Source organism: Ziziphus jujuba, chromosome 5, assembly GCF_031755915.1.
Source record: "Ziziphus jujuba cultivar Dongzao chromosome 5, ASM3175591v1".
Classification (NCBI taxonomy): Eukaryota; Viridiplantae; Streptophyta; class Magnoliopsida; order Rosales; family Rhamnaceae; genus Ziziphus; species Ziziphus jujuba.
The window spans coordinates 27,155,001-27,216,227 of NC_083383.1; the positions used below are offsets into that span (position 1 = coordinate 27,155,001).

At 31.5% G+C, this 61,227-nt stretch overlaps 3 protein-coding genes across 8 annotated transcripts in view; 1 reads left to right on the plus strand and 2 right to left on the minus strand.

Moving 5' to 3' along the window:
- LOC107404905 (probable disease resistance protein At1g12290) overlaps nucleotides 1-2,882 on the plus strand; it is a 19,165-nt gene extending 16,283 nt beyond the window's left edge. Inside the window, exons 4-8 of one of the 6 annotated variants that reach the window (XM_048476464.2) lie at nucleotides 1-33; nucleotides 128-1,041; nucleotides 1,996-2,098; nucleotides 2,244-2,342; nucleotides 2,502-2,882. The exon at nucleotides 1-33 is cut by the window's left edge and continues 449 nt beyond it. The gene's annotated coding sequence lies outside the window, so the exon portion shown is untranslated. Of the gene's footprint in view, nucleotides 34-127; nucleotides 1,042-1,995; nucleotides 2,364-2,501 lie in introns of those variants that run through there. The other 5 variants (XM_048476462.2, XM_048476463.2, XM_048476465.2 and 2 more) reach the window with 5 other exon arrangements.
- A 9,166-nt stretch (nucleotides 2,883-12,048) lies between these two features.
- LOC125420073 (uncharacterized) lies at nucleotides 12,049-15,065 on the minus strand. The gene is made up of 7 exons (XM_060817316.1): nucleotides 15,014-15,065; nucleotides 14,849-14,901; nucleotides 14,588-14,696; nucleotides 14,368-14,483; nucleotides 14,190-14,231; nucleotides 13,832-14,044; nucleotides 12,049-12,345 (listed from the first exon to the last, which is right to left on the minus strand). Exons 1-7 carry the CDS (start codon nucleotides 15,063-15,065, stop codon nucleotides 12,277-12,279), a joined length of 654 nt encoding a protein of 217 aa, XP_060673299.1. The 3' UTR covers nucleotides 12,049-12,276.
- A 10,858-nt stretch (nucleotides 15,066-25,923) lies between these two features.
- LOC125422894 (uncharacterized) lies at nucleotides 25,924-35,905 on the minus strand. Its single transcript, XM_048475351.2, has 4 exons — nucleotides 35,590-35,905; nucleotides 34,357-34,501; nucleotides 26,371-26,498; nucleotides 25,924-26,146 (listed from the first exon to the last, which is right to left on the minus strand). The coding sequence occupies exons 1-4, from the start codon at nucleotides 35,704-35,706 to the stop codon at nucleotides 26,045-26,047; spliced, it is 492 nt and encodes a 163-aa protein (XP_048331308.2). The 5' UTR covers nucleotides 35,707-35,905; the 3' UTR covers nucleotides 25,924-26,044.
- Between the last annotated feature and the right edge of the window lie 25,322 nt (nucleotides 35,906-61,227).

The following is a 61,227-nucleotide window of genomic DNA, read 5'->3' on the forward strand; positions in this document are numbered from 1 at the left end:
GTCAATAAGCAACCTCTCTTCATCAAAGATAAGGTAGTTTACTCTCTTTCTTTCTTTTTTTTTTTTTTTTTTTTTTGGAATATTTTTATTTGCTTATTTATTTACTATTAAATATCTTAATAATCAGGTTAAATTCCCAAACTTAGAAGTACTGAAGATTCACAAGATTGAAGTCATTAGTGAGATCTGGGATGGTAATCAGTATTCAACGTTGCCTTTTCCGAAGCTGAAGAGTATAGAGTTGGATTCCATATTCTCTGAATCATATAAATTTTCATTCAAATTCGTTCAAAGACTTGAACATCTTCAGCATGTTTGTATTCGCGGTCCATTCATGGAATCACTAATTAGTTCCGATGAAGCACATCACATACTCATGCCTTCAAGAAAATTGGATTTGGATGCACTTCCAAAGTTGATGCATCTGTGTGACGAAGGTGTCCAAACATGCAAAACATTTCGGGTTGTGGAAGTTCTGAATGTATCGAGGTGTGAGAGATTAAAGAGCCTAATGACTTCTTCAATGTGTTTCCAAAATCTGACAACTTTGAGTGTATCAGAGTGCGATGCATTAGAAAATTTAATGGCTTCGGCAGCAGCGGCTAAATGTCTGCAACAACTTACAGAATTGACAGTACGCAATTGCAAAAGAATGACACAAATAATTGGGAATAATCATGAAGCAGAATGTGATGTTGAAACAGACCAAAACGAGATTGGGTTTAGCAACCTGAAGATTTTACATCTTCATGACTTGTGCAGCCTCGAAAAGTTCTACTCTGGAAATAACATAATAAGACTTCCCAATTTGGAAAAATTAATTGTGAATAAATGCACTGAGATGAGGACTTTTTCTCATGGGACTGTATACACCCCAAGGCTATATAGAATAACGATTAAACAAAGAAGTGCTTTGTTTATTAATGATGACTGGGAATACCAGGAGCTTTTGGAGGGTGATGTTAATACAACTCTACAAAAGCTTTGGGAGGACCATCAAGCTGCTGCTACCTCATCACAACACAACATTACATGGTATTGGTATGTATTATCTCTTTTGATAATGATTTATTTATTAATTTCTTGAAGAAGACAAATTTAATATTTGTGGTAATGGAGATATATCAACGAGGCATGCATTTGATAAGAGGGATTAGGTCAGAGAGAAAATATAATCTTATAAAGTCAGTTCATCACCATTAATATTCTTTCAAAATAATACAATTTTCAACATTAATTAATCAGATATGACTATATGAGCATGGAGCTTGTTTTTCCTTTAGTATTCCTTTCTCTATTATCTGAGAAATTATAATATTTATAACTGCTGGATATATATATATATATATGTATATATATATGGACACACACGAACACACATACACACCATGAACCAACTCAATTAAATTACAAGAAACACATAAAGAAAGGTGAAGGTGTTTGGACCAAAATTCTCTATCCCTGAATGAATAAGCTGAGACAGTCGAAGGCCAGTTCATGTATTTGTAGGCTATCGAGAATACGATAGATTTCCACTTGTTCACTTATGTCAACCTGCCAATTTGTTGATTACTATTATTATCATTTTATAACTGCATTTTTAGCGCCTCTAGTTTGGGAGTAGTTGGACTTCAAACCTTCATTTTTCAAAAAATTATCTCCATATTGTTAGGCAATTCGAATTATTTGGATTGGACCTATACATAACAAATTGTAAATAGAAGATCTCAATTTTATTGCAACATTTTAAAAATAGAGGCTTAAAGTGCAAATACCCCAAGCTACAGAGTAGACATATTTAAATTTTATGCAGTGATTACTCTTGTACAAAAAACAAGTTGTGTTAGAAATAAACAAACTTAAGAATGTAAAAGATTTTAACTAGCTAGCTCTTACGTGATGCATCAGGTTCATGGAACTCTTAACATATTATGAAGTTTTGTATAAGTTTCTCAGGTTTATGGAACTTTTAACATATTACAAAGTTTTGTACAGATATATTCAGAATTATCAGAATCAGAAACATCCGACAAGGAAGCTTTCATGCACTCAAACATCTCCTTGTAGTGGTAATGCCCTTTGGCTGAAGATTATCGAAGTGAGTACAGTAACACTTCAAAGGTTTGAATACTACATTAATTTACTACTTGTGACTTTTATACTTAGGAGATTCTGTAAACCTATCTAATGAGTACAGTATCATAGCTAAGGGAGCTCTTGCTGTCCATTTTGTTTTATATTAGGCTACAAGATTGGCTGTCACAGAGAGGTTGGTAGCTTATGGTTGTAATTAAATGGGAAGACCCAGATCTCAATTTGAGTTTTTATTAGATTTGAATCCGGTAATAAAGCTGATTAATCTATATGAAGTAATTTGCTAATTTTTGTCATATTGTATCAGTTAATTTTAACCGTTAAACATCTAAATTATATATTTTTATATAGTTATAAAATACAGATTTTTAACTTCATTTTAATCTTTAATTGTTAAAATTTGTTAGAATATGCGATAATGTTAGCCACATCGCGACCAAATCTAAGGCATATGAAACAAGCTTGGAGATGTGTCAATACTTGGACGAGCTTGGAGATGTGTCAAGCTTGGATTTGGCCTCTCTCTCACCCTATGAAACAAGCTCGATGTGTCAAGACCTCATGGGACTACTTCAACTTGAGGGAAGCTATATGGAAGCAGCAATGGTCAAACAACCACTGGACCAAAAGATGTAATATTACATTCACACTAATGGTTGCTTTGGTTTGAAGCACTTAGGTTTCACTGGCTATTTTGGACGACAAACTCATTGAATTCCCACTTGCTTTTGTATGTATCACACATCAAATGAATCAAACTAAATTTTTTTGGCACAATTTTGTTATTGCAAACAAAGAAAACTTTCTTGCACAATCAGGTTGAATAAAAAGCTCAATATATATAGCTTATCCAAAACTTGCAGTACCGTGAACCAAAGCTTCATCAAAACTATAACCTTAAGCTTTATAACTTCAAGTCCTTTTTAAAACTAATCCTATCTTATTTCAAAATTAAATAGTAAAAAGTGACAAAAAATTGATAAATGAGCTTGTTTTGATATATATATATATATAGAAAATTAAAGGAAGATTAATAATAATTTTTCAAAATTGTGAGATCGAAGTAAAACAATTACAAAATTGAAAGGGTATAAATGAAATTTATTCAAAAGATAAAACTTAAAAGATGTCTTTTCCGTAAAAACCTTATATAAAATGCAAAGAATCATTTATAATTTAATATTGATATATATATATATATATATATAATTGAACACTCAATGATTACACTGTAAGTCTCACAAATTTTACATGTTTTACTATGACGATTGCACGAAGTTATGGGGTTTTCAATTTAAGTTGCACATGATAAATCAAAATTACATGGATAACATGGTCTAACCTTTACGTGCAACTTTTTATCCATCTTAAAATATATATATATAGCACTTAGGATTTTTTTTATTTCTTTTTTGTCACTTACAATTTTAATAAGGTTGTTAACTACATTGTAAGCAATATCTAACAGTAGACAACTTTCTCCGTGTTGCTGTTTGCATTTGTTTTTGTTTTTTTGTTGGTTTGAATAAGCTTCTCGACCAGGATGTATCAATTTCTGCTCCTTAAATAAATTACAATATTTTCATCCAAGAAAAACACACAAAAAAAAGAAAAAAAGAAAAGAAAAAAGAAAAGAAGATATGGGAATTTATTCATTTCGTATTAGTATTTAATGTTGCGCCTAGGGTCACGAAAGTTTGCCTTTGTTCTGCAAAAGTTTGTTTTCTTTTTAATTTTTTATTGGCTGGGGAATTTCAAATTCAAGATCATTTATCTTTAGAGTGATTCTTTTTATAATTTTAAAATGATTTTTTACAGTTCCATTCTTTATATACTACTACATAAATATATAAAAAAATATAAAATTACTTAATACAATATTATTTATTCATGAAATATCCTTAATTCACACCATCTCAAAATTACATATCGCTTATAAATAATTTTTTTTTTTACAATTCTAAAATAACTATATACAATCTATCACTAAAATACTCGTCTTTTCTTCTTTCTCATTATGGATTTGGGTTGATTTTTTTTTCCTCACATTTTTAATGACATAAAAGGTTATTTATTTGAAAAAAGAAAACCAACGACCAATGGAGGGTAATGGTGATTGGGTGCTTGGTAGTATATTTTTGAACAACTTTGAAAATGCTTAGTCGTATACTATTGAACGTTTTAAAGTCGTTCAGTTCTGTACTATTTTCTAAACTTTTTTTTTTTTTTACAATATTTGGTCGTAAATTTTTAAACGTCTTTAAGATTCTTAATTTTGTACTTTTGAACTTCTTTAAAATTGTTGAGTTATATTTCTGGATATCTTGAAAGTTGTAATTTATTATTTTGGAATGTTCGATCCTAAATTTCTATACATGTTCAAGATGTTTTGATTATGAACTTTTGAACATATTTGGAATATTTGAATTTGTTCAACTTAGCAATTTTGTAATTTTTTTATAAAGTATATTTTTAGATGAGTCAATTATAAACTTTTGTTAAACTTTGATGTTGTTCAATTGTAAGCTTTTCAAGTTGTTCGATTGTAAACTTTTGTACAACCGAAAATGTTCAATTGTATGCTTCTTAATATATTAAATATCTATATATAATATATATACATACAATGTTTGACAGATAAAAGCTAAATAACTTAATAATGTTCGGATGGATGCTTTTAAACAATCAAAAAATGTTCAGTTTTAAACTTCCAAATAAAAGATGAATTTTAATATACCAGATCAAATACAAAAGTGTTATTCCGACCTGGTCATTGGTAAGCGATAGAAAAAATATCTAAACTAAATACATCTTACTGTTTCATATTTTTGAGCTTCCATTACTTGTAACCCTAATTTTTAATGAAGTATAAGTTAGATGGATATATGTAACGTATTATTTAAGAAGAAGAATGAAACTATATAAAAAAATTATTTAAATAGGTCTAGTTAATAAATGTCCTTAGTTGTAATTTTAAATGGGAATAAAAATATAAATTAATAATGAAACTGTATAGAGTGCAAATGGTAATGCAACTAGAAATTCCCTTATCTTTATGGGATATGTATCATCAAAAAGTTGACTCATTTTGATAGTTTGACATTAGAAAAATGAAACCCTTCTAGGAGGAGAATATTAAAAGCTAGCAAAACAAAAGAACAGAATTATTTGTACAAATTAGACCAAAGAAGAAAGTAGCAATTAGCCATAAGTAGGTATTCATCCAGAGAGAGAGAGAGAGAGAGAGAAGAGTCATAAGTAGGTAAATTTAGTTGTTTAAAAAATTACTATTTTTATATTGGTACCATCAATTCCATCTATTGTGTTTGCCAATTTTTCCAAATTCTAAAAGTGAGGTGTGCTTGGGTTGGCATGCATGATACATACAAAGCTATCAATTTTGGCATCTGAGTTGGGAAATGGATATAGAAAAACCATTCATCAATGATCAAACTCTTTCATTTCCCATATGATGAATATGATAATTATTAAACTAGTATAACTTTTGGCAAAAACAAATATATATATATATATATATGTAATAAATAAACACCATAGACAGCAAAAGCTCGGTGTGCATTTAGGTTGACCACATTTAGAATGATTGTATAACTAGAGCAAAAGACAAGCAAAAGGCATGCTTCGCAGGGCCATCTCAACAATTTTTGTTGAGGCCCTAGGCTGAAAACGATTTTTGGGGTCTTATTTAATTATTATTTTTTATAAAACAGATTTTTTGATATAAAATCTATATCTTTTTTTTTTTTGAATTTTTTAGATGCAAAATTACTGATTAAATTTTTATATTCAAGACTTGATAATAATATTTCTCAATTGATAAAATTACTAATTGGTTAATTTTCTTGAGATATTGATAGGACCCGTCTCGTGAATCCTCCCAGGATTTCTTCGGTGGTCCCGTCTAGTGAAGTCTCATTGGACAATTCTTAGAGGATATCCAATGGAACTTCACTTTAAAATGTGGACAATGAATACATGCATTATTAATAATACCTTAATATATAAATATAAATAAATCCATAATAGCACAAAGTCACAACCGGCCTATTGTACCACGGGCCATAAGTATACACATAAGTAATATAGTTTCTACTGAGTCCAATATTTAGATTAGAGAATTCTAAGAGTGTTAAAAAAGTTTAGAATACAATAGGTAACAAATGAGCCCATAAAGATAAGGATAAAATAAAGAAATGATAAATATTGCTGCTGTCATAGAAGGAACGAAGTAACGAGTTGTGCGCGAGGTAGACTGCTACTAACTACCTTGACCTAGGGGAATGAATTTAAAATAAACAAAACGTGAGATAAAGAAATCTCAGTGAATGACATAGTATAATAGAAAAATAATAATTTATTTCCGTAAAACTTTTTCTCAAGACCTCTCGTTCTACTCGTTTGAAAAGTTTTCCGTTTTAAAATCATTTCATAAAACCCGAACTTGAACCCCAATTCAATCTTATAAAAATTAATGCTTAAAGGTATAAAATGAATGCTAAAATATAATATTACAAAATATCTTAATCAAGGTATAAATATTGAGCATAAAATCTTATAAACACAGTTTCATGAAAGAAATATGAAAGTATAGTAATAACCACAATATTTGAAAACCAATAATATACTCAAACGTATACAATGTACCATATGATATACCAATCTGTAAATCGTGTGATATATCCACCTCATGACCCTTAATATACGAAACGTATCATAGAAATAATAAATCGTCGGGACATACCCAACCTCACGGCCCATAGCAATAATAAACCGTTTGGTGAAACCAACCTCATGGCACCATGGCAATAATAAATCGTCGGATAAACTTGATCCCACAGTCTGTGATAATAATAAACTGTCAGAATGAACCCAACCTTACGGCCTATGGCAATAATAAACCGTTGGATGAAATCAACCTCACGGCACCATGGCAATAATAAACAGTCGGATAAACCCAACCTCACGGTCCATGACAATAATAAACCGTCGGGATGAACCCAATGTCACGGTACCATGGCAAACTGCGTGCTCTATAATATAATATTGATTCGAGTCACTGGCACTATATGGTACATCAATTAAAAATAACCAATACAATATCCTCTAAACAATCTTGTAAGATCATATATACCTTTCCAAACAATACTGTATTATAAAGTATAATTTAATATTTAAATTCAAGCACTTATTTAAATATTTCAAAAATTTCAAAACATCATTTCATGCTAAAACTAAAAATACCACAGTGAAATATATTTACCATAAACCAATTTTAAGCATATAAAATTATAAAATATTTGAACATGCTTAAAATCATATGATTTTCAATCTGCTTTCTCAAACCAAATAATTTTCAAAATGATTTAAAATCTCAATTCAATTACCAAGATATTTAAATGCCACAAGTCCATTTATGAACTCATTAAAATTGAAAATCACTTAAAATATTGTCAAAAGTCACATAAAATGATAACACATATGTGAAAGCAGACATTTATATATGCGTAAAACAAGAATTTCAATCAAATGGTTTATACGTAAAATCTTCAAACCACATATATATTATACTATATACCAAAAATATTTTAAAATTATAACCACTCACAGTACTGCAGATGCTCACTCCTATTCCCCCGCAGAACCATCTCCAGACTCAATATGAGTGTCTGTAATATAATAAAATATTTCTCAAGCTCCAATAACTAAACTAAAGACACTTGTATGAATCAAAAGTCTTAAAATAATTTATACCACTCTAAAATTACATAAATTGGACACTGAACTGTCTAATTACACTGTGTACCCTTAGGATCTGGTACCCAAAATTGAGGCTTCTCACCCAAATACTAATCTTTCAAAATTGAACCATTTAATGGGTTCTAATAATATATAATTTTACTAATCCAACATCAATTTTGTCCAAAGACAGTCCGAATTTATCCGGTATTTAACTAATTGACCTAAAAATGGAAAAATTATCAAACGAGCTCCAAAATTTACAAAATTTATATCAATGGAAAGCCCAAGAGATAAGGAATTCAATGGAATACTCACTTCAGTCCAAAAGTGTCATTGATAGTTGGAAAACTTGTCGTAATACTAGGCCAAAGTCCACGTTGATTTATCTTTCAAACAGTGAGGAATCTTGGAAAATGGACAACAGAAATGAGTTTAGAGGGTAAAAAATTGGTAGGATAGGTGTATGGGTTAGCCTAGAATGGCCGAAAAACATAAAAATCTGATGATCCACCTTGCCGGCTGGCGCGAGCCTTGTCGGCCAGATCTGGGCGCGTCCAGCCACTGTTCGCCATGAAATTTCACGGTAAGCCCGTTGCCGTATGGGCTTCCTCCTAGGCTGGTGCGTGTCGATGGTAGTTGGCCGAAATGGTCCAAAAATGGGGGTGACACAGTTCTACGGTAAACGGGTTCAAAACGACCCGGTTTAGACCCACAGGTTTGAAGAGAAATTTTTCGGGGTTGGAGGACAAAACGGGTATTTTGGAATTTGTCTCCTGTTTGACACGCTTACTGACGCTTATATAGAGCCTTGAGTCACTAACAGATAAAAACTTGGGATTGGTTGGACACTGATATAAAACTGATACTTAAAAATTCTCAGAATCATAACCTTTTATCTGTAACTCAAAATTTGGTGTGCCGCTAGTTTATGAACTCATATCAATGAGATCTACACAATGGTACCTCAATCAAACCAAAAATATTGAGCATTGAAAAAGTCAACTTAGGACTTACATACTGTTCACTTGGTCAAACTTGATCAAACTTTAAAACATATGTATTTTGGTACAGATTGTTACATATATAGTTGAACAAAAATATTTTTTTAAAGAAAGTATTAAAATTAATATATATTATCAATATATCAATTAGTTTAGTTAAATTTCTGGTAAATAATGATACGATATTTGGAAAAAAATTTATTACTTATTAAAATTAATAATATTGCAATATTTTAAGAAAATATTGTTTTCAATATATAGTAAAAACATATTATTTTCATTTATTTAAATATGTTAATTTTCATTTTTTTGAAGAAAATATTATTTTTGAAAGAAAATAATTTTTATTTTTCTAGCAAAATTTTTTTTGTAAAATTTTTGTGAACAAACTATATTTTGAAGAAATTTTTTTAGATAAAATAATGTTTTTGACAATTTTTAATAAATTATATATTTCTATATTTTTTAAGGATGTATTATTTCTAATATATATTATTAATAATGAGTTTTAAATTATGTCAATGTTACAAATTAATTTTCAAACTATGTCTAGTGTTACAAATTGGTCTGATGGGAATATGTGAAACAATAAAATTTTCCTTTCATTTAAAGCTCACATGTATATCACATATATTTATTGGTAGATTTTGGATGGAATAATGTCAAAGGATTAATAGTGTAACATTTTGACGAATTCAAGTACTAAAATGCCAAAAAAAAAAAAAATTTAGGAATTGATTTATAAATGACGATATAATTTAGGGATTAATTATATAATTTATTCAAAAAAAATATAGTTGTCTTTTTTTTTTTAGTAATGTCACTCGTTTTTTAATATATATATATATATATATACATATATATCTATATCTATATATATTTATTTATTTTAATTTTAGTAGTCTAAAATATTGGAAGGAACAAGCTTTTCTTCCGTTGATTTATTAGACGTTTCAATATTTTGAAAAGGAATATGAAACAAATAAAATAATAAAATTTTAAAATCCAAATGATTCATGCATACAATATATGTAACATATAGGTCCCAATGTTAACTCAAAAAAAAAGAAAAAAAAAATCTAAGAGAGTTCGGTTTGGTGTTGATTTGAAATAAATTAATTAAAACTTAAAAGTAGCTTAATTGTGATAATGCTTAAGTAATGAATGACATAAGTCACATACGCACATAAAACATAATTCCTTTGTAGATCCTTCAAGTGTTATTATTTTATAAAAAAATAATAATAGTAACAGAAAAATAAAATAAAAAAGACCTTCATTTTAAAAAATCATCGTTTACCATTATTTTGTTTTTGCCAATATTTTTCTTATAAAAAAATCATTATTTATCTTTTTTTATTTTTTTAAAATTATCAAAAAATACTAATCTGTCAATTTTTGTTATTTTAAACCAATTAATTTGTAACCGTTAAAGGTAAAAATTATATTTTTACAATGTTATTCAATTATAAAATATAGATTTTAAACTTTCTTTTGGCTTTTAGCTATTAAAATTAATTAGTAAAAACTTACAAAAATTGATAAAATGAGCTAGTTTTGATATATATAGAAAAATAAAAATAAGTTAATCACAATTTTTCAAAATGGTATTTAAATAAAATAAAGGAAAAATTAAAAGGATGAAAAAAAGAAAAAAAAACCATAAAAGTGCCCTTTTCCCTAAAAAAGACTCATATAAAATGTAAAGAATCATTTATAGTTGAATATCCTTGATAATATACATATATATCTATATATATATATATATATATAAAATTGAATACTCAACAGTTACATTGTAAGGCACAAGCCCTGCAAAATTTACATATTATGCTATGACAATTGCACAAAATTATGGGATTTTCAAATCAACTTGCACATGATAAATAAAAATTACACCAATAACATGTTCTAACTGTTTTATACAATTTTTTATCCATCTTAAAAGATATATTGTACTCACGATTTTTTTTTTCTTTTTTGTTACTTACAATTTTAATAAGGTTGGTAACTAGATTGCTAAGCAATATCTAATTGTAGACAACTTACTCCATGTTGGGGTTTGTTTTTGTTTTTGGTTTTTCCTTTTTTTTTTTTTTTGTTTTGTTTTGTTTTGTTTTTTACTAAGCTTCTCGACTGGGACGTATTAATTTCTTCTCCTTAATGAAATTACAAGATTTTCATCCAAAAAAATTGCAAAAAAAGAAACAAAAGAAGATGGGAATCGATTAATTTGGTGTTATCATTTAATGTCATGCCTAGGGCTTAAATAAAATTAAGGATGATTTATAACACAATATTTAGGATGATAAAGAGCTTAATTGGTTTTCCCTTGTAGATGTATTCTCTCTTGATTCTTCTATCTTCTTAATTTTCTTTTTTCTTTTTTAAAAAAAAAGCAAACATCTTCTATCTTCATGGTCGATGCTCACTTTTTCACTAATGAATTTTAGGACAAATTTCACTTATATCCTTCAGTCTTAACATTATATCACTTAGATCCCATACATTTTAAAAATTAATATTAACTTCCTTTTAGTTTTCTATATATTTATAATATGCAAATAAACCATTTTTATCAAATTTTACCACATTTTACTTATTAATTTTAACAGTTAAAAGTTGAAAAGAAGTTAAAAATTTATATTTTGTGATTAAATAATATTGTAAAAATATAATTTTAACCTTTAATTGTTAAAATTAACTGTTAAAACTGGCAAAATAATCTCTTTTGATAATTTTAAATAATAAAAGGATATAAATTATGATTTTTCAAAAATATGAGGTTTAAGTAAAATAATTATGAAATTGAAAGGATGTAAATGAAATTTTCCTTAATTTTAAAATTTATAACTTTAATTTTTTGTTCTAATTTTACCCATTTTGCCTTCTTATTTTTTATTTTAATTTTCTATAATATAGATTAAAAAACAAAAAACTTATGCTTCTTAAGTGCAAAGACACAACTGAGAAAAGAAGGGAAGGAGGATTAATTAAGAAGTAAGATACATTGTCCAAGAGCAAAGATGGGAGATATGGAAATCCAAAACTTTTTTTCTTCATGATGAACGAATGTAAGTGAATTCTCAATGTTTCACTTTAAACATCTATATCCAAAAATACTTATCAAGCAAAATAAGAATAATAATAAAAATTAAAAAAGGATCTACAACTTCAACTCTAGAGTCCACTTTGGTCATACTCGCATATATGTTTATATAACACCCAAACTTTATTATTATTTAATAATCTGAAATGTTTAAAAGGATATTAGTTCTCACCACATAGAAGACATTTCGAGTACATGTCATCGTCGCCTTGGTTGGCCTCTCTTTTGTGCTATAAAAAGCAATCTTATTACATAATAATAATAATAATAATAATAATAATAAGATAATACATTATAGCATTAGCATTTGCATCAATTTACGAACTCAATCCCTGTCAGAGTAGTTCCTTCATGCAGTTGAATAGCAACATCACCAACTACCTAGATATATTCAATAGCTCAGAATCATAAACATTATCCCAAAAAAATATATAACACGTTACACATATGGTCAATTTATTTTATGAGTTTCTAGATGCACAATCAAATGAATTCCATATAGTACTGTTATAAATCTATATTTTAATCTTATTTAAAATTACTAGCAATGGCATTTAATAATTGAATCTTTTTAAATAATTTCTTTATACTCTTTCATTTTTCTTCTCAAAATCTCTTTAGTTAACTCATACCCTACAACAAACTACCACAAATTAGGGTTGCATACAAAATGATTATATAAATATGGAATGATTATATAAATATGGAAGTTCAAAAACGTGAAATAATAAAATATATCTTTTTATTTATTTATTTATTTTGCAATGATTCGTTTTGTTTTTATTATTATTGTTATTATTATTATTATTATTATTGTTTTCGTTATTTACTAACAATGTGAGATTAGAGCAACACTCATCTACTAAATTCATAATTTATTTCCTAGTTCAGAATTGAACACTTTGGAACTATTTAGACTTCATAAGTAAACAACAAAAAATTTTCAACATTATCTAAAAATTTACGATCAAGTTGACTAAAAATATATTTTTCAAAAAATATTTGAAAGTACCTGACTTAAAATTTTGAATATGTTAAGAAGTGTACAACCGAACAATTTAAAAATGTTCAAAATTTCATAACCATTGTGTAACTATCATCCAAAAGCATTTTGATACCAAAGAAAATTTTGTGAAGTTTTCGCCTAAAACCCTTTTGATTCATTAACCAAAAGCGCTTATCAGTTTTCCACAAAGTAGTGTTTGAGTTGTGAAGAATTTGTCCGAAAAACGATATTGTATAAAGTACTTTTACATTTTCTATTTATTTAAATTGTGGTGTGCAAAAAATGGAAGTGTATAAAGTTCTTTTGGAATTATGAAAATAACTTCTTATTTTTTATAGTTCAATATGATAATTTTGAACTAAAGATCCTATCATGTTAGTCACTTTAAATTTATTGTCAAATTAAAAAAAAAAAATCATTTTAGCTTTTAAGATATAGATCCAAACTAATTAAAAATTTCAAAAAAATCTAAGAAAACTGTAACAGTGCTCATTTATGTTTTTAGTTTTTGATTTTCTATATTTTTTCAAGGTTTTATTTTAATTGTATATAATTTGTTTGTGCTTCAAATGATAGTTTGATTCTTCAACTAAATAAAAATTAAAGAAACTGCCTACAGAAGTTTAAATAAAGAAAAAAAAGAAAAAGAAATACCAAATGGAAACCATTTAAAATTGTTTGTAGAATAAGATTAATTTTCATTAACGTTTTTCTTTTTATCACTATAAATGATTATCATGATAATCATTTATTATTCTTGTTGTTTGACTTCTCAAGAAAAAAAGAAAAAAGAAAAAAGAAAAAACAGAAAATCAAAAACTTAAACATTACCAAACAAGGGGTGGTATAGATACTGCATACCTTAGACATGGATCTAACAGAAAATTCAGTAACTCCAGCCACATGAGGGGTGATTATAACATTTTTGAAGCTTAAAATTGGATCATCGGGATCAAATGGCTCTCTCCAAGCAACATCTATGCCTAACCCTCCCAAGTGTCCACATTTCAGGTATTCAAAAACAGATTCATACTCCAATACACCCCCTCTGGCTATATTTACTAATAGCCCATCCTGCAATTACTAAAACCATTAATTTTATAATATCCAAAAATAAATAAAAACTATTATGTTTTATTATTTTAATTGTTTACCATATGTAGTAAATGTAATCCAAACCTTCCCACAGAAAAGAAAAAAACAAAAACGCAATCCAAACCTCTTTCATTGAGGAAATAAATGACCTGTTGACAATGCCGACCTGAAAAGTCATAATTTTTTCAGCACAAATCATATACTCATAATATTATATATTCCTCTAATTAATAATGAGAATTTCATATATATTTTTTGCGATAGTAAATTGAAATACAGTTAACTGAGAGAAGAAATCTTACAGTTTCATTGTTTAAGGATAAACAACAAACAACAATGTCTGCCTTGCTTGCAAATTTGTGATTATCTTCCGGACCTCCTTTCTCATCAACCAAATCTTCATTAACACCATTTTGACCTGGAAATCAGTTACAAAGAAATACACTATAAGTACTTGGCAATGATTAATACCTTATTAATAGGCATATTTACTAATTTTACCATATGATTCACAAATACTACCATTCATATGGGAAGTCCAGCTCCTTTTTGTACCAATAATTTTTACACCAAAAACTCTCAAGCGCTTTGCCAACTCTATTCCAATATTTCCAAATCCCAAAATGAAAACCTGTATGAGTCAAAACCCGTATGAGTCAAAAGCAGATTTTGATAGAATATTGTGACAATAATGTATATAGTACTTGTATTTATCTTTATCTCATATGTTTTTGTATCTGTATTATTATTATTGTATATAGCAGGTATTAATTAAGTTAGCACACTTATCTGAGTCATCTCTTCTAACAGCAACTTATATTCTTTGAATTTATTCCCTGATTTTTCTCATCAATAATAGTTGAGTTTTTCCAAAAACTTTCATCCCTTTATGGCATCAGAGCATCTATTTCTTAAACGAGTTTCTTCTCAAAATTTTTCTCTTCTCACCTGCTCCTTCTTCATCTATCACCACTCGTTTATCTGTCAGCAATGAACCCATTTTTGCTAATTGCACTATAGTGGTCATTAATATGGCAACATAACCTCCACTTAAATTGACTGAACCAACTTACTTTCCACGGAAAAAGCAGTTCAATACGTTACTTATTACTTACTGGATATGACTTCTATTGCTTTGCTGATGGTACCTTTCCATGTTCATCACTTATTTATCTATCAAAGAAAAATTTCAAAATCCGGATTACACCTTTTGAATTCCTCAAGATTTACTCCTCCTTGGTGCAATCCTTGCATCTTTATCAAGGGATGGTCATCTCATTGTTCTCTTCAGCTGCACGCCCAGCTTAAGGCATAGACCATAGCGGCCCACGCTTAGCCCCTATTATGAAGGGGCTCCAAAAAATTATATTAAAAATTATTATATATTATTTATATACCTTTTTTCTTTTTAATGATAATATATAATATTTTTTTTGGAAATATAGAAATTGAATTTTTTAATTATACATTAACTGCAATTTATTTTATACATATATATATATATATATTAAAAAAATAGTTTTGATCAACTACTCATTCTATTTTATTAAAAATTAAAAATTTTTATTTTCTATAATTAAAAGGAAAAAGATATGTTAAAAGCCTCTTGGTTCATCAATTTTCTCATTTTATTATTATTCTTATTTTTTTTTTATCATTCACTGAACATTTATATAAATTGTTTAATCTTTCTTAAATGCTGTATATAATCTACAAATTTTTTATTCAAATGGCTCCTAGAAAAAGGTTATCTTATTAGTCATTAGTTTTCTTTTTTCCTTTTTTTTTTTATATTACCTATTATTTGTTATTTATTTAATAATTTTATATTGTTCATTATCATTTAATATAAGGACTAACATAAGATTTTTTTTATTTTATTTTAAATATTAGATTGTATCAAGGGTTGAGATTTAAAATTACATTTATTAATCATTGAGTCTCGACAAAGTTCATTTTTCCTAAATAAAGTTTTAGTATGTCACTAAATTCATATTTGATCACTTTTTAAATTTTAAATCTTAACTCTTGTGTTGATACAATGGTTATCAAAGATAAATGTTAATTTAGTAAAATAAGGTGGACCTATACATAAGACTGACTATATATGTTTTCATATATATATATATATATATCTATATATTTGTTTTCTACGAACTCAAATTTGTAGTTATCAATTTTCTTATTATACCACATTTTACCATACAAAAGTAAACCACATATATGTTTTAATGTGCCTTCTCTAATTTAATTTTTTAAAAAAAAATGATTAGAACTTACCATTTACATAATTTATGACCAGTTAAAAAATATTTATTATTAAAATTTACCTAAAAAGTTAAAAATATCTATATATATATATATATATATTTAAAATAAAAATAAATTCTAATTTTTAAAAAATTATTAAGTCTTACAAAAAGTTAAGATGACCCTATTGGTTGAAATGTCATGAGAAGCTTGGCAAAAATTCACACTCACTTTTGCCAATCCATATTGTCCAAGGGTGCTACGACTTTGTGAGAGAGTTATTCGTTCTCAAGGCTCAACAATGGCAAGAGTGTAGCAAATGAACTTGCACTCATTGATAATCTTGTCAATAATGATGACCTAACTGTTTTCATCATCAATGGTCTTTCGAATGATTTCAAAAACATATCAGCCGTGTCTTGAACCAGAGAACACCAATTTCTTTATGAAGAGATCTATGAAAAACTTGTAAAGCAGGCCAATTACCAGAAGAGAAATGACCCATAGATAGATGAACCAATTATCATTGTCGATATTACAAACAGATCCTCCAAATTTTCTTTGCGTAAAGGCAGCTATACAAAGAATTAATAATCTCTTTATGACTTGACTTTAGCTTGTTGTTTTGTTGCTTCACCTCCTATCAACACAACCAATCAACAAAATTGTTCCATGAATCTATTAGGCAATTATAAAGGATGTTGCTAGTGGTATTTAGTTCAAGGGCAATCCACAAAATTTTTTCCTCTATTATGTCAACATTGGACTTTATACTCCACAATAGAAATCTTTGTTTCCAGGGATACCACCACCACAGAATTTTCACTCCAACTCTATTCTTGGACCAATTCCACAGGCCCAATTGAATACCTCACCTTGGCTTGTAGATTTGGGTGTTTCACACCATATGGCAACTGATCTTAATAATCTCTCAAGTATGATGGACCAAATAAAATAATACTACGAAATGATAATAAGCTATCCATAACCCACATTAGTATCACCAACCTTGTCACTCCTTCTCATTTTTTAAAATTAACTTATTTTTTTGTGTTCCTCAAATGAAAAGAAATTTAGTATTAGTTTCTAAATTCTATCAAACCAACAATACATTGGTTGAATTTTTTTCCCATTGCTTTCTCATGAAGGACTACATTAGTGCTAATCAAGGGACCTCTTAGTGGTGAGACTTATGAATGGACAATTCATGCAAATCCTTTTTCTTCCTTGCCAACTAAATTCTCTGTTTTCAAAACGAGTCTTCAAGAGTAGCATTAATGACTTGGTCACCCCTCAGATAAAATTCTTCATCAATTTATTTCCTGTTATTCTCTCCATGTACCCTCCACTAACAAATTTAATTGTAATTCATGTTGATGTAGTAAATCTTATAGGCTTCCATTTGGTAGTTTATCTTTATTTAGTTTTCAATTATTAATGATACAAAATTACATACAGGTGGCAATATATCTGCACTTGGTAACCTATAATGTAAATAATGGAGAGGTGGTGCTGTCTTACCATTTAAGGATTGTTATGGTGCTGTTCAAGGAAAGACATATACTGCTAATACTTAAGAAAACCAATTGTCAAGAAATCTTCAATGTCAACGTGACATTCATCCTTTCATGGCAACCATTGGTGTGATTCACCCTTATATGGCAAGCTTTGATGTCTGGTTATTTTTCATTGATATGTATTTACAGTATGTAAACATGTTACCATAAACATTCATATGGTAACACTATCTAATGACCAATTTGTATGAATAGAAATATAGCTGAAATACAACAATAACAGTGTTTGAAATTCGTTATGGTATTAGAGTCTCAACCTACAAGCCTAATTATGTCTTCCTTAAACTTTTCTGAACCAGTACTCAATATTCAGAGCTTTCATCAGTGTACCAGCTTAGTTTTAACCCGTCTCACTTCCTCAAACTTTCTCATCTAGCATTCTCAGGTCCTCCCTTTGATTCGAAGTCTTGGAGTACTTCATCACATTACTGATGCTGAGAAGCCAGATTCAAAAATTCATCCCAACCTATATGAATTCTAGATTGCAAATGATGATTTATTAACAACCTCACAACAAGGAATCATGTCTGAAGATGTATTAAACCTGGTGGTAGAGGCTGATTCGGCAAAATATATGTGGACATCATTGGAAGAACAACTCTTATTGTCCACTAAGGAAAAGGAAAGGCAAATGAAACACATGCTGATGTTGCTAAAAAAGGGTTCTCTGACCCTTGATGAATATCTTAAGAAGTTTAAAAGCATCTATGATAACTTGGCTGCTATAGGTCAATTGGTTTTTGATGTAGACCAAGTGTTTCAGTTGGCAAGAGGCTTAGGTCCAAAATATCAAGATTTTAGACTGGCCATGCTCACTAAACCACCATCTTCTACATTCAATCAATTTGTTCTTGCTCTCCAAGGACATGAACATGCATTATTAGTTTAGGAAAAGGAGGAAAAATAGATCCTTGATCATAATCAAGCATTCTTTGGATAGAGAGGATGAGGATGAAATAGCAAAGGATGCAGAATCTTTAATTCCTATGGGAGAGGCTTTACACCTGCTTCTAGACTAGACTCCCGAAGCTCATATCTATCCTGACATAACCAAGTTTCAGACAGCTTCAAGGAAATTAGAAATCATAGAACTATGGATCATCTTTCCCAATGTAATTTAGATAAAGAGAGGCCCAAGGCGCAGTGTCAAATTTGTCATAATTTCTACCACACTATAGCAACTTGTTGGAAGAGGTATGATTATTCCTACCAACCAGATGAAGAAAGTCGTGCTTTGGGTACCCTCTCATTAAATTAATCAAATGATGAGAAATTCTATGTGGATTCAGGAGCATCATCTTATATGACCAATGATGCAGCTAAATTCACTAATTCTAAAACTTATCATGGTAAGGACGTGATTTATGCTGGTAATGGAGAGAGTTTGTCAATTTCACATTTTGATGATCTCAATATGTCTACAAGCCATGGAAAAGTAAGGTTAAAAGATGTCCTTGTTGTTCCTTCTTTGACAAAGAACTTGTTATTTGTCAGTAAAATGATTTATGATAATCCTTGCACTATTGAATTTAACTCTTTTAGTTTCTTGATAAAGGACCCAAACCAAAAAGCATAATAGCCAAGTGGCATCAGAAATGTCGATTGTATGCCTTAGATGATCTAGTTCATCAAGTTTTTAAAGCAATAAAAGGAAGTACAGCTTCTAAAACTACGTGGCATCAAAGATTGGGTCACCCCAATTCTAAATTGTTACACATCTTGAAGGATAGAAAAAATATTAACATTAGTTATTGGGTTTCTAAGCCTTCAGTCAGTGTTAATTGTCTGCTAGGCAAAAGTTGTAAACTTCCCTTTGGATCATCAATTAAAATTACTAAATTTTCTTTAGAAAAAGTTCACTGTGATCTCTGAGGACCTCCTCCAATAACTTCTTCTCAAAAGTTTCGATTTTATGCACTTTTTATAGATGATTATTCCAGATTCTCTTGGCTATATCTTCTAAGAAAAAAATCAGAGTTTTTTGAGTGCTTTATCAGATTTCAAAGTTTTGTTGACAACCAATTTGATCGAAAAATTAAAATATACCGATGTGATGGTGGAGGTGAATTCAATTCAAAGGAGTTTCTATTACATCTTCAAAAATGAGGAATTTAACAACAAGTTTCTTGTCCTGGAATTCCTGAATAGAATGGAGTGGCTGAACGCAAACATCGTGATGTTGTCGAAATTGGTTTAACTCTCATTTTTAAAGCAAATCTCTCTCTCTCTCTCTTTCTCACACACACACACACTATGGGTGGATGCATTCTTAACTACTGTTTATTTGATCAACCGATTACCATTGTCTAGTGTAAACAATAGCTCTCCATCTTATAAACTATATCAATGGCATCCAGATTGTAATGGCTTGTGGGTATTTCTTTTCACTGAGGCACCTCAATCAAAATAAGTTTTAACACAAAAACTTATCCTTGTATTTTCATTTGCTACAGCTCTCTTCACAAGGGTTATAGGTGCTTGTATCTTGCCACAAACAAGGTCTTCACCTCACTTCATGTTATCTTTGATGAGACAGGCTTTCCATATACTTCATGTGTAGACTATAAAAAAGTCACAAAATTTGGAGATGACAGAATTTCCAAGGCTTGATGGATAGCGTGTACCTGAAGAAAATGCAACTTCAAACAGTTTAAATGTTTCAAACACCGCTCAACAGTTTAACAACTCATCTTCTCTTCCTCACATGCCAATAGGGAATTCTACCAACTCCCAAATAATGGATCATGATTGGCCAAACATTGTTTCTCTACCGACGGGACAGTCCATTATTTCTCAAACAATTGAGCACGATGGTTCTTTTTCTATTACCCACATATTTCATCTCATGTGGATTCCAAGGACTTCAATAATTCTCATTCTTCTATAGATATTGGGCCACTCAGTAATTCACCGTGTCTTGACCATAATGAAGGCTCATTAACTTTTCCTCAAACAATTGCTGCACTGGAACCTGTTCAAGTTCCACAAGTTCCTCAAAATGATATTTTGGATCATTTATCTATATAACTACCTATTACTTCTTCAATGACCTCCATGGCTCAAAATTCATCCACAGCTTAAACAGATCACATGATAACTCGATGAAAGCTGCAGCATGATCCAACGCTTACCTCTCAAATGATGCTCATGGCAACTATTAACTCTAATGCTGTTGAACCTAAAACCTTGAAATCAACCTTAAAGGATGAGAGATGGGTAGCTACAAAGAAAGAAGAAATTCAAGCATTAAAAAGGAATCAAACTTGGACATTAGTTCCACATCCAACTCATACTAATATTGTTGGTTCAAAATGGGTCTACAAGCTAAAATATAAAGATGATGGTTCTCTTGATAGGTTTAAGGCTCGGTTGGTTGCTAAAGCTTACACTTAATTTCCTGGTCATGATTATGATGAAACTTTTAGTCCAGTGGTCAACCTACTACTATTCGGCTCATTATCTCTATTACTCTTACTCGTAAATGGACTTTGAAGCAATTAGATGTGAAAATTACTTTTCTTCATGGGAATTTAAAGGAAACAGTATACATGGAGCAACCACGAGTGTAACAGCCCAACCCAGACCAACCGCATCAAGATATTGTCCGCTGTGGGGTATTCCAGGCCATAGCCCCCCTTATGGTTTTGTTTCTACCAATCCCACTAGCAAAAGGCCTCTTGAAGGGAAATGTATCCACACGTTTACAAGCCATGCTTCGTTCCCATTTCCAACCGATGTGGGATCTCACAATCCTCCCCCCTTGGGGCCCAGCATCCTTGCTGGCACACAGATCCGGGTACTGGCTCTGATACCACTGTAAGAGCCCAACCCAGACCACTTGTATCAAGATATTGTCCGCTTTGGGGTATTCCAGGCCGTAGCCCCCCTCACGGTTTTGTTTCTGCCAATCCCACTAGCAAAAGGCCTCTTGAAGGGAAAGGTATCCACATGCTTATAAGCCATGCTTCGTTTCCCTTTCCAACCGATGTGGGATCTCACAACGAGGCTTTAGTGACTCTTGCTTCCCTGATCACATTGGCCTTCTTCAAAATAGGCACCTCAAGCTTGGTTTGATAGGCTATCATAGTTCCTTCTTCATCTTGGCTTCTTTTGTAGCAAGGCCAACCCTTCTTCGTTCATTTATCGTCATCAATCTGCTATCATTCTCTTTTTTATTTATGTGGATGACATTATTGTTGCCGGAAATAATGACTCTCTCATCCATATTTCATTACAGAAACTTAAACAAGAATTTGCTATTAAGTACCTTGGCTTGCTACATTATATTTTAGGGGTGTCTTTCAAATACTTTTAAGGGGAGTTACTCTTTCTCAATCTCAATATATCAAAGATTTCCTCCATCGTGTTTGTATGTCATCTTATTCTTCTCTTGCTACTCCTATTACTTAAAACTAAAAGAATAACATGATAGGCCATGACCCTGTTAATGTCCATCACTTCCAAAGCATAGTAGGAGCCCTTCAATATTTATCTTTCACCAAACCAGACATCCAATATGTTGTTAACAAAGTTTGTCAAGCCTTTAACAATCCTACAATGCTTCATCTCAAGGCTATCAAATGTATATTACGTTATCTCAAAGGTACACAAGATCATGGTCTTTGTCTTCGCTTTAATGGTTTCTCTACTTTGTATGGTTTTTCTTATGCAGATTGGGTTGGTTGTCCAATCACAAGATGAAGTACCACTGGGTTCTGTATCTATCTTGGGGCCAACTACATATCTTGGTGCTCCAAGAAACAATAGTCTCCTGGTCTAGTACTGAAGCTGAATACCGGTTTATGGCTTATACGACTGTTGAGATTATATGGAATACATACTTACTCTGTGATATTGGTGTCCCACTACATCAGCCACCTCAAATTTTTTTATGATAATATTAGTGCCTTACATATCACTGTTAATCCCATGTTTCATGCTCATATGAAACATCTTGAAATTGACTATCATTTTGTGAGAGAAAATGTTGCATTGGGTTCTCTTGTTACACGTTATGTTCGCACTACTGAACAACCAGCTGATATTTTAACCAAATCCTTTCCATAGTGGCATTTTGAGCTGCTCAAATTCAAGCTGGGAGTTTGTTTTATTCCACTCACTAGCTTGAGGGGGGATATTAACGATACAAAATTACATTCAGCTAGCAATATCTCCGCACTTGGTAATTTGTCATATAAATCATGCAGAGGTGGTGCTGTCTTGCCATGTAAGGATTGTTATGGTGCTGTTCAAGGAAAGTCATATACCGTTAATACTCAAGAAAACTGATTGTCAAGACAATCTTCAATGTCAACATGATACTCATCCTTTCATGGCAAGCTTTGATGCCTGATTATTTCCCACTAATATGTATTTACAGTATGTAAAGGTGTTACCATAAACACTCATATGGTAACACTATATAATGACCAGTTTGTATGAATAGAAATATATTGAAATACAACAATAACGTTTCTTGAAATTCATTATCAACCATTATAGCTTGTCTATTTTGATGTTTGTAACCCTTATATGACTTTTTATGATGGTTTTAATTTTTATGGACCTTTTTTTGAAATATATCTAGATGATTTTGATTAATAATAATTCTTATGTAGCTACATTTTTTTATTAATTTTAAAAAATGGTTGAAATTTTTTTTCAGCTTCCAATTAATTCTTTCTACTTTGATAATGGTGGAGAATTCTTAAAACTAAAAACTTTTTTCCAAAACAATAAAATTAATTACTTTCTGATCATAACACAGCTATGCTGAAAAGGAAACATCAGAAAATCCACGAAACTGGATTAATATTGTTGTCTCAATCTAGCATGCAACACCAATTATGGACCTATGCATTTTTTAATGCTACATATCTAATTAATTGGTTAGTTACTCCTACCTTGAATAACAAATCACCATTTGAAGTCTTGTTTCAAAAATCTCTAAACTACAACTCCTTTAAAATCTTTGGGTGCTTTTGTTATCCATGGTTAAAACCATGTACAAATTATAAATTAACGTCTCAATCCAAACCGTGTTTTAATTTAAGTCCTCTTAGATCATAAAATGGCTTTGTTTGTTTTGATCTAGTAAAAGAAAAAACATATAAATTAAGACACATTATTTTTATTGAAAATAACTTTCCTTTTAAAATTCTATTGCACTAATAGACCTACACACGACACCTCTTCAAAATTCTCCAACCTTTGACTTGGACTCTATCATTATTATCTTCCTTTGACAACATGTAATCCCTATAAATTGCCTCTTATTTATTCTCTTCTTAAGACCCATATAATCTCTATCATTTATGTCATCCTCGCTCTTGTTTATCACGAAATACCAACTCCTTATCTTCAATGACTCCCATGCACAATTCTAGTCATTCAAGTCCCACCCAAGACTAGGAAACACGAGTGAGCACCTTATCTGTGTGCGCTCCTCTCTCATCAATTCCAAGCCCCTGACCTCAACTCACAACTCACTCTCCCCCAATTTGTATGCATGCAATGCATATCCGAGCCTCGAATAAAATTTTTAAACAAAAAAGTTCTCGCTGACTTCTTCTTTGTCTCAAAACAGTCAATAGGTGTTACTAATGAACCACATATAGCACCAAGCCCTGAAAATCCTGGAACACTAAGCAATGACAATGAAGTTCAGTGCATTAATGCAAAATAACACTTGGGAATTAGTTCCACACAACTCCATACAAAATGCCATTGGAGAAAATGGGTATTATGGATTAAGTAGAGTCTAGATGGATCAATAAAATGCTTATAAAGCTCTTCTGGTTGCAAAGGGATTCGATCACAGACTTTGGAATTGACTATGCTGATGGTTTCAATCCTTAAGTAAAACCAGCTACAATCAAAGTAGTTCTATGTCATGCCCTCTTAAACAGCAAAACTCTATGCCAAATGGAAGAGGTTTTCATTATTCACAATAATAATCCTACTTGTCGTTGTAAATTGAGAAAAGTGATATATGGTTTCAAACAAACTCTTATACGGATTCACCGTTCTTCATCCTTGTTCTACATCTCTTAGTTTATGTTGATGATATAGTTCTCATAAGAAATAATACTTCTCTTTTGGATCAATTTGTCAAATCCTTGTCAAATCATTGATCCTTATCAAACTGCCCAATTGACATTCATTGACTATAGTCAAATGCGTGCGTTGACATTTAAAAGGCTTGGTTTCTTTTGGTCTTTCCTTTAAACAAAATTCTCCTTTTGTGTAACATGCATTCTTGGATTTCGATTAGGGGTTATAAGGATTATTGCACTTCTACCACTAGGTATATTGTTTTCTTAGGCAATAATCCAATTTTTTGGTGCTCAAGAAAACAAAAATTAGTGTCAAGGTTTTCCATTGAAGCAGAATATGGAATTGTGGCACACACAACCTCTAAACTATGTTGGTTGCTCTCTCTTCTTAAAAATTGTGTGTTCCATCCACCATCACTCCAACTATTAACTATGACAGAATTATAACAATGGATATGTGTAATTTGAATCAAATCAAATTTATGTAGCAATAAATTTCTTTGTCATGAGATTTGTTTAACCATATTTTTTTAATCTTATTTCATAATTATAATCGATCATAAAAAACCTCCAATATTAAATTAATTCATCCTAGGATGGCTAAGTTGAGGAAAAGAATGTCTGATCAATCACCATGAGTGAGAATGAGAACGGAAGTTGGAAGAGCTAGGGAGAAGTAGATCGTGGCCAAATGGTTATGGATTAGGAAGTTTTGAAGAAGGCATTACAAAAAATATTGGTTTAAGATATAAACCATTTTTTCAGCAAATAAAAGTTGTTTTTTAGCTAAAACAACTTAGCTACAAAATTTGCTTGAAGAGATCATGCTAAAGGGTAAAACAAATGTGAAATAAATAATCTAAAATGCAAAAAGGAATTGGATTTAGAGGTTCCTGCTAGAATGTTTCAAATCCATGTTAACCTTTTAAATTTTGTTCAAGACATGTTTCCTTTCAATTTTTGTTTCTCAATCATATCAAAAATAAATTTCTAGAGCACCTTTATAATGTGCATAGATTACTTTAAAATATAGGTATGGAATACTTGAGGGGTAAAAAGACATACAGCAGTATTGCAGTGTTGGGAAATAATTAGTATCAAAGAATTAAAAATAAAAAAATAATCACTGTCTTTCCAAGCAGTGTTTCACCAATTGGCTCTCCAAGCATTCTCTGTTTTACAGAAGTTTCCAGCTCTTTCTGCAATTTAAAACATTAGGAAAATGATACTTTGCTATAAAGCAAATGTTGAAGCAAATATATTTAAATATAGAACTTAGGAAATTTTATGAATTTTCTTATGAGGTTAGAATGTTAAAATATTAAATTAGAAATCGAGAAATCATAAAGGTATATATTATTCCACAGCTATATAAATTATTAGGATTAAATGAAACAAATATTAAGGATTAAAAGAAACATACTTGCTTTCGTAGAAGGCCTAGTATCAAATATATAGCCATTTCTGCACATGAAGCAGCATTTCCTGTTGCACCACTAGGAATTCTACCCACTTTGATTCCACTTTTCGTCGCAGCATCAATATCAATTCCTTCAATATTAAATTATTTAATGTTATTTTATATTTTTCATGTTCTCCACCGAAATATAAAAATATATATTCTCATACTATACGTATTAACAATTGTTTTCCTATCAATTTAGTCCTTAAATCATGTATTTTTTGTGTATGAATTATTATTTTTGGATCGGATATGGCGTATGAATTTGATGGAATTAATACGATATGAACTAGTATATATAAATTTTTTTACTGACTGTTTTTGTTTTTATTTATTTATTTATTTTATCTTTTATTAGCTTATTGATTGAGGTAATATTTTGATGTTTGCATTAGAGGTTCCTAAACAAATATTCATAAAAGAAAATTGAATGATTGAGTTGTTAGATATTTTGTTTTGGATTAACCATAATCAATAACTCATTTATAGAGTTCATTTGTGACAGTAATGAGATTGACTTATGCAGTAAAGCTCTTAGGTACACATTTTCTATAATACTTCAGTTGATCCATTGGACTAGAGGATATGCTTTTTTTAGTAGCTCATTTGGCTTCTCTAGCTTTTTATTTATATAATTTGTGTGTTAAAATAATGGGTAAGCTATGCGAATTGCACATGACTTCAGTCAATTTAGGTTCTCTTGGTAGGGCAAGTTTGTGTGAATACGATACATTATTTGCTGTTACAGTTTTGGGATCAGTTTGATGGTCTATTGGGAAAACTTGTGTGAGGGAGGGCTAGAGAACAGTATGTTCATTAGGCACTACTACCACATTTATATTCTATTTTTGCAGGATTACAATTCAAGATATCAATGACTGCTTTTCGATGTTAGTGGTTCTATTAGTTTTAATAAGTTATTACAATAAAATTGTTGTGTGTGTGATCTATGGGAGTTTGAATAATCTATTTGATTATTATTAATACTGACAATTGGTATCAAAGGCACACACTTTATTCAGCTGTATTTCATGATATATATTTGATACATGTTCTATATTTTACCATCTTTTGTATGATCTCTCTTGTGATTATCAAAACTACATTATATACTTTTCATGATTTGTATATATATGTTTTGTGATCTATGTAACTGATTGTTAAATTATATGGGGTTTATTTTCTAATAAACTGATTGCATATTTTTCCTTTTCTATTTGTTTTAATCTATGGTTGTATTATTTGATGAACTGTTTTGCATTAATGTTCATTATCATATTTCTTATTGGTTTTTCAAATTTTTAAATCAATATGTGTGAGAATGGATTTTTTTCGTTCATATTTGGTCTGTAAAGCCAAGGTACTTGTTCAGTTAAAACCCAATATGTAGCTTTTTGTTCAAAAAATTGTTTTGTATAAAACCGTGACCTGGGATATTTTATAAACTCATCTATGCATGAAATGGAATTTGTTTGAGCCTTCGATTTGGTTTGAAACACTTTGAATACCTAGTGCACTTATGAAACCCATGGCTACATCTAAGGTATCTGGGCATAATTTTTGGTTGGTTTTTGAAAATTGAACCTACATTTAGATTGCCCATGGTTAGACATTTCGTGTGCCACTGGAATGGCTGGAAATGGTGGTCATAAAGGCTTATTTCTGTTTGTTAGAAAACCAGGTCACATGACCCAATTTGCTATAAATGGGTCAACCCGTGAACCTGGCTAGAGCTGGAAGATGCTCCATATGACGTGTCGTTAAGTTATTTGCTGACACGCCATATGGAGCATCTTCCAGCAGCCTGTTTATACAAAAAAAAATATATATATATATTTATTCTAGGGATGATATCAGCATGCTGATGTCAACAATCTAATTATTCAATATATATATATATATATATATATTTTATTTGTTTAATTTATCATTTATTTTTCCTTCTTTATTTATAGAGAAAAAAAAATCCATTCCCTATTTTTATTTTATTATTTCCATTTTATATTTTTTTAAATATCCATGGTCAAAATTGAATATGTTGGGCTTTCCTTAAATTATGAGACTTATTTTGTCTACATTATGGGTACCAATAGAATATAGATTGATATAGTAAATAGAACCTTTAGTATTTACTTTTTGTAGGACCTAATTTATCTAATTTATGGGTGTTAATATGTATAATATTGGCATAATGGATAGAATAATTAGATATTTCCCATATCATGAAATTATCAATATATTTATTTTCTCCCATTTATGAACGAAGATCTATACGGGTGATTAGGCTATCTTTTCAATTGTTTTAATTACTTTATAGGATGCTTGGAATGGCAGTAGAAATTGATCAGATATCATGAATCATAGGTTTTGAGTTACCCTGCTGATGACTTAGTTCAATGTATTTGATTGTGATGATTTAATTGATTGTTCTTGAACCGTATATAGGTATCTTTTGTGCTACAAAGACGTTAGTGATATTTATGTTTTGTGTTTTATAGTAAGGGGCTGGGAACATAGTAATTGCATTTTATCTTTAAATGCTTTGTTGTGTTTGCCATTTTCATATCTAGCAACACCCTAATATTCTGCCAATGACTGCCTTGATGAAATTGGATGGGACAAATTACTAGAAATGGAAGAAAACCTTGGTAATGAATTTGATTTTCATGAAGCTCAATATGGCTTTGGAGGTGGATCTATTAGAGATTCCAACCAAAAAAAATAATGTTGCAGCCAAGAAACTTTACGAGGATTGGAAACATTCTAATAAGTGCTGGATGATGATGATAGAAAGCTATATGGATGAATTCATATATGCAAGCATTCCAAAGGTGGACATTGCCAAGAAGTTTTTTGAGAAAATTGGGAATAAGTTCATAAAGTTTAACGTGAATGAGAAGTATCATTATTTGAATCTTCTGAACAATACCAAGTATGATAGGATCAAAGGTGTGAAAAAGCATATCATGTTACTTTCCTCCTATTACAATAAGCTCAAGGACCTTATGATGAACATTGGCAAGGAGTTCATGACTTACACTATAATGAAGAGCCTCTTATCTCAAGTTAATATTATTAGGTTAAGCCATAATACTAAGAAGGAAGTATGCAACTTGGAGGAGTTAGTTGTCATCCTTGTCAAGGAAGAGGATGATATTAAGTTGAACAGGCTAAGGCTCGTCTCTATGTTATCACATAAAAAAGAAAAATCTAAGACGATTCCTCCAAAGAAGAGACAAGGATTTAAGCCTAATAAGAAAAAAGATTTTCTAGTTTAAAGTCCAAAGAACATGAGGATGGAGCTTCTTCATGAAGTGGGAAGAGAGATTACTTCAGCGGAAAGTGTAATTACTGCAACAAGATTGGACACAAGTTTGACTTGGAAGTTGAAGAGAAAGCAAGAGAAGAGAGGTAACCGCTTGATGATTGAGATCAATATTATTAATGTGCCTATGAATATTTATTGGTTGGATATTGGAATAACAATTCATGTTACTAATCCATTGCAAGGGATGATAAGTCCAAGGGGGGCCAACCAATCTTTAACAGCGTGTTTACATGGGAGATAGCTCAAGGGTGAAGGTGGATGTCTTTGGAACAATCAAGTTAAAGCTTGCTGGGGGACATTTTGTGGAGTTGCAACAAGTTTCTTGTGTACCCATAATAAAAAACAACTTGTTATCTATTTCTTTTTTGGATAGTCAGGGTTATCTTTTTCTTGTTGGTTTTAGAACTTTATGTGGAAATTTATATTAACTTGATTTATTTGGTAATGATCCTGTTTTTGTTGCTCCTATTCTTGCTTCCATATGTCCAAGATTATATGTTATAGCATATGCATTTGGGGCATATTTCTAGGCACATAATAGAAAAATTGGTAAAGGATGGAATACTTACTAATTTTGACTTCTCTGACTTGTCAACTTGTGTTGAATATGTGAAGGGTAAGTTAACTTCTAAGGTTAGGAAAGATAAGATTGCTAGGTGCAAAGATATTTTGGAGTTAATCTACATTGATATTTGTGAACCTTTCACACCAACTATTTTGGGAGGTTATAAGTTTTTTATTACTTTCATTAATGACTTCTCTTGTTATGGATATGTTGACCTTATTTGTGAGAAGTTGGACTCATTAGTTGCCTTTAAGAAGTTTAAGGTGAAGATGGAGTTTCAGAAGAATAAAAAGCTAAAGGCTGTGAGGTCTGATAATAGTCGTAAATTTTATGATAGATATGATGAGATAGTACAAAATCTAGGGCCATTCGTAATTTATTTGTGTGAGTGTGCCACTTATGTGCAATATACAATGCTTGACACTTCTCAACAAAATGGTATAGCTAAGAAGATAAATAGTACTTTATTGGATGTGGTACAATACATGTTGGCAAATTCTAGTTTGCTAGAATACTTGTGGGAAGAAGCTTTGAAGATAGTGGCTTACATTCTAAGTTAAGTGTCGAGTAAATCTACTTTTAAAACTCCTGTTGAGTTATGGTCAAGGCCAAAGCCTAACCTGTACCATTTTAGAGTATGGGTTACAAAGGAGAGGTCTAGATTTAGAATCCCCAAAACAAACATTTGGATCTTAAAACTATTAATGGTCATTTTTTTGGCTATCGTATAAGATCAAAGGTCCTAAATTCTTTTGTCCATCTTACATTACCAAGATCGTTAAGTCAGACACGGTTGTTTACTTTGAAGATAATTTTGGCTTTAATGATAGTAAGGGTCTAAGGGAACTTAAATTTAGAGAAGAATGTGTTTTCATTTCTAGTGTTGATATTCCTATTAGAGATACTGTTGATCTGCGTTGATGAACCAATGGTTGATCTAGATGACCTGTTGTGGGAAAGCAAGATGTTCCAACTCCAACAGATGTTGTTGTGCCTTTGAAATGGTCACAGAGGGATCGAAGATCCACAATACTTGATAACTATCAGATTTATCTGTAGGAGCATGAGTTTGACATAAGTGATAAGTCGAATCTAGTTACTTATGGAAGGCTTTAAATAATTCACACTTAAACTTTTGGTTAGATGCGATGGAAAATGAAGTGAAATCTATGGCATCAAATGGTGTACGGGACTTGGTTAAGTTACTAGATGGTAGCAAACCTATAAAGTGCAAATGGATCTTTAAAACCAATAGAAACTACAATGGTCAAGTAAAAAAGTATAAGGTTAGACTTGTTGCAAAAGGGTTTAGCCAAAAGAAGGGAATTGATTACACAAAGATGTTTTCTCCTTTATCCATAAAAGATTTTTTTAGAATTATTATGGCGATTGTGGCTCACTTTGACTTGGAGTTGTATTAGATGGATGATGATTTGTATGAGGATATATATAGTCTAACCAGTTGGTTTCCAGTAAGTGGGCAATGAGAATTTAGTTTGCAAGCTTGAAAAGTCCATTTATGATCTTAAGTAGGCTTTGAAGTAGTGATATCTCAAATTTGGTGAAGTTGTCACCTATAATGGGTTTAAGGAGAATTTCGTTGACAAATGCATATATATGAAGGCCAGTGGGAACAGTTTTATATTCTTAGTATTATATGTTAATGATATACTTTTGGCTATCAATGACACTGACTTATTGATTGAAAGAAAACAGATGTTATGCAACTATTTTGACGTAAAGGATATTGGAGAGGCTTTGTTTGTTTTGGGCATGAAGATTATTCAAAATATGACTAATTATGTTTTATAGTTGTCTTAAAGTACTTACATTGTTAGGATCTTTAAAAGGTCCCCTAGATTTGTACAAGCGACAAAGGGTAAAAAGCTTTCTAAGAAGTAATATCCCAAGAACAATAGGGATGGGATGGCAGTGAGATATGTCCATTATTCTTCTATGGTTGATATTTTGATATATAATCAAGTTTGTACACATCCTGGTATTGCTTTTGCAGTGGGTGTACTTAGTAGATCTATAAGTAATCCTAGTTCTATTCATTACCAAGTAGTTAAGAAAGTTTTTAGATATCTTAGGGTACTAAAGATTATATATTGATATATTGGCGCACCAACTCTCATGATGTAGTTGATTATAGTAAGCAAATTATAAAGATTGTGTGGATAATAAGAAGTCTACCATTAGATATAAATTTATCATGTCAGGAAAAGCTGTGTCTTGATGGAGTGTCAAGTAGTTTCTGACAGCATCCTCGACTATGAAGGCAAAGTATATAGTGTGTTATGAGGTAGCTCATCATACAAGTTGAATTTGAAATTTTATTTGTAACTTGGGAATGGTTGACTCTATTTAAGGGCCTATCTACTGTGATAATATTGCAATAGTATCTTTATCTAACAATTTGAAAGGTATACAAGGCATAAGATACATCGATGTAAAGTATTTTATAATGACAGAGAAATTTACAGAGGATCTTATTATTGTTGTTCACATAAAATTTGAGGAAGAATATACATTCTTATGATTTATATCCAAGAGTCAATTAAAAATTGAAAAATTGGATTATGAAATAACAAAACATAATTTTTTGTCGCCTTAGAACATGGTGGCATATTCATTGACTAAGGCCTTTAGCAGACATACTTGAGGATTATCTATCCTACATGGGATTATTAGGTAATGGAGACTGTGATAGGTTAGTAGGGGTTTATTTTGTAATCAATAATTTCCATATTGAGTATTGTTTATTTCTTTAAGTATTGTATAGTTGAGTGATACATTAATATATGTGGATCATTATTTATTTATTTATGAAATATTTATTTACATATCATCGCTCCTTATATTTACAGGCATTTTTTTTGGAACTTTTAGTCTATATATTTGTATATTGATCTACATGTACCATAGTGAATCTCTACTACCTAGTTTGAGTATGTTGTATTTTGTTGATACACATTATACTAAAATGAAATAGTATCATGTGTTAGGGGATTGCACGTGATAAGGTAAATCTCTACTATTTAGACTGGGTTTATGGCATGCAAAGTACTTAATTGAAATAGTATCTAGTTTTGGGAGATTTATAGAGAGAATCTCTACTACTAGTCTAGTATGCTATTGTGCTCTATTGGCATGTCATATATTTAGATAAATGGTATTTTGTTTTGGGTGATTCTATAATAAGTGAGTCTGTTATTATATATAATGATTATGCAGTTCAAATAGAATAATATTAAATATTTTGTGTGGATTAGCAATAATCAATGACTTACTAACTAGGCTTATTTGTGCCAGTAATGGAACCAACTTATTTATTGATTTATGTAGTAGAACCCTTAGGTATACACAATCTGTAATATTTCAATTGATCAATTGGATTGGAATTCCAACTCTCTTTAGAAGTCCATTTGGTTTATTCATTTTTTTATTATTATATATTATAATTAATTCTTATTTTGTGAGTATTAAAATAATAGATAAGCCATGTGACTTGCACGTGATTTCAATTTTTAAAAAGCTAAGGTATTATTGATAGTCAATGTGAATACGACACAAAATTTGCTACTAGGGTTTTAAGATCAATTTGATGGACTATTCGGAAAAACTATAAGGGAGAGGGTTAGAGTCCAGTGTGTTCATTAGGTACCGTATCACGTTTGTTTTTTTATTTTTGTAAGATTGTAGCTCAAATATCAATGATTGCTTTTGAAGGTTAATAATTCTATCAGTTTTAATAGTTTATTATAATGGAATTGTTGTATGAATGATCTATGGGAGTTTGAATAATTTGTTACTAAAAACAATTTGAATGGAAACATGAGAGAGTGTTTGCAATTTTAAAGCAAAGTACAAAATATGTAATAACTCATGAATAAAATAATAAATATTAAATTAAAACAGAAATAGAAAGGAACATCCATATAAAATACCAGAAACTTGATGTAATTAGATGATTATAAATAGATATCATGAAACTAAATTACCTTCTTTCAGCCCACAAAAAAAAAAAAAAAAAGAAAGAAAACTAAATTACCTTCCACGCCGACACCAAATTGCATTAACAGCTTCATATTTTTTGCACGAGAGATAATATTTGAATCAATCTTCATGCTTTTCACTACACAGATTTGGTAGTTTCCAATGACATCAGGTACATCTTCAAGTGGAACATCATCAACCTACAATATTAATTAATTAATTAAATTAAACATGTTCAAATTTTAAGGAAGTTTTGTGCTAATTAACGAGCTAGCTAGCACCTAAGGAAAAAGACTTCTTTCCATTGAAAAAAAAGGAAAAAGACGTTTATATATGTTAATTAGAATAATAAAAATTCCAAGTAATTAAATTTAGCGAAACATACTTGCTTACGCTATATAACAAAAATCGTAGGCATTGAGAAGGGTTGATTATTGATCAAATTGTTAGAAAAATTATATATATATATATATATATATAAAAGATTTTATCCTAATCTTATGAACTCTCTTATCAGCTTTTTTATTATTTAGGTTCGAAATTTAAAAATATATTTAAAATTTATATAAATTTTTATAAAGTTTACTTTTTCATATTAAAAATTTGAATTTATATAAGATCTCTTATTAATAAGAGAATAATTATATATAAAGGTTCAACTATTAAAATAAATATAATGTAATATTAAATACATATAATATGAAACACATATAGTACAATGATTTTAAATAATCAAATTCATTATCTTTTAAGTCAGAAAATTAAGGTTACCATTACTTACACCCGACTATATATTATATCTATATATATGTTATATATATATATATATATATATATGTGTGCATATATATATTTCTCACATAAAACTGACTTTTTTATTTGTTCCAAACACATAAAATTGACTTGATATCATTTTAAAAGCAGTATTACTTGATATTTAAACAATTTGTTATTTGTATATAGGCAACACTTTTTCTCCGTTTTAAGTCCATAAGAATGTAGCCAGTTTTCCACACAATTAGATGAGAAAAAAAAAATATATATATATATATATATATATATATATATATATATATATCACATTTGTGGCTCAGGTACTACACACTCTTTTTTTTTTTTCTTTTTTTTTCAAATAAACAAAACCTCCAGTAAATTATTTAAATCAGGAAAATCAAATTGAGCAAGAATCTCAAAACTATTGCAGAGAGAAGGAATTCCTACTAAATTGTAGCAAACAAAGTCACAAAAAATAAAAAATAAAAAAATAAAAAAATAAAAATTCTAATACCTGGACGAATGGATAGTCCTTTAAATACTCTCTCGTATAATTTTGAGAAGAAGGAAGGTGTGGACCACAAAATAGAACACGGGTCATGTGCTTCTGATCATCACCATCATTTGCCATTGTGAATTGCTTGAAATGGAACAGCTAGCCTTGGGAGTTGAATGGTTTCCTTTTGGCGACAATTGTCTAATTAACCACACTAACATGTAGAGAGGAATTTTCAATTTTCCGGATCTCCGAACATGCAATTATACCGCTCAACTAATCATATTTTTATTCTATAAATGTGGAAAGTATTATTATTTATCTTTTTTTTTTTTTTTTTTTTTTTTGAGAAATGTGAAAAGGTAATAATTAAAAAAACACTTTGTGCTGGAAAACGTTTTTTTTTTCCTTCTTTTGTACCTTTCTTTCTTAAATGTAGTACTAGTATGCAGCGGAAATAGACAAAGAGACAGCAATAATGGGAAGCGACCTTACATCCAGGCTCCAGCATACTCCCGTCTGGTGTGTGTCAAGGCCCATTTTTGCATATGAACTGTCATATGTCTACAGCTCAGCAAAAGATTACATTGTTAAATTATTATATTTTTTAATTTTAATATATTACATTGTATATATGGTATATTTTTGAAATTTTTTTTATTATAAATTTTTTTTTATTACAAAAGAATATTTTTATATTTATAATTTTTATAATTTTATAAAAATATTATGTTGTAATTAAAAAAAACTTAAAAAAGGTATAGTGTAATACTTTTTTAATTCTTAATGAAGTATTTTTTTTAATTTTCTAGGTTTTATCTCTCTCTCTCTCCCTCTCTCTCAATTTTCTAGTTTTTTCTTCTTCTTTTTTCCAGACTTGCTTATATGCTGTATGTACAGCTAAGAAAGAAAAAAAAAAAATCATTTAATCCTCCAAATTAAATTTTTAATAGAAAAATGAAAGATCCAGATAAAAGAATTAAGGGGTTCATAGAAGCAAAATATAGCATTAGCAGCTCAAATTTTCTCAGTGGCAGTAGAGCTAGGTTGTTTCCAGAGGCCGCATAGCCTGGGCTCTTCTATATGTCGGTGAAGCCCTTAGTTCTCTTCTCTATGTCGTCAGAACGTGGTCTTAAGCCTCTCTCACAAATTTTCCCAAAACCCAGATCATCGATCGCCTTATTAAAAAAAAAAAGAAAAAAAAGACAAAGCCATTCTAAATTTCAAATTGTTGCATTCCAATAAAAATTTGATAGATCTTGTTCTCTCCAAAAGAAATTTCATCATTATTTGGGAAAAATTGGGAGCTAAAAGTAAGTACTTCATTAAAGGTTGCTTCAATAGAAAGGAAAAAAGAAAACAAAGGAGAGAGAAGAATCAATAGTGTTAATAGGGATGGACAACGAGATGAAGGTGAAGAAAGATTCAATCTGGGTCTGTCGCCACCATTCAAGCTAACAAGTTTCTATTCTGACAAAAAAAAGAAAAAGAAAAAAAAAAGAAAAAGAAAAATACATAGACCAAGCAAGGAAGAAGACGAGGAAATCTGAGGGACAACGAAAAATAAAACACAAAAAGACGCTACATGGTATTTATCTTTTTAATAAAAATTGATAAAATAAATGAAATATTAATTTAAACTGTCTAATAAAGCATCCAAAATAGGTAATTTCTTGAGAACCGCTAATTGTTTTTTTTTTTTTTTTTGGCATTAGTTTAATAGAACTATGTACAAAATTATTAAACAGAATGCTTTTTAAAGATTATTTATTTATATGAGATAATTATGCATTTTTAGATGAACAAAAATAATGGATAACACCAGAGAAATATATTTATTAAAATTAGTTACCAAGTCATACGTATATGGTCAATACTTAGAAAAGGTTTTATTAGACTAAAATAAGAACCGGTGTTTTTTAATTTTTTTTAAACAAATTATCTAAATAATAAATTATTTTAAATTTGTTCATATTTTGTATTTTTTTTTGCATGAACACATATAAAAATACTTAACCACTAAAGTTATTTGCTTCGTAAAAAAGAAATACAGTGTTAATATCTTTAAATCAAATCATGCTTCTATGCCCTTATTCTTTAACTCTCTATTTTTTTTTTTTTTGGGTTTTTTTTTTGGGAGGGGGGGGGTGTGGGGGAAGGAATGAATTATGTTATATATTCGAGAAATTTGGTCGTGTAATATTGTTCAACCTCATATTTTCGGATTAATTTATTATTATTATTATTATTGTTATTATTATTATTATTTTCCAATGGATTCTCTTATTCGAGAAATTTGATAAAGTATTCTTTTTCAGTCCCCCTGTGCAGTGTGTGCTCTCAACCCTTACGAGTCATAGAGAAAGTAAAGAGATCTTGTTTTAAAGTCAATTAACTAATCCTTTAAAATTCAATTAGTAGTATGCTATGAACATGCTATTATTTATTGTTTAAGAGATCTTGTTTTAAAGTCAATTAATTAATCCTTTGAAATTCAATTACTAATATGCTATTAATATGCTATTATTTATTGTTTTGTATTGAATTTTATTTATCTTTTTAAAATTTCACTTATTCATATTTATTTATATTAATTTTTTTAACTAATAAGATAAGAATGTATGATTTATTTATGATACAGCTACATAATCTTCAGAGACAAAAATATTATCCATATGAATATTTATAAATACAATTCTTCTTTTATCAAGGAAGGAATTTTGATTATTACCCAAATAAAAAAAAAGGTGGAATTTTGATTTAATTAAATAAAAATGTTTGTATGGTTTAAAAATTAACATAAATTAAATACTAGTAAATGAATACTTAAAAGATAAATGGAACGTGAAATGTAAGTCCATAAATGATAGGACTATTTTCGAGCCCTTTTTGGGCACCCAAAAGGCTTTTTGGAGAAGACCTACTTATAAATTGGGTATGATCCAATAATGTCAAAAGAGAAAAAAAAATCGTTTTTAATAGAAATTCTGAAATCATAGTCATATATCCATAAAGTATTCCAATATAAAAGAGAAAAATAGAAATAAGAAATAGGCATTTATAATAGGTCAGTCTAGTAGAGCATATTAAAAGAAAATAAATGAGTTCAAACATAAATAATACAAGATATAATAATCTTATAAGAAAGCATAAAAGAGATAATACATCAGTAGCGAAAAAATTTCAAATATGAAGATGCGATAATGATAAAATATGCGAAGCTGATGATGATGGAACGGTACTCGGATGTAATACGCATCAACTGTCAGTCGAGGTCGAGGAGAAACAATTTGAAAAAAAATATATAAAATTACGAGACGAACTCAGTGAGTAAATAGTTAGGGTATTATCAAAACAAATATTATTCTTAAAAATCATTTCTTACAAGACCTCACTTTCACTTTTTGAAAGTTCTCTTGTTTTTACAAATAGTTTTCACAAAACCTTTAATTATCTCCAGCATAACAAGTTCATAAATCATAAAATTAGGAAATTAAAATCAGATAATATCCTCCATTTTATAATAAAATAATATTTTTATGAGTTATGGATTATAACTATTGCTGATAAAAAATATAAAGAAACATGCACTATAACATAGTATAACAATAATAACTTTGTGTAATATATCCATTACCATAATTTGTCATCCAATCACTAGCATCTAGTGTGTTGTAAACTACTGAGGGAAATAAAAACTATTAATGCGACCGTCGGCGTCCTAGAGGTGTCACCAAATTGGAACCTCCAATCAACCTTAAGAAAAACGTGCTCATGCAAGGGATAGTCAAATAAATATGCGTAATCATAATCCAATAAATCAATATCCATAATATATTATGGTACACAATAATCTACAACCCAATATATTCATATAACCATTGAAATTATTTCCATAATTATTGTGTTAAAATATTCCCACATACACCAACATAAACATATATATACGTTATATATATACTTGTATAGCTATAAACCAGAATTTATTTAAGTTACACAATTCTTTTTCTTATGCTATAATATGATAAATTAAATAATTATTTCAGAGAATGTGATAATAATTAAATAATTCAAATAATTTTGAAAATAATAATAATAACAGGGCAATTTATATATCACACATAATTTTCAAAATCATTTCAGAAAATAAAGTTCATTTACTGATCACAGCTTACACCAGCTTCTCTATCAGATCACCTCCAATATTAATCCGAGTGCCTAAAATAATAATAAAATATTCTATAGGCTCCAAAAAATTAAACCCAAGGCATTAAATGCATATTAATGTCCCAAAATAACTTTAATAACTTTAAAATTCTAAAATCGGATATCAAACAGCTTAATTATTCCGGGAGCCCTAAATACACGATACCTAAAATTGAGATTTTTTATCTGGGGCTAATTTATTGAAATTGAACGTTCAATTGGGTCCTACTAACATTTAATTTCAGAAATCCAACTTTAATTTTGTCCAATTATGTCCAATATAATCTAAATTTATCCGGTATTAAACAAATTGATCCAAAAATAAAAAAAATCATCAAATGATGTTCAACATTTAAAAACTTTATATTAATGGAAAGCTTGTGCAATGGGTAACAAGAATTTAAAACTGGTTCAAAAACATCGTTAGTGATTGAAAAACATGTTGGAAAACTCGACCAGAATTGATGTTGATAGATTTCTCAGACCATGAAGAATTTTGATAAATGAAGTGTAACACCCCATCCCGAAGTACGTTGGAATTTTCTCATGTTGACCAAGATTGACTGCGTTTGACCATCGTTGACCGAGAAGGGTCAAACTTTGACTTTTTGACTCAGCAAGAATTCTAGGTTGATCAAGGCACCATTATGAAGTACACATCAACATAAGTCCGTAGACTAGTAGCACGTCAAAAATGGAACTACGGTTTGAAAGTTATGAGCAAAACAAGTTGATGTCTGAACTGTCCAAGGGTACCGGAGTTGACTTTTTATTTTTGTGAAATTGAGTTTTAACTCATACATGGTTGTGAAGTACTCGTCGATACAAGTTTGTAGACTAGCAGCACGCCCAATTCAGACATGTGGTTTTAAAGTTATGGACCTTCAAAAATTTTCAAATACCGTATTATTTTAATATAATTTTTTACATATGAAACAGTATATACCACGTGTAACTTAGTTAATGGTGCTGTGTGTCATAATGAGAAAATGCCACCTGTCAGCCACAAGTAAATGTTATATTATATTATTTTTGTCATTATTTTATATATTATATTATTATGATAAATTTTTATTATTTTAATATTATTTATTTATTTATTTTTAATTCTCTTTTTTTTTCTTTTTCTTTATTTTTCTTTCTTTCCCCATGTGGGAAAACACCATGGGGGCCCCTCCTTCTTTCTTCTTCTTTTTCTTCTTCTTCCTTCTTCCTCTCCTTCCTTCCCCTTCGCCGAACCTCTCTGTTACTACCTATTTAAATTTTTCCAGCCACCATTAAGAGACACGCGCTGACACCGGTGAATCCCAGTCGCCGGTGAGCTCGGCCATCAAATTTGGCAGCCAGTCAGCCGGCGACACACCCAGATTGGGCCTCCATCATCGGCGACGGTAAATTTGGTTTTTCCGGTGATCCAATCATCACCCGGCCAAAATAATACTCCTTTCTAATATTTTCAGACCATTTGAGCTCAATTTTGAGGTCCATTCACCTTAATTCCTTGTTGTTTGAGAGATATGAGATGTTGAACTTTGACCGAGACTTTCCGTCCATTTTTTGAACACCGCCAGTCAATTTGAGCCCAACGGAAGTTGGTAACGTATTTCTCGCCTCTTTAGCTTTCTATTGTTATCTCATTTGCAAATTATGGTAGAATATTTTGAAAGATACCATTTTTGAATAAAATATTATTATTTTAATAGAATAGTGTGAAAAATGTCTATTTAATATTGAAATAATTATTATTTATATTGTAGATGTCAAATTGTGCTGAATTGAATAAATGTGGTTTCAATGATATTTAGTATGAATTGATTTGTAGGTTGAGGAATTAATTATATTAAATTACTGGGATTATATATATATATATATATATGTGTGTGTGTGTGTTTAATTATTTAATTATTTATGAAATTGAATTGCTGTGGAAGAGATTAATTTTATGAGATTATGGTTTAATATTTATTAAAACTATTGTTGATTTAAATGTTGAGATTTTAATATGTAAATAATGCATTATGTGATTTAAATTCAGTATGAATTTTTATGCATCTTGTATTATTAATTCGGTGTAAATTAATTTTATGGATTTGAAGGAAATATTTAATTTAAAAGATATTTAAAATGTATTTGTGTGTTTAATAATTATGTATGCTAGGACCTGGTATTCTGGTGATAGGAATTGAAATATTTAATTTGATGTATTTGATGATGGATTACAAGAGAGCATGAAATTTTATGAAACTGGTAAGGGTGTACGATTTAATTATATTTTATCAAAATTCTATATGTTATAATATTATAAAATATTTTTATCGGTTTTCGATACACCATACACGTACCGGTATTCTGTAGTTGTGGATGTAATTAGCGTGCAAGTGGATGTGGATGTGATTAGCGCGTAGGTTGTAATGTCTTCCATGAGTTGCCATCGGACCGAGGGCAGGCAAGTTTGATATTGGCTATAGCCGTCCCCCTTCATGGCAGGGACGACGGTTTAAGCAGCGGCGTGGTAGGATGCCATGCTACTGTATGCCAGTTTCTCTTTTTAACCTCCCCGTCAGACAATGCTTTAGGACGCTGGGCACCGTAGGACACCACTGGTATATAGTATGTGCATCAAATATCTTTTGTATATATATATGTATATATATTATATTTGTGTGGATCATACCGTACGGAGACAGCGATCAGATGTGGTCCATGAAAAGCTAGTCTCGTAACTATGTTGCCTACGAGTTCAGGGGATTGGATGGCCAATCTAGGCAACCATCCCGGATTGTATTCGTAGCAAGGTGCCGGCAACAGCTGGAAGTATGGATTGCACAGCATGTTGGAGGGTATCGTTTGTACCCCTGATACGAGTACATATTTCATAATATATTTTAAATTTAAAATATTATTTGACCTTGTACTATTCTATCTATTCATAACCTGATTTTCTAACATTATACTTAATTGCTTTTATTGTCATTACTATTATTAATATTATTCTTGTTATTAATAGTACAATTATTATTTATTAGAATTATGTTTATAATTATTTTCATTATTACTAATATTATCATCATCATCATCATCATGATTATTATTATTATTATTATTATTATTATTATTATTATTATTATTTTATTATTATTATCATGATTTTCATACTGTAGCATTGAACAAGTATCACAACCAAAGATGAGAAATATGGCCATCGGGTAAGTATGATAGCCTTTGGGCATGTGGGATGACTGTTGATAGCCTCAGACAAGTTATATTAATATCATTATTAGCATTAAATGGTTGGTATTATTATTATTGTTGATATAGCGGTTAATTTATTTTTCTTTCTATATTACACATTAGTATATTTTTAAAACTATGTAAAATGTATTTGAGATTTGCAGAGCACTAAGTGGGTGGTGTGGGCAGTCATGAACCTATGATGGTAGATTTTGGTTGCTTACTTAGTAAATTATTTCCTTTGTATATAATATATTTTATATCTAATTTGTTATCGAAGTGCTGCTATTTGTGGAATTTATTTGTAGTAAGGTAGGAGGGATAAGGTGGTAGTATGTAGGAGTGCATTTTCGTGCAGGTAAATTTTGGGCATGTTTTACCCTTAGGGGAGATGCTGCCGAATTTTCCATAGGACGGTTTGGTAAGGTCTCCCTGGGATCAGGATTTGTCTAGAATTTCGGGAAGGAATTTTGGACGGGTTCTGATATGAAGTGTGCCAATGGATTCATAGGGTTCAAAAGAGGGGTGGAGAGTATATGGGGTTGCCTAAAATGGTTTGAAAAAGACTAAAATTTTGGCAACCTGACCGAGCGCTTAAGAACATCGATCCCGACATGTCTCTGGCCAATTGGCCATGCAATTTCATGGCTGAAGTTGCTGGCAGATAGGCTTGCGAAACCTCTAGCACGTGTTAGTGATGGATGGTGGAAAAATGTTCAAATCCAGCCAACCCGATTTGGCTCTCTCTCGAGTGCGGTTGATCCTATTCGGGTTCCATGGGTCTGGGAAGGCTTTTAGGTTTTTTTAGATATTTTTCAATTTGTTTAATGAGGGCACAAATCTCGAGGTATATATTGATCTTGGATCCACTAAAAGATAAAAATTTAGATGGATTTGGACACAGATAAAATATTGATATTTAAAAACTTCACAGAACCATAAATTTCTAACTGTAACTCAAAATTAGGTGTGTTGCCAGTGTATAAAATTGATGAATGAAGTCTATGATATGATGTACCGATCAAACAAAAATTATTGACCAATAAAATATCAAACTTAGGGTCCACTAACAGTCCAACTAATCAATCCTAGTCAATCCAAATAAAATTTTAATTTTAATTTCTAATTTTAAGATAGGTCGTTACAATAAAATAATGTCATCTTATTATTTGTAAACAATTTGGCATCCAAAACATTATTGTTTAGAAAATCCTAAATTGTTAAAATTTTAAACCATAGACATCTATCTAAAAGAAAATTCAGTAATTCCAATGACATGAGGAGTCACTGTAAGAATATCTCTTATAAGAATGTGGATAATGAAAACTAACATGTCACATAAGTAAATATGAACATTGTTTTTAAAAGTTACTCTCCAATAGTAATATATAGAATGGATATCAAGTTGACATTGTATATACATTGTTGAGGTAAAAATCTATTTCAAAAAACTCTATAGACATTGTAAATTTTTCTTAAAATGTCAATTTTTTAAAAGGAAAAATATATATATATATATAATTAATTTATAATATTTTCGAATAATACCACTGAAGATTATTTTTTGAATTGGCTATTAATACATTAAATATTGTGACATTTAAATATGAACAATGTTAATTTGTAGACCACATAAATAGCTATACACATTCCATCAGAAATGCTCAAACATTTTTGAAGTTTAAAATTGGATCATCAAGATTAAATGGTACTTCGAAGCAACAAAAATACCCAAATGTCCCAAATGGCCACACTCCAAATATGATTCAAACACAAATTCATACTCCAACTGAACACGTCAAACAATATTTATCCACCTTGCAATAAAGCATGCATTATAATACTCTATTTAAGCACTAAAACCATTGCATTTTATTATTTTAATTGTTTCATATTATTCTTATGGAAGAGTTTAATGGCAAAATTCTATTTTTTTGGATGATGGTTCCGAAATTTGAATTTCATATCCCTTAACAAAATATATATATGTAACACCCCGTCCTGAACCATGTCGGAATTTTTGCACGTTGACCGAGGTGACCGTTGACTTTGACTTTGACCGTTGACCAAAGGGGTCAAAAGTTGACTTTTTGACCCAGTCGGAATTCTAGGTTGACTGAGGCACCGTTACGAAGTACACGTTGGCACAAGTTCGTAGACTGGTAGCACGTTGAAAACGGAGCTACGGTTTGAAAGTTATGGACAAAACAAGTTGCGGTCCAAACTGTCCAAGGGGTGCCAGAGTTGACTTTTTATTTATGGGGAATTGAGCTTTGACTCGTGCATGGTTGTGAAGTGCTCGTCGATACGAGTTCACAGACTAGCGGTACGCTCGAAACGGACATCCGGTTAAAAAGTTATGGACGTTTGAAGTTTACCGGATACCGTATTATTTTAATGTTTTTGAGTCGGTGAACAATGAAATGCCACGTGTCAGCTTCTGATTGGTCCACGTGGCATGAACAGTATCACACAGGGGTTTTTATTTGTTAAAATTCTCGGGGAAGAGAGAGAAAGAGAGAGAGGAGAGAGAAAGAGAGAGAGAGAGTCCGCCGGCCACCGGAATATTTCAACTGTTCCCGCCGATATACAGTACACGCGCCGGCCAGCAACGTTGCACTCCTCATTTCCGGCAAAACCTCCAAGTTTCACGGCGAACGGCCGCCGGATGCGCCCGGATCGGACCTCCGAAGTTTGGCGGCGAGTTTTCCCCTCCACCGCCGGCCACCGCGAATCGACACTGTTCCGGCCATTTTCCGGCCACATGCGCCAGCTAGCCTTGATTCTCTCCTCAAGTCCGTCCGACCCACCAAAAATCACGGCCATCGGACCACCGACGCGCTGGGATCGGAGCGTTTTCCGGCGAGGGGCCGGAAATCTTCAAACGGTGATTTCTCCGCCGTCCGACCTCCGTTTTGCTCACCGCCGGTCCCGTTGGGTTGCTCTCCTCAAGATCTACAAGTCTACAAATGTTGGTGATTTCAATTTTTATAAAATATGCCCATGGAATATTATGAGATTTGATTATGATATTTCGAGAATTATTTATGCTTGAAAAAACGTGGATATTTGAATTGATGGATTTGGGAGTTGGTGGATTTGAAAATCATGGAATTTATGGTATTGATTATAAAGAAATTACGGAGAATTTCTGGGTTCAAGCGGATGGACTATGCCCGCTATGTTTATGCAAAATGTGAAATTTGTTATATAATTTAAAATTGTGAAATTTATGATTTTTAGATGCACCGTGCACGTACTGGTGTTCTGTTTATATGTGATATGGTTAGTGTGCACACGGTTGTGATTAGCGCGCAGATGGGTGTGATTAGCGCGCAGGTGATGTGATTAGCGTGCAGGTGGGTGTGAGTAGCGCGCGGTTGATATTATGAGGGTGTCCTATGGATGCCATCGGAGAGGGCGGCCACCCCCCTTTGGCCGGGGCACCAGGTTAGCAGCGGCGCAGTGGGACGCCACGCGACCGTATGCCGGTTTCTCTCTATAACCTCCTGTCTGGCGGTACCTTGGGACGCTGGGTACTGTTGGCGCCACTGGTATATAGTGGGTGCATCAACTGATTTTCGGAACTGTGTTTTAAAAATAAAATGTTTTAAAACTGTATTGAAGTTAAAATTAATTATTGCTGTTCGAATATTTATTTGATGTCTTGGTTTTCGGGGAATATGAGTAAAGGGTTTTGTGAAAAGGTTTTAAAAGGGGAACTTTTCCAACTGAGAGAATTGTAAGGGTTTTGAGAGAAATTATTATTTTCCAAATAATTATTATTTATCTACCTTGTTACCGTGATATTATATTGTATAGTAGATAGGGTCACTCACTGAGATGATTAGCATCTCACGCTCTTAAATTCCGTTCCTCTAGGTACCAGGTTGTCGGTGTTCATCCAGAGCGGGCTTGATCTTCATCGCTGTTTTACTTCGTGAAGTACCCTGTTCTTCTTTTATTGCAGTTGTAATATTTCTTTCACTCTTGTTGTATTTATTTTGCACTGGATTACTGTATTTTTTATTTTTGAAGTGCTGCAATTTGTGGAATCAATTTGTAGTTTGTGGGAGGAATAAGGGGATGTTTTTTTGAAGTGTGTTTTCAGTGCAGGTAAATTTGTGGTAAGTAAATCCCTTAGGGGAGGCTCTGCCGGATTTTCCGTTGGAGGGTCCGGTAGGGTTTCCCTGGGATCAGGGCTGTCTAGGGTTCCGGGGAAAGGAATTCTGGACGGGTCCTGACAGTCTGTCTAGGGTTCCGGGGAAAGGAATTCTGGACGGGTCCTGACATATATATATATATATATATTCATCATGAGCAATACTACAGATATCAAATTTTTTTATCAAAATTTTGATAACTAATTATATGATAGTTTCTTAATGGTGTTAAATTGATATTGTCATATATTCATAGAAAGGTAAACCACTTAAAAGATGCCAAATCATAGATACCAAAATTTGGTAAAGAAAATTTGATCACTCTAGATTTATTAATTCATCATAGCAAATACAATTGTGTTTCTTATTCAAATTTTGAAGCACAAGAACCATAGCATACGTTTCTTATATATATATATATATATACAGAAATTCTATGGTGAGGATGGTCCGCATGAGTACCGCAGTATTAGTAACGGTTTTTCATAGTATTAACGACGGTTTCTTAGAAAATCGTCACCAATACTATGAAAAACCGTCACCAATACTGTGGTCTGCATAAGAACCGTCCGCACCATAGACGGACTGTATATATATATATATATATATCTAAAGGGACAATGATCTTGTACTTGCTTTGTAACATCTTTTCATCTTGATCCTTCATTTCAAAACTATGGCTTGGAGTTGTTCCGGGAGAAGGTTCAACCACATATGAGTCCAAACATCAAAACTAGGTCCAAAAGAAACATAATTACAATGATACAGCAGATCAAATTTAGAAGCTCTGAGCTTAGTGGTTATAACTTTAAAGTTCGAAGCCAAGGGAATACCTGTAGGAATCAAAGCAGGATCTGGATGAAGTTTTAAGGCAATGAAGTTCTCCTCGGTCAGAATAAATCTTAAAGTTTTATCTACAAAAGACTCTAGCTAAGCTATTATAGTATTTTTAGGCTCGGAGAATGTTTTTGTTTCTTTGTTGAGGGGCCTATCTGCAAGATAAAAAGAAAAGTCATATTAGAAATCAATTGACAATTGGGATCTACGTAAAACATTTATAATTTGACTCACCAAAATTGACATTCCAGGAACTTCTAACTGTCTTGGAACTGTCCTCGGTGTCTTCCTGTCCGTAAGCATCAATGATAAAGAAGAACTTTGTTTGCCACCTTTTATTGCCAGAAGAAGTGTTAGCCAAAAGTTTTTTTCTTTGGAGGAGCACTCATTTGGAATCAAAACCTCTCATCATTGCTTTGTTGGACATAGTAAAATCTTAGGAAGACTTTGGAGGTGATGATGATGTTGTGAAGCTTAGAGAGGACTAAAAGCCCAAGCAAGGCTCTCAAGAAATTTGGCATTAGCTGGGTCGGTTCGAGGTAAAAATGTGTCAAGAATTTTTGGATGAGCGATGGGATAGGGAAATGAAGGCTTAATTTGAAAGGCATTTCATGGAAGCATCTAAAACCACCATGAATAGAGAGTGGAGACTCGTTTTCATCGGCATGGTCAACAAAAATGTTAGAAAAGTGGTATTTATTACTGACCTTTAAGAGTTTCTCGGGATTATTTATCCCTGTCCAGTACTTGGCTAGGTCCTTTTTTACTTTCCCCCTTTCACAATGATGTGGGGCAGCTTGTTTAGCAGAGACATGCAATTGGGAAGCCTCTTCCCCACCCACACTTTTGGAATTGCAGGAATTGGAATGAACAAAGGTGTGCCCTTCCAATTCCTCTGCCTTATTCTCAACTATTAATGGAACTAAGGCTCCTCTAGCAGGAGCCTCAGTAGAAACTAGGGTTTTTCTACAGGAAGTCTTAATGGAAAACTAAGCCAGTTTTCTAGAATATACATTGTCTATGTAATTTTCATAGGTATTAGAGGTACTTTTGACCTTGGGATATTTTCAGGTGTGAGGATATCCTAAAGACCTATCTTTAGAGGATTGATATTTATCTTTTTGTCTATACAAGTTGATTAGGTCAAATTTGTTCGAGGATATTGTTGACCAAATTAGTAAAGGGAAATATTGAGCAAAAATTAAAGTTTCCCCTAGGATTGTTTAATCTACATTAGCAACCAAAAAAAAAAGAAAAAAAAGGAAAAAAGAAGGAATTCAAATACAAACTCAGATAAAAAAATGACACTAACTCGAGAAAGTTAAAGAAGAAAACAACACAAAGAACATAAAGTGTTTGAAGAAAAATTTAGGCAATAAAACAGAAGTTGAAATTTCTCTGAAGGGATGGTGCTTGCAGTACCATTGAGCAAGGTTCGAAGAGAGATGGTAGTAAGAGGATTAAATCTTTGAAAATTCGAAGAGAAATGTTAGTGAAAGGATTAAATCTTTGAAATAGGGTAAAACTTTTTCTCTGTTAGCGATGAATGGCAAGATTCGTATAAGATTTTTAGGGATTTTTATGTTTGTGGGTGAAAAGTGAAGAAGAAGTTTACATAGTGGAGTACAAGTAGAGAGGCATTGACGTATGAAATGGAGATCTGTAATTTTGAATCAACGGCCAGGATTAAAAGACCTTTGATGTGAATGGAGTAGTAGTAATTGTGCTTTTTGGGAATGAGAATGGATCACCACATGGAAAACGTGTTAGTTAAAATGTATTAAACACGCTGTATGAACAATAATGAGAGATTTTTACGGAATTGTGTAGCTTTCTTCTTAGGACCAGCATACTCCCCCAATTGAACTTTTCACTTGGGGGAGTGGGGGACTGACTGTGTAGGTTAGTTCTGTCCTAAGGACGAAAGTTCGAACCTTAGGTCAGGTGACCTAAAAGGTAGTCTTGCATAAGGTTCTTGCATTTCAACCTCAGAGGGTTAGAGATTGATAAAAAGCATAGTAAGAAGAGCCTGACTTTGACTTAGTTTGGTTGAGCCTCTTGAGGCTCAGGAACAAATCGAATTAACTTATATTTTCGGCCTATTTGAATCAGTTCAAATCAGCTACAATTAACCCATGTTAGTCTAAAGTAGGGAAAATCTGCTACTTGTCATAATTAAGGAATGTACTTGAACCTTTCTTATGGAAACTATACTGCTAAAAATCTGCTTGTAAAAAGGAAATAAGGATTTGGGAAATCAGGTAACATTCCTAAATTCAAGGCTTTAAGGTCTAAGCCCACTAGGATTTGGTAAGCTGGATTTCTTAAGGACCAAGAATGAGAAGTCAGCATGTAGGTAAATTCTTCTATAGATTACTTTCTTTTTAGATCTGCAATCAACTATAGATATCCAAAATACTATCTGACTTAAGCATTAAAGTATCTTTAATTGGCATCACGCCAATACCCTCGAGATCTTCACATGGGGTTTCTTTTGTAGAAACCGTAATGGTGTTGCCATACAGAGAAGGTATGACATTATGCTTGAACAAATATCAAGCTGCCTCAGATTGGATATTGAATTTAGACTTCAAATTTAAAGCTTAAGTCTAAATTTGGAGTCTAAAATTTAATTTAAAGATACTTTTGGATCTCATTTAGATTTTGTCAAAGTTAAGGGAGAATTTGAGATTCCCTAAAAAATGAACTCTTTTAACATGGGAAGTTTAAAAAAATGGAAAAACATGAGGCCATGGAAATCAAATTCCTATGACACATAAAAAATATGATGGAAAGTTGTTCCCATTAAAACAATATCATTCTCATATTCTTTGAAAAATTTACTTTATATATTTTATTAAAGTAAATTTATCCTTAATTTTAGAACACAAATAAATTTAATTACTTTAATGTTCTAAATTTTCCATGGCTAATCAAACACTAAGAAAATAAACTCCTAGTAAACTAATTTTCTAAGAAACTTGTTTCTAAAAAAACAATTCTTGGAAATCAAATTCATTTGAAACTTTGATACTTTATGAACCATGCATTGTCTGTTTAAAATATTTTTGATAATAAAGTTAAAATAATAATTCATGTTTTGATATTTACAAAATATAACAAGTATGACAAATAAGAAACAATTATGACTTAACATATAATAAATATTTTGTAATAAATTAAACAAAAACATGAAGAAAACCATAAAATTATATAGCTAATTAGGTTGGGCCTAAAGCCAATCCAATAGGTAGTGTAACACCCCGTACCAAAAAATATACATGATTAAACAAGTTTGACCAAATTGACTAAGTTTGACTAAGTGTGACCAAGCGAATAATATATGGGTTCAAGTTGACTTTTTCAATAGCCAATATTTTTGGTTTGACTGAGGTACCATGGTGTAGATCTCGTCGATACGAGTTTATAGACTGACGACACGCCAAATTCTGAGTTACGGATAAAAAGTTATGGTTCTGAGAAGTTTTAAGCATAAGTTTTAAATTAGTATCCAAGCCAGTCCCCAGTTTTTGTCTTTTAGTGACCTAAGACTTTATATAAGCCTAGGTAAGCCTGTCAAATAGGAAACAAAGCCCAAAATACTCATTTCTTCCCTAAAACCTGAGAAATTCTCTCCTCAAAACCGTGGGTCCGAACTAGGTCGTTTCGATCTGTTTACCGTCGAACCGGATCACTGCCGTTTTACCCATTTCTGGCCAACTACCACTTACACACGCTAGCTAGCTAGAAAGGTCACTTGAAGGTGAGCTCAGCCATGAAATTTCACGGCAAGAAGCTGTCGGAAGCGCCCAAATCTGGCCGGCGAGGTGGGTCGCCGGATTTTCTCATTTTTTGGCCGTTTCAGGCCAACCCATACACCTTTTCCAGTAGTTTTGACCCCTCTGAGCTCATCTCCATGGTTATTTATTTCAGATTCTTCACCGTTTGAAAGATCCACCAATAGGAAATTCACCCGATGCTTCAACAGTGTTTTTCGGCCATCGGAGGAAACTTTGGACCAAGGTGAGTATACTGGTAGGTTCCTTGTCTCTTGGGCTTTCCATCAATATAAAGTTTGTAAATTTTGGAGGTCGTTTGATAATTTTTCCATTTTTGGATTAATTAGTTAATTTTCGGGTAAGTTGGGGAATTGTGTTTGGACAAAATGGGTCAAATTAGTTAAAATTGAAGTTGAATTAGTGAAATTGGATATTATTAGGACCCATTAGGTGGTTTGATTTTGAAATATTAGGCTTCAAGTGAAAATCTTCAATTTTAGTCATCGGGTCCTAAGGACATGCGGTATAATTGGACTGTGTGGTGTCCAATTTATGCAATTTTGTAGTACTGTAAATCATTTTGAGACATTTATACTATACAAGTGTCTCTGGTTTAGTTGTTTGGAGCCTGAGAAATATTTTATTATATTACAGGCACTCGAGTTGAGCCTGAAGGCAATCCTGTAGAGGAGCAGGCGTGAGCATCTACAGTACTGTGAGTGGTTATTAGTTTTAAAAATATTTTGGGTATATAGTATAATATATATATGTGGTTTGAGTATTTTATTTATACCTATCGTTTGATTTGAATGTTCATTCTATGGATGCATGAGGATCTGCTTTTATATATATGTGTTATCATTTTATATGACTTTTGTCAATATTTTAAACGTTTGACAATTCTAATGAGTTCATGAATGAACTTGTGGTATTTAAATATTTTGGTATTTGAATTGAGGTTTTGAATCACTTTGGAAATTAATCGATTTGAGAAAGCATATTAAAAATTATATGATTTTAAGCATGTTAAAATATTTTATAAATTTTTAGATGCTTAAAATCGGTTTATAGTGAATATATTTCACTGTGGTATTTTCTTATTTTAGTAAGAAATCATGATTTGAAGTTTTTGAAATATTTAGACAAGTGGTTGAGCGTGAATATTAAATTATAATTTATGATACGGTAGGATACTGTATTGGTTATTTTAAATTGATGTACTGTATAGTACCAGAGTTTGGTTCAGTATTATATTACACCGCGCTGGGTTTACCACGGTGCCATGAGGTTGGTTTCATCCAACGGCTATCTATTATTACCACGGACTGTGAGGTCGGGTTTATCCGACGGTTTATTATTATTACTACGGTACAGTGAGGTTGGTATCATCCAACGGTTTATTATTGCCATGGACCGTGAGGTTGGGTATGTCCCGACAGTTAATTGATATTTCCACGACATCTTTCATATATTAAGGGTCGTGAGATGGGTGTCTTCCATGGGTTACAGATTGGTACATCGTTTGGTACATTGTGTACGTTTGAACATATAGTTGAAGTACAAACATTGTGGTGATTTCTGCATTTTCATATTTATTTGGTGGAGCTGTATTTATTATATTTTATGCTCAAATATTTATATCTAGATTTGAGACATTTTATAATATTACAATGATCGTTCGTTTTATATTTGAGCATCGGTTTGTTGATATAGTAAATTGGGATACAAGTTTGGGTTTTGTGAAATGATTTTTAAACGGGGAACTTTTCAATCGAGTGGAATGAGAGGTCTTGAGAGAAAGATTTTTCAGAAATAAATTATTATTTTTCTATTATACTATGCCACTCACTGAGATTTCTTTATCTCACGTTTTATTGTTTTAAATTCGTTCCCCTAGGCCCAAGCAACCAGTAGCAGTCTACCTTGACCACAGCTTATCGTTTTGTTCCTTCCACAACAGCAGCTATATTTATCTTTCCTTTATCTACTGTTATCTTCTGGATTTATTTATTACTTATTTGTATTCATGAACTTCGTTGATACTCTTAGAATGCTCTGATTTTAGATATGGGACTCAATAGAGACCATGGTACTTATGCGTGTAGTTATGGCCTGTAATACAGTAGGCCAGTTGTAGACTTTACGCTGTTGTGGATTTATTTATTTATTATTATTATTATTTTTTTTATATATACATATTGAGGTATTGTTGTTATCGTTTGTGTTTGTTGTCCACGTTTTAAGATGAGATTCCATTGGATATTCTCTAGGGATTGTCCAGTGGGACTTCACTAGGCGGGGCCACCCGGGGGATTCTGGGAAGGTTCCTGGGGTGGGTCCTGTCAGGTAGTCCGATGGATTCTTTCAAGCTGGATCTAGTGGTTTAAACTAAACAATTAAAGCCCCAGCCCAAGAAATTGGATGGGCTAGGTGTAACAACCCAGTCCACCCGCATGAGATATTATCCTTTTTGGGTCCAGCCCGTACGGTTTTGTTAAAACGTGTCGCAAAGGAAAGGTATCCACACCCTCTTTTAAGGCATGCTTCGTTCTCTTTTCCAACCGATGTGGTATCTCACAATCCTCCCTCCTTGGAGCCCAGCATCCTCGCTGGCACACCGATCCGGGTAATGACTCTAATACCAATTGTAACAGCCCAGTCCACCTGCATGCGATATTGTCTGCTTTGGGCCCAGCCCGTACGGTTTTGTCAAAACGTGTTGCAATGGAAAGGTATCCACATCCTCTTTTAAGGCATGCTTCATTTCCCGTTCCAACTTATATGGGATCTCACACTAGGCTTAGACTAAAGTTGGATAGGGATATTTAACCTTTTAAACTTTTTTGGGGAATTTAGCCCAATATCCCTTAGTTATAAGGCGTAATGAAATATACCCTCTTTACTCAAATATTTTTTATTTTGCCCATCTATTTTCAAATATTCCTAAATTACCCTTATTTAATATAAAATAAGTAAAATTCATGTTTGCTTTCATAAAAGTTATCGTCTTTTCTCTTTCTTTCATCCATACTCCCTAACAAATTTTTAAAGCTGGTTCTTGACCAGGCATAATTGATTAAAAAAAAAAAAAGCACCATCAAAATACAAATCCTAGTAGCGTTGCTCTTCGTCTTCTTCATGTAGCCGGACACTCCTGCACCGCTTTCTATCTCAAAATTTGGTTCCAAGCATGTTCCATTTCCCTTTTTTGGGATTTATTGGGTTTTGCTTTGTTTTGATATTTTTGGCCTAGGTAGAATTGGGAGTAATAATGTGGAGCAGACCAAGTTTTTGAATATTATGGCCGAAAAAAGTTGAAAACTTTGAAAACTTTTCAATGATTTTAAACATGGGTTGATGATGCTAAGCATTGTATATTCATTTCTTCTAGCGATTTTAACTTATTGCTAGTATCGTTGGGTTTTTGCAAAAGAGAAATCCGGCTCTAATGTTATTGGGTTTTTGCAGAAGAGATCTCGAAAAGAAGCAATGAAAAAAAGAAAAGTGAAGTGCTTTTTTACTTTATTGGGGGGTAAAATAGGAAATAAGGGATAAATAAAAAAAAACTTAAAAAAAGGAGGGGTAGATTTCGTTAGAGCCCTTTAAAAAGGGATATTGGGCCAAATTCCCCAACTTTTTAAAATATCTTGTTTTAAGTGCTTTGCCCATTCTATTTCAATATTTTTGTTAAAAAAAACAAAATAAAAAAATAAAAACTTTATTTCAATATTTCCAAATCCGGAATGAAAAAAGCAAAAAAAAAAAAAAAAAAAAGATTGCAAGAGAAAACAAATTTTGAGAAAAATCAACTGAACTGTATACCAACACATATGTTTCTACAATTATGAGAAACAATTTAATTTACAATTTTTGTTTGAAGTTTTCCTTTCAATTAATGTGATTCACAATCATATCAAACATAAATTTCAACAACATATTTTCAATTGTGAAAAAACAGAAAAAAGAAAACACCACAACAGTAATATTCTATTATTGAAAAATAACTAGCAAAGAGTGAAAAATAAATCGAACCTGTTTTTCCATGTTATATGTCACCAATGGGATCTCCAAACTAGTTTTGAATCTAAAAATAATTTTATAAAGACGGTTTAAAGCATATATTTTGGACAATTATAAACATTTGCAGAAATTTATACCTCTTTTTTTTTTTATCATTTACAAATTCCCCGTAGGTATATTTAGGTCTATCAAAATCTCATATAACACATTAACATAATATGAACTTATTTGATAATTTACATATTTAGATTAATGATCTTGTGTTAAGTCCATATCAATATCACTTAATAAAATCCGACAATTTAACAGATTCAGGTTGAAGAAATTTTTTTGAATGATATATTATTTTTGATAATTTTTAAATAACTATATATATTTTTTTATATTTTTCTAAAGTAAATATTCTTTTTAATATATATCAATAATAGATTAATTATATATTTAATCCTCAAATTATGTTAGGCGTTACAAATTGATTTTCAAACTATATTTTTTGATACAATTGATCCCTATGGGGATATGTAAAAAGATAAAAGATACAATTGATCCCTGAGGGGATATGTAAAAAGATAAGATTTACCTTTCATTTCAAGTTCATGTGCATGTCACATGCACCTAACTTAACGGAAGATTTTGGATGGAGTAATGTCCAAGGATTAAAGCTGCAACATTTTGATGAGTTTGGTATTAAAATGCTTAAAAGAATTCTTTAGGGATTGATTTGTAAATGGTGTAGATTAGAGACCGATTATGTAATTTATCCAAAAAAAAATATAATTGTCTTTAATTTTTAATAACATCACTCTTTTTTTTTTTTTTCTCGTTTTCTAATTTTAGTAGTCTAAAATATTGGAAAGGAAAAACTTGTGGAAAAATAAATTGGTTTCCATTGATTTATGAGATGTTTCAACATTTTGAAAAGGAAGATGAAAAAAATAAAATACAAATTAAAAATAAAATTTTAAAATCCAAATGATTCTTGTACAATATATGCGATATTTAGGTCCAATTTTAACTAAAAAAAAAAAATCCGAGAAAGTTCTGTTTGGTTTTATCCAAAACTTGAGTTAAAAAACAGAATGAGTTAAAAGTAGCTAAATTCTGAAATGCTCTAGTAATCGATGACATAAGTCACATACGCACATAAAACATAATTCCTTTGTGGATCTTCGAGTTCAAGTACTTTTTACATTTTATAAAATAAAAAAACATTTATTTACACTTTTTTTTTTGTCATTATTTTAGTTAAACCTACATTTTTAAAAAATCATCATTTATTTCATTTTTATTTTCTAAATTATCAAAAGAGATTAATTTGCTATTTTGTCATTTTGTATCAGTTAATTTTAGCCGTTAAACACCAAAGTTGTTATATTGTTATTAATTATAAAATACAGATTTTTAACTTCTTTTAACCTTTAACTGTTAAATTTGTTAGAATATGTGGGAATGTTGGCCACATTGCAATCAAAATCCAAGGCATAAGCAACTTATGCCGAGGGTGTATAATTTAGGATTTTACATGCTTGTTTTGATCTTGTTTATATTTGTGTGATTAGAACTCTTAAATAGGTGTTCAAGAATACCAAATAAAATGTAATTAAGGATATTAATTAGGTTTAGATCACGGATTAATAAGCTGCTTAAGGTGCTTAAGCAACTTGACCTACTTGGATGAGCTTGGAGATGTCTCAAGCTTGGATTTGGCCTCTCTCTCTCACCTAATGAAACAAGCTATATGTGTCAAGACCTCACGGGACTTCTTCAACTTGAGAGAAGTTATATGGAAGCAACAATGGTCAAGCAACCATTGGACCAAAAAGTGTGACACTACATTCACACTAATGGTTGCTTTGGTTTGAAGCACTTGGGCTTCATTGGCTGTTTTGGACGTCAAACTTATTGTACTCCCACTTGCTTTTGTATGTAATATATTACATATCAAATGAAAGAAAACTAAATCTTGTTGGCTGAATTTTGTTATTGCAAACACTTTCTTGCACAATCAGGTTGAATAAACTGCTCAATATATATAGCTTATCCAAAACTGGCAATGCCGTGAGCCAAAAGCTTCATCAAAACTATAATCTTTACCTTAATAACTTCAAGTCCTTTTTTAAAACCAATACTATCTTATTTCAAAATTATATGGTAAAACTTGATAAACCTCACACAACAGATACTGCCAGAATAACAAAGAATGTCAACCACCCAAAAGATGATGACAACCCGTGTGGCCACCTATGTGATAAAGGTGAAGATATCCTAAAGGATATGAGATTGTGTAGAGATAAGGATAAAGGGATTAGGGGATAATTATGGTTATGTATACTTATCATATGTATTACGTAGTACGTAGCTGTTTACTATTCATATATATATGTATTGTATGACCTCTGTTTGACTAACGTGAAAACAGAGCAATTCTTATAAGACATTATTTCTTAAATATTATTGTTAATCTTGAGTTTCATCATGGTATCAGAGCACTCAAAGATCAATCTGAATGTTATCACTGAGGTGGAACCGAGATTGACAATTCAATCTTTTCATCAATGCTCCAGTCTTATCTCAATCAAGTTAGATTCAACAAACTATCTTTTATGGCGGGCACAGATTATTCCTCTCATCCGAAGCTTAGGAATCTATCATCATATCCTTGATGATACCATTCCATTGGCTAAGCTTTCCGATTCGAGCGATGAAACCAGACAGGTCATAAATCCTAATCATATGTTGTGGATGAGTAACGATGGCCTTTTAATTACATGGCTGTTGGGAACAATGTCCATTGATATTCTGAGTTTCACTTTTGGATTAGATACTGCATATCTTGTGTGGAGCAAAATAGAAGAACATTTGTTACCTGCTACCAAAGAGAAGGAGATATTCTTAACTGATAGTCTCATGGGATTGCGAAAAGGTAATTCCTCAATCGATGAGTTTATCAAACGTTTCAACACCCTGTGTGATAATTTGGCAGCCATCGGGAAACCGGTTGAAGATTTAGATAAGTGTTTTCACTTATCTCGGGGATTAGGACAAAAATATCAAGACTTTAGATTGGCAATGCTCTCTAAACAACCTTACCCGACCTTCACACAATTCGTCTTAGCCTTGAGAAGTCATGAACAGATGCTGCTAGATCAGGAAGAAGTTAAACAAATTGATCTCAATCAAGCCTTTATTGGTCAGCGTAGTAGAGGACGTGGAAATCGTGGAGGTGGCCGTTTCTCCTCACGGGGACGAGGTTTTGCTCCTGCAAACCGATTTGCACCACATCGTAATTATGACGATAGTAGATGGAATCGGCAAACTCAACAGGAGGAAAATCGATGGATCCGGGGACCATCAAGAATTCAAAACCAGCAGATACAAAGGAGTGACAAAAATGGTAATCATTCTAGTGCTAACTCTCCTATTATATGTCAAATTTGTGAGATGCCATACCATACTGCTTCCAAGTGTTGGTATAGGTATGATTATTTGGACAAAGATGAACCACGGGTAGAAGCTCATACTTCCTTCAAAGATGCTGGTAGCAGTCAATTTTATGCTGACAGTGGAGCAAATGCTCATATGATTAATAGCCCAGGTATCCTGTCTCTTAAGAAACCTTACATAGGCAATGATATGATACATTTTGGGAATGGACAAGCTTTACCTATTTCTCACACAGGTAGCACTACAATTATAAATGGAAATCACAAATTATCTTTGAATGATGTTTTGGTTGTACCTAACTTAACCAAAAATTTGCTTTCAATTAGCAAGCTTACTCATGATAACTCATGCACTGTTGAATTTACATCCTCTGGTTTTGTGATTAAGGACAAAAATCAGAAGACAATAGCGAAGGGGCATAAGAAAGAAGGACTTTATGCTTTGGATAATGGATACCTAACAGTTTTGAATGCCATCAAAGGAGGTCAAGCATCTTCAGGAATTTGGCACCAACGCCTAGGACATCCACATTCTAAAGTTTTACAAGTTTTAAATAAAAATAAGGATTTGTCTATCTCTAGTTGGATGAATAATTATAAACTTTGTGATAGTTGCCAAATGGGCAAGAGATGTAAGCTTGCTTTTAAGGAATCTGAATCTTTCTGTGATTTTCCATTAGATAAAATACACTGTGATTTATGGGGTCCAGCTCCAATTGCCTCAAATCAAGGTTTCTTATTCTATGCTATTTTTGTGGATGATTTTAGTAGATTCTGCTGGTTGTTTCCTTTAAAGAAAAAATCTGAATTTTATGATTGTTTCTTGAAATTTCAACGGCTGGTAGAAAATCAATTTGACAGGAAAATTAAAGTTTTTCAAAGTGATGGTGGTGGAGAATTTATTTCAAGAGTTCTCAAATCTCATTTGGATATGTGTGGCATCATACACCAACTATCTTGTCCAGGAACACCCCAACAAAATGGAATTGCCGAACGAAAACATCGGCATATTATTGAAACAGGATTAACTATGGTTTTTCATGCTAATATCCCTCTGAAATATTGGGTTGATGTGTTTTTAACTGCTGTATATTTAATTAATCGGCTTCCTTCCTCTGTTTTAGCCATGAAGACACCATATTATCAGTTATATGGTAGGAATCCAGACTATACTGGGCTTAAAGTTCTTGGTTGCCGGTGTTTTCCTTACATACGAAATCAAGGAGATACAAAATTCAGAAAAAAATCCTATCCGTGTGTATTCATAGGATATAGTCCCATGCATAAAGGTTATAGATGTTTGAATCCAACCACAAATAAAATCTTTATATCTAGACATGTGGTTTTTGATGAGACTGTTTTTCCTTATAAATCTTCTTTTGATAATGTTTCACAGGATCAACTTCCTTTAACAGTGTATCCAGAAGTAGATGAGTGGCACCAACCAAATAAACCACAGCCACAAGAGACCATGCACCACTCAAACACTTCTTCCCAACCGATCCATAGTCATCAAGATTGCTGTATGGATGAGGAGTCTACTCCCCTTCAACCTCTTTCACGTGAACCACACCTTATTGATCAACCCACTCCACTTTCTACTTTATCCGTTCCACATCATTCTTCCTCTCCTCCAACATCTCCAGTTATCTCTCCACAAATAGACTCCTCCTATGACTCCATCTCTACCCATTCTCAACTTCCAGATATTTCCAGCGGGCTTTTTATTGACCTTCCCATTCCACAACCACAATCGCCAAACACCACTCATACCCATCCTATGCTCACACGAAATCAGTTACGAAAACATCCTGATCGTCACTCTGAATTACAACATGCCTCCCACGTGGCTTCCTATCACTCCTCTTTTACCACTCTTTCAGAACCCACATCGGTTAAACAAGCTCTCAAGTCACCAGAATGGACCCAAGCTATGCTTGACGAGTTAGATGCCCTCCACAAAAATCACACCTGGTC

Excerpts from the sequence above, each read along its gene's own strand:
- LOC125420073 (XM_060817316.1), bottom strand. The coding sequence starts at position 15,065 with ATGGGTTCATTGCTGACAGATAAACGAGTGGTGATAGATGAAGAAGGA. Across the intron at positions 14,697-14,848 it reads AAGAGATGACTCAGATAAGT|GTTTTCATTTTGGGATTTGG; the intron begins GTGCTAACTTAA and ends TGACTCATACAG. Across the intron at positions 14,045-14,189 it reads TTATTTCCTCAATGAAAGAG|GATGGGCTATTAGTAAATAT; the intron begins GTTTGGATTGCG and ends TAGTAATTGCAG.
- LOC125422894 (XM_048475351.2), bottom strand. The coding sequence starts at position 35,706 with ATGGCAAATGATGGTGATGATCAGAAGCACATGACCCGTGTTCTATTT. Across the intron at positions 34,502-35,589 it reads AGGACTATCCATTCGTCCAG|GTTGATGATGTTCCACTTGA; the intron begins GTATTAGAATTT and ends TTAATATTGTAG. Across the intron at positions 26,147-26,370 it reads TAGGCCTTCTACGAAAGCAA|AAAGAGCTGGAAACTTCTGT; the intron begins GTATGTTTCTTT and ends TTTAAATTGCAG.